Source organism: Carassius auratus, chromosome 18 (assembly GCF_003368295.1).
Source record: "Carassius auratus strain Wakin chromosome 18, ASM336829v1, whole genome shotgun sequence".
NCBI classification, from domain to species: domain Eukaryota; kingdom Metazoa; phylum Chordata; class Actinopteri; order Cypriniformes; family Cyprinidae; genus Carassius; species Carassius auratus.
The window spans coordinates 20,220,512-20,292,600 of record NC_039260.1 but is presented as its reverse complement, the minus strand read 5'-3'; the positions used below and the strand labels follow the sequence as shown (position 1 = coordinate 20,292,600).

The window sequence follows — 72,089 nt, the reverse complement described above, 5'->3', positions numbered from 1 at the left end:
TAACATTAAAATCGACCCTCCAGGAGTAATGCATGAGCCTCACATTATATTGTGTGCATATAGTAGAGGCGCAAAGTTGGTTCCATGCCTCCTGTCTAATAGCATTGGATAAGCTGCTGTTGCATTCAGGCACTATTAGCATGCACTAATGGGACCCAAAGAGGGAGACTCAGGGCTAATTACACTGTCTGCTCATTAGTGGGCCATGGGGGTTGGAGCAACAGAAAGTGCTTGTAAATAACAGTAGTTTCAGCCTGGGAGGCGATGAAAGACACTTGGAGGCTCGTGAAGGATGTGTGAGGAACAGGACTCTTTCCAAACCAACAGCGAAATCGTTTAAATGATGTGCGATTGCGCTGTTGACTTTGAAATCGTTGTGTCAGCGTTACAACTTCTCACAAGTCTCCAGATGGCTGTTTCGAGGAAAAAACACGACTTCTTAACACGGAGAGAAAGAGTCAACAATCAGCAGAAATCCTGGAGTATTAACACCTGAAGAAAGCATTTCTACAGAGATCTTTAGAGTGTGATATTAATTAGTTTTTAATGAAATGTAGATGAATAATAATAATAGAAAGAAAAAAAAAAACTCTATTAACATTTAACAAGCGGTAAAATGGCGTAACACAAACAACAGCACCTCTGGGCTAAATACTAAATCAGATCTAATTACGGTGGCAGAAATTATGAATATAAATGAACGTGGAGCCCTTCAGGATGGATAGGCGCATACACACTCGTGCACGCATAAACAATCCCATCATCACCATCTAACAAATAAATTAAGAGACCTGTACAGGTGCTCAATACAGACACAGCACTAATAAACCTCAACATGAGAGGTAACAATTTATTAGAACAATTAAACGTTTTATATTTATAGTCCAAAAACTCAGCAAAAATATATAACTGATATTACATATAAGTTACATATATTTTGAGTTTACTATAATCCAACTTCATCAGAGTGAAGTTAATTTTTTTTTTTTTTTTTTTTTTTTTTTACACAGTTTTAATTTACGGTTGAGTCAATATATTATATTTAACTATATGACATACATTTCACAAGTTAGCTGCCATAGTCGATGCATGCAAAAATCCCTAGGTAACAGTAAAGAGGACGGCACAATCTTTTTTTGTGTGTGAATTATCCCTTTAAATAGGTCAAAACAGCATTTACTTTTCCTTTAAAGAATTGTTACTCACTAGGTTTTGGAACAGAGCCCTACTAGAGTTTGTTTTTAATTTCCTAATTTCACTACACAGCTCATGGCTTTCTAAAAGCATCATGCTAAACCTGCAACGCAGAGCCCACCCCCATACTTCATTATGCATGTGAGTGGTATCACATTTAACAGATACGAGGCCTTGAGCATGTTATAAAACCCATAAAATGTAGGAATTTTGTATAAAACCTTCAGACCTATGCTACAAAGTATAATATCCAACAAGTGATTTATGAATTCCTCCTCTGATTTCCCCGTCCTCCATATACTGAGGTCTAATTACTCTCAGTGGCCTCTTTTTCCTCTGTACATGCCATGCTCAAACTAATGTGCATAATTTATTTACCTCCTGACAGTTTTTGAATAAGAAACACTGAAACACAGCATAACCTTGGTACATTTCCAAGTGCAGTCATCTCACTGTCACTTTGAACAGAAGTGAGTCTGGATATGCTAATTCAGTGAACACACAGTCATGACTCCCTTTTGTTTGTCATCAGGAACTTTGGCTGTGAATACGGGAACAGGCGGTGGCTTGCTCTCTATTGACACATTTTTCATTTTCATTTTATGGGCATCATAATAAGGCGTGGATCAGTGGTTCTCAACCAGAAGGCTGGGGTCATTAAGGGATTCAGCAAATTTCCAGGAAAAGAAAATGGCTTAAAATTATTAAAAATAAGTCAAAATAAGCTTTAAAATAAGTAAAAACTGCCAAAATTTTAGATATTTATTGTTTTACTACTCTCTCTCAACAAATTTATATTTGTATATTAGGGGTGTAATGATACTTGTATTTATATTGAACCATTCAATTTCCCATTGCCAACCAACTAAGTTGCTGACAGGTTAGCAACTATGCTTTTGGGAAACGCCCCCCAGTACGATGTTTTCGGTTTTGTTGGATACGTTGGACTTTATAGGAAATTGTGATGAATTATGAAATAACAATATTTTGGGAATATTCAGAATAAATATTTATTTAATAGTCAAATGATTAATCGCGATCAATCACTTTGTTTACATAATATGTGTGTACTGCGTATATCTATCATGCATATATACAGTTAATACACATACTTGCATGTAGATATAAAACAAATTAACATGTATTTACATATATATATGTATATTCATATCATTTATATTATATTACATTTTAAATTATATATATATATATATATATATATATATATATATATATATATAATTTAAAAGGGAGAAGTCGTGGCCTAATGGTTAGAGCGTCGGACTCCCAATCGAAGGGTTGTGAGTTCGAGTCTCGGGCCGGACGGAATTGTGGGTGGGGGGAGTGCATGAACAGCTCTCTCTCCACCTTCAATACCATGACTTAGGTGCCCTTGAGCAAGGCATCGAACCCCCAACTGCTCCCCGGGTGCCGTAGCATAAATGGCTGCCCACTGCTCCGGGTGTGTGCTCACAGTGTGTGTGTGTGTTCACTGCTCTGTGTGTGTGCATTTCGGATGGGTTAAATGCAGAGCACAAATTCTGAGTATGGGTCACCATACTTGGCTTAATGTCACTTTCACTTCACTTCATATATATATATATATATATATATATATATATATGAAGTGAAGTGAAAGTGACATTAAGCCAAGTATGGTGAATAATAATATGTATATATATTATTATTATTATTTTATTTTTTATTTATTTATTTATTTATTTATTTTTTCAAATCTGTAAATAAATGAATGAATGAAAAAAAAAAAAGCAAAAGGCATCTCAGGAACAACACTTCAATGGTTTGAGTCTTACCTATCAGATAGGTCCTTCAAAGTATCTTGGAGAGGTGAGGTGTCCAAGTCTCAACATCCAACTACGGGGGTGCCTGAGGGCTCAGTTCTTGGACCACTTCTCTTCTCTGTCTACATGGCATCATTAGGTTCTGTCATTCAGAAACATGGCTTTTCATACCACTGCTATGCTGATGACACTCAACTCTACCTCTCATTGCATCCTGATGACCCGACGGTAGCTATTCGCATCTCAGCTTCTCTAACTGACATTTCTTCCTGGATGATGAACCATCATCTTCAACTCAACCTTGCCAAGACAGAACTGCTTGTGATTCCAGCAAACCCATCGTTCCATCACAATTTCACCATCAAGTTAGGCACATCAACCATAACTCCTTCAAAAACAGCTAGAAGCCTTGGAGTTAAGATTGATGATCCGCTGACTTTCTCAGACCACATTGCTAAAACTGTCCGATCCTGCAGATTTGCTTTATTCAACATCAAGAAGATCAAGCCTTTTCTTTCGGAACATGCTGCACAACTCCTTGTTCAAGCTCTTGTTCTGTCCAGGCTGGACTATTGCAATGCCCTCTTGGCAGGTCTTCCAGCCAATTCTATCAAACCTTTACAATTATTTCAGAATGCGGCAGCAAGATTAATTTTTAATGAGCCAAAAAGAATACACGTCACACCTCTGTTTATCAATTTGCACTGGCTTCCAATAGCTGCTCGCATAAAATTCAAGGCATTGATGTTTGCCTACAAAACTACCACGGGCTCTGCACCCATTTACCTAAATTCGTTACTTCAGACTTATGTGCCCTCTAGAAGCTTGCGTTCTGCAAGTGAAATTCGCTTGATTGTGCCATCCCAAAGAAGCACAAAGTCACTTTTATGGACTTTTAAATTAAATGTTCCCTTCTGGTGGAATGAACTCCCCAGCTCAATCCGAGCAGCTCAATCCGAGTCCTTAGCCATCTTCAAGAATTGGCTTAAAACACATCTCTTCCATCTTTATTTGACCCTCTAACTTTAACACTCACCATTCTAATTCTATTCTTTAAAAAATCTAACTACCTTTCTAATCTTTTTGTATTCTATTTTATTTTCATTTATTATGCAATTGTATATGTATGTGAGTGTGTATGTGTAAAGACCTCTAACTAGCTTGCTCTATTCTTTTATTTTTTTATTCTATATGTTTTCTTTTTATTTATTATATTAGTTAAAATACCCATGCTACGTGTACTGTGTTAACCTAACTGAGACTTGTTATAGCACTTACTGTATATATCATTGCTCTTTTTGTTGTTTTTGATTGCTTCCACTGTCTTCATCTGTAAGTCGCTTTGGATAAAAAGCGTCTGCTAAATGAATAAATGTAAATGTAAATGTAAATGAATGCATGAATGAATGGATTCAAAATGAATTGTACAGCCAATTTTAATATAGTTAAGTTTAATTTTTAATTTTTAAGTTGAAATACATTTTGTTATTTTTACTCTATCAACACTCCGAGTCTTACTTCCTGTAAATACATTTTGAAAGCTTGCATCTTTGTCATTTCAGCAGTGAAATGTACCAGCCTACCTGGGGATAAAAAGGTTGAGAACCAGTGTAGAAAAACACACCAAAGAGCATAAATGAGAAACAATGACATTACAGTATTGGGCTTTATTGGCTTTATTATTTGCTATGAGGACATGTCAGGACTATCACATGGGCATATTTATGCACTAAGCAGGCCAAGAGTTCAATACATGTTCCATTATGCTATGGACATAATTTCTGCTGGGTTAATGAACAAAACGAGAGGTTTTAGTGCCACGGGCAACATCCTACCACAACATTTAGGGACAGCAGCACCTCCCATAATAGAGAAATTAATATTTCACAGGGCTACAACACCCATCAGACAAATGTGTGTGGACGTCCCGTCAATATGTGGCTGAAAGATTGATGAAATATCATGGCTGTGGGCAGGCCATGAACCTGTGTGAGTGGGCGTTGATACACAGGCTATTTTGGGTGAGTTTTATATATTTTAGCTGGGAGCCAGAGTCGGGTAGGCAGACGCTCGTCATTGTTTCCTGCTAAATTAGAGCCAACAGCTTCAATGCACTGCACTGACTTGCCATCTTAAGATGAAAATATCAGGTGCAAGACACTGGAATGATTTGCTTCACATTAAATATTACATTTAACTCTTTATATCCTCCTTGTGGCTTTTCATACACAGTGATAAAGGAGGCAAATATCACAAAAATAACCCTTAACTTGAAACCCCAGTGATTCTATGATAGAGTGCAGAAGCTTTCAGCAGCCTTTGCATGTCACACCGTTTGTTGTTTTACAGGGAGTTTAGAGACTTTCCAGCTTCTCATATCAAGGCCAATAGTTATTTCACTACAACTTTTTCTCTCAAGTCAGACATTTTTCATCTGTAATTGCGAGTTTAAATATCATAATTATTTTTCTCTCCACAGTTTTCAAGTTTATATCTCATAATTGCTAACTATTTCTAGCAAAGTGCTACCTCAGAATAATGAGGAATAAAAATCTGAATTGTGAGATAAAAACTTGTAATCATCTTTGGATAAATTGTGATACATAAACAAGGCATTTTTATTCCATAACAAAAATAAGTTTCCTTATGATTGAAAAAGAACAAATTAAGTCATGATTAAGTGAATCATTGAGTTGATTCAAGAAATGCTTGAATTTTGCAAAACGATTCAACTGATTCACTGAAAAAACTGATCAGACATCCAGTAGCTCATATGCTGGAGGATACTGAGTAAATAACTAATCTAACTGCAAGCGCCGCTAGAACTGATTGCCTCATTACAAATGATTAACATGCCTCTTCGGCTAAAATTAGCATGGCGATGTGTACAATTAATTAACAATCTATTAGCTAAAATGCCATTACACACTCCATGTACTGGTTCCTTGTGCTGAAGAAGCAGTTTCTGAATTTATCAACACACATATCAAAGCAGACGCATGAAGTCTTAATTAGCAAAGACAAACTAATTTCAGACTGTAAAAATGTATTCGCACACACGACTGTGACCTTGGCGCTGATTGCTGCACCTCATGGTTTATCTCTGTGGTAGAGAGGAAAAGGTGAAACGGCTGGACGAGAGAAAAACAGGACAGCCTCCGTAGAGTTCACTTCTTATTTGAAGGTTAGCTTTGCAATTTTATGCCGATATAAGTCTGCTACTTGATTCAATTATTCTATAAAGCCTCTGCCTGCAATTAATTTACACGCCAAGCGTTGCCAACAAGATTGAGGATTCGTTGACCTTCTTTTACACTCTGTAAAATACTTGACTATACAAATAGCTTTTGGCTATAATTACTTGGCTAAATGCAGGTCTCAGTCTTCTGCCCATTTCATCACTGACTTCTGAGGCTTAGATGCTTTTAAAGGGATTCTCCACCCCGAAATTTAAAATTTGTCATTAATCACTCAACTCCATGTTGTTCCAAACCCCCTAAAAGTTTATTTTGTCTTCGGAACACAATTTAAGATATTTTGGATGAAAACTGGGAGGCTTGTAACGGTCCCATAGACTGAAAAATAAATAACAGTGTCAAGGTCAAGAAAAGTATGAAAAGCATTGTCAGAATAGTCCATCTACCAGTAACCGTAACGTTATGAAATGACAAGAATACATTTTGAATGTGAATAATAAAAATATAATGATGTTATTCAACAATTTGTTTCCTCTATGTTATTACCGAGAATATAAGCTGAACATAAGCACCATACACTCTTCTGTGTCAGCCACAACACAAGGATACGCTGTTTTCTTTCAAATCAAAGTGTAAATACACTTGACAAATGCATCCTTGTGGTGCGGCTGACAAAGAAAAGTGTAATGTACCTGTGTTAAGCTTGTATTTTCCTAAATGGTGCTATGGTAATACAAACCCGATTCCAAAAAAGTTGGGACACTGTACAAATTGTGAATAAAACAGAATGCAATGATTTGGAAGTTTCAAATTTCAGTGTTTTATTCAGAATACAACATAGATTACATATCAAATGTTTAAACTGAGAAAATGGATCATTTTAAGGGAAAAATAAGTTGATTTTAAATTCCATGGCATCTCAATAAAGTTGGAACAAGGCCATGTTTACCACTGTGTGGCATCCCCTCTTTTTTTTATAACAGTCTGCAAACGTCTGGGGACTGAGGAGACAAGTTGCTAAAGTTTAGGAATAGGAATGTTGTCCCATTCTTGTCTAATACTGGCTTCTAGTTGCTCACCTGTCTTAGGTTTTCTTTGTCACATCTTCCTCTTTATGATGCGACCAAATTTTTTCTATTGGTGAAAGATCTGGACTGCAGCTGGCCATTTCAGGACCCAGATCCTTCTTCTATGCAGCCATGATGTTGTAATTGATGAAGTATGTGGTCTTGTTCTAGAACTTGGATATACCTTTCAGCATTGATGGTGCCTTTCCAGATGTGTAAGCTGTCCATGCCACACACACTCATGCAACCTCTTACCATCAGAGATGCAGACTTCTGAACTGAGAGCTGATAACAACTTGGGTTGTCCTTGTACTCTATAGTCCAGATGACATGGTGTCCCAGTTTTCCAAAAAGAACATCAAATTGTGATTTGTCTGACCACAGAACAGTTTTCCAATTTGCCACCGTCCATTTTAAAAGAGCCTTGGCCCAGAAAAAACGCCTGCGCTTCTGGATCATGTTTAGATATGGCTTATTTTTTGACCTAAAGAGTTTTAGCCGACAGCGGCGAATGTCACGGTGGATTGTGTTCACCGACAATGTTTTCTGGAAGTATTCCTGAGCCATGTTGTGATTTCCATTACACTATCATTCCTGTATGTGATGCAGTGCCGTTTAAGGGCTGAAGATCACGGGCATCCAGTATGGTTTTCCAGCCTTGACCCTTATGCACAGAGATCCAGATTCTCTGAATCTTTGGATGATTTTATGCACTTTAGATGATGATAACTTTAAAATTTTTGGTATTTTTCTCTGAGAAACTCCTTTCTGATATTGCTCCACTACTTTTCGCCGCAGCATTGGGGGAATTGGTGATCCTCTGCCAATCTTGACTTCTGAGAGACACTGCCACTCTGAGAGGATCTTTTTATACCCAATCATGTTCCCAATTGACCTAATAAGTTGCAAATCGGTCCTCCAGCTGTTCCTTATATGTACATTTAACTTTTCTGGCCTCTTATTGCTACCCGTCCCAACTTTTTTGGAATGTGTAGCTCTTATGAAATCCAAAATGAGCCAATATTTGGCATGACATTTCAAAATGCCTGACTTTCAACATTTGATTATTTGATATTGTGAATAAAATATAACTTTATGGGATTTGTAAATTATTCCATTCCATTCCTTTTTTCTTTTTTTTCTTTTTTTTTGGTTCTTCTGAATTTTCTATTCATCAAAGATACTTTTTTAACATTAATAATTATCAGAAACGATTCTTAAGTGGCAAATCGGTTCATGTAACACTGAAGATTGGAGTAATGATGCTGAAAATTCCTCTTTGAATCACAGGACAATAAATTACATTTTAAAATATATTCCACCAGAAAACAGTTATTGTAAATTGTAATAATTTTTCACAATATGACTGTTTTTTAATGTATTGATGGCAAATAAATGTGATTAACATCAAGATCAAGATTTGTAAGAAGAATATCTGTATTGGGTAATACATGGATGAATGGAATATTTATAATTTTCAGTTAAACTGTAGTTTCAAAAGATTATGCAAAACAATTTTCAAAATATGATTTTACTGTATATATTTAGGATACGTAATGTTATTTATAAAATTAACCTTGGCAGCACAAGAGTAAAAAGTCCTTTCCAACATATAATTCTCTTAAACAGAGATATGGTAAAAATGACACTATGTTGGCAATATATATATATATATATATATATATATATATATATATATATATATAGAGAGAGAGAGAGAGAGAGAGAGAGAGAGAGAGAGAGAGAGAGAGAGAGAGAGAGAGAGAGCGGCACTTCCACCTCCTGGTTTATCTCTGCAGTAGAGAGGAAAAGGTGAAACAGCTGGAAAATGTATACCCTTATTGTCATGTTTATTAGACACCTTCAAGGCTATGACAAGAGATATCTTTGTCTCAGGCACTTATTGATTCCCAATTCTGGTTGTCTCCAGTCTAATTTTATGCAGACCAGCTCCAGTGTCACTTTAGACAAACAAATTGACTTTAATCCATAACAACGGTTTGGGTCAGAATCACGGTAATTCCTACAGATTAAACTCACTGTGGTGTCAAATTGCTCTTTTGGATAAATTCTGTCTAATTTCACCCTCAACCGCACATCCACGGTCGCTCAGATTATTCTAAATAAGGATCATCCCTTTGTTTCCTCAATTTCTTGGAAAAAAACACGTAGCTATTATCTGATTCCTTCACTGATTCCACTTGACCTCAATCGCTCTCTGGTGACGTGGTGCGAGAGCTTTCATTTAAAGGTTTGACAGTACTAATTATCTCCTTTGAAGCATTTGAAGCGTAAAATGCATCTAGGGTGTGCATGGGGATCCAGCAGATGCTGGCGATTGGAGACGAGATAGCACTGATCTTAATGTCCCTCTGTTAATTGCTGCTGTAGGCACACCACTAATACGACCAGACTCTCATTCCATTAAGCATCTTGATTCTAACTCCTCTGGCTAAAGCTATCATCTCACCAGGAGATAGTGGACAATAGCTGAGAGAGGAGTCTCTCCTGTGGGTGAATTAAGGCTAATGGAGTTGAGTTTTGTAAGTTTCTTACTCTTGATTCATGATACAATGGCCCTCCAGTCTCTCCTAGCTAAACCAAAATGATTCTGCCTTACTGAAGTAATTAAACACCTTCTGAGACAGAATGATGTGGTATGATTATACCATTATGGAGTCTGTTTGTATGTGGATTTTGTAAAAGCTGCTTGCCAGCTTGCACAGGACTGCAAGCAATACTTGCGAGCATGATGCAAGTGTTAGCGGAGGGGCTAGCGTGACAGTAATTGTGCCTCCAGTCCAAACTGAAATTTAATAATGCCGCATTGGAAACAAGTCCAACGTGGGGAATCTATAGTGCATGTGGGAAGTTTCACACAAACCCCACTATGACTCAGACTTTGTATGATTGTGCAGCTTTGCAGAGACAGGGTGCATTTCCCAAAAGCATTGTTAGCTAACTATAATTGCTCGTTCCACTGCTACCAACATAGTTTGGGGATTCACAGTTTCTTGAAATCAAAGTTACAATGAACATTTGCAAACTAGTGTTTGGAACAGCTCTTGACCTTTGGTTAATAGTATAGTTTCTTATTGGTGGACTTCTATAATAGTGGCAATCTATAATAATCTGTAATTGATTACAATCTCAAATCCTTACAAGTCATTACTAAACTACCTTTGCATGACAACATTACATTTACATTTACATATAGTCATTTAGCAGATGCTTTTATCCAAAGCGACTTATAAATGAGGGCAATAGAATAAATCAAAACTAACAAAAGAGCAACAATATGTAAGTGCAAATGACAAGTCAAGGTTAGCCTAACACAGTACATGTAGAACGGTATTAACATTAACGACAGTACTATATTTTTTAAATAATTGAATGTGACCAAGTTTTGAGAAACATTTTTGACTAACTAGTTAATTTTTGCAAGCAATGCATCGTATTATGATGGTTAAGCACCAAGTTCCATCTTTGTAAAGGACACATTAAAGAAAAGGACATAATAAATGTCATAAACGTATTGCAAAAAGAGGTCCAGATTCATGCAAGTTTTATGTGACAGAATTGCATGTTAATGTTATGTGACAGTTCACAGTTTTGAATTTGAATTAAATTGGTCACTTGACCGACAGGAAATTGAACTGGAATTTTAATTGGAATGACAGGAAGATTAATTTACCGAACTGTAATTCAAATGAATTCAGCCCAGATATTGCATTCTACAAGTTCTCTTGCACCTTGGATCACAAAAGTAAATGATTAAATATGATTAAATGTTAGTGCTGTCAAATGATTATTCGTGATTAATTGCATCCAAAATAAAAGTATTTGTTTACATTAGACAGGTGCATCTCAACAATTTAGAACGTCATTCATTTCAGTAATTCAACTCAAATTGTGAAACTTGTGTAATAAATAAATTCAATACACACTGACTGAAGACTGAAGCCTGTTAAGCCACTCCTGAACCACAGACAACGTAAGAGGAGTCTTACCTGGGCTAAGGAGAAGAAGAACTGGACTGTTGCCCTGTGGTCCAAATTCCTCTTTTCAGATGAGAGCAAGTTCTGTATTTCATTTGGAAACCAAGGTCCTAGAGTCTAGAGGAAGGGTGGAGAAGCTCATAGCCCAAGCTGCTTGAAGTCCAGTGTTAAGTTTCCACAATCTGTCATGATTTGGGGTGCAATATCATCTGCTGGTGTTGGTCCATTGTGATTTATTTTTTTCATGCTTCCTTCTGCTGACCAGAGTTTTGAAGCTGATGCTGATTTCATTTTCCAGCAGGATTTGGCACCTGCCCACACTGCCAAAAGCACCAAAAGTTAGTTAAATGACCATGGTGTTGGTGGACTTGACTGGCCAGCAAACTCACCAGACCTGAAACCCAGAGAGAATCTATGGGGTATTGTCAAGAGGAAAATGAGAAACAAGAGACCAAACAATACAGATGAGCTAAAGGCCACTGTCAAAGAAACCTGGGCTTCCAGACCACCTCAGCAGAGCCACACACTGATCACCTCCATGACACGCCGAATTTAGGCAGTCATCAAAGCAGAAGGAGCCCCTACTAAGTATTGAGTACATGTACAGTAAATTAACATACTTTCCAGAAGGCCAACAATTCACAAAAAAATGAAATACTTATGAAGTATTCTAATTTGTTAAGATCGTGAATTGGTGGGTGTTGGTAAATGTGAGCCAAATCATCACAATTAAAAGAGCCAGAGACTTAAACTACTCCTGTCTGTGTGCATTTAATTTATTTAACACACAAGTTTCACAATTCGAGTTGAATTACTGAAATAAAGCAACTTTTCCATGACAATCTAATTTATTGAGGTGCACTTGTATATGTGAACTTGGACCAGGAGTGTCTCTGGGGTATATTTGTAGCAATAGCCAACAATACATTGTATGGGTCAAAATTATCAATTTTTCTTTTATGCCAAAAATCATTAAAGATCGTGTTCCATGAAGATATTTGGTAAATTTCCTACTGTTAATACATTCAAACTATTTTTTTTTTTATTAGTAATATGCTAAGAACTTCATTTGGACAATTTTATGACCAACTTTTAAAGGTGAATTTCTCAATATTTAGATTTGTTTGCTCCCTCAGATTCCAGATTTTCAAATAGTTGCATCTCAGCCAAATATTGTCTTCCTAACAAACCATACATCAATGGAATGCTAATTTATTCAGCTTTCGTGTGATATAAATCTCAATTTAAAAAAAAAAATGTAACCCTTATGACTTAACCCTTATTTACTGTGTATATTTATTATGTAAATATAAATACACACACATACTGCACATTATATATATACAAATATTTGCATGTTTATGCATTTATTCATATTCTTATATTTTATATTATATATAAATATATTTAATATATAAACAACAAATTTTTTGTTAAATATATACATGCATGTGTTTGTATTTTTTTACATAATGAATATACACAGTATACACACATATATTATGTAAACAAACACTTTTGTTTTGTATGTGATTAATCGCTAGTAATCGTTTGATTGCACTATAAAATATATAAACTACATAAATTCCTTTAAATGGCATTACACATCCATCCATCCATCCATAAACCTTACAAAAGATTAGTCAAGCAAGCATTCAAAGTTAAGTTTGCCTTTCTATTACAGCTATTTGATTTTAAATTGACTCTAATTCTATCTTCTTACATGCAAATGTTAACTGAAATTCTGCATTCTGTTTATCTCAATCTATTACACAGCTCTGTGGAATACTTGATTCTGATTGGTCAGTCACAACATGAAGTCTGAGGTATGTTTTTCCTCTATAACAACCAGTAAAAACTGATAACACAGGCTTATCTGGGTAACAAAAGTTGGTGTTGTACTCTTGCTAGAAACCGTTTTTATCAGTTTGTCTTCATTGTGTTTGCTTCGTGTCAGGGTCCTGATTCTGTGAGAACATCTGGATGGATGTACATTATCTCTTACTCAGAATACTGAATCAATATCAATACTGAATGGTGTACTACTCTTCAGCTCACTATACGGTGCCCCAGTTGACTCTACGGAAAAGAGTTACCTGAATATTCTTACAAAAAATATCCTTCCACGTCCCATGGGAGAAAATAAGTCGCACGACATGATTAAGTGATCACAGAATAACAGAACTATCCCTTTAAATTCAGTACGACTGAGGAAATCAGTTGCGTTAAATGGGAGTCTATACATCAGCTCGGGTTCAACATGACGCCTCCTGTGATTTCTCGCAAAAGTACAAATTCTGGAAAAACTCAGTCTCATTTAATAACTAGAATTCTTCCGATCTGTCTCTAGGACACAGTTCTTTGCCTTTGGCCCTCTATCAGTGTTTTTCCGTCCACGCACTTGTATTTTCACTCCTCTTCAGGACATTTCATCACAGTCTGGCAGCCATTTCACAGCTACGACAGACCCGATGTCTGTTCCATTCGAGGCCTCCTATCAGACATCTGCATAGTTCATGTCACGAGCCGCATTCCGCCTATCGCTCTGCTTTTAATATCTCTTACATGTCCATGCCTATCCATGCACTCTGCGGATCCATCAATAATTAGAGGCATTCACTTACGATGCAGCAGAGGACAGATGCATTCTCTGGCCGTTGCATTAAGCAAGATTGATCTCTGTGCATCCCGTGACACCTCAGGGGCATTTAAAAAGTGATCTCTCCTAAGCGGAGGCGGCAGAGAGGACGTAAGCTCGGTTCGTCTCGCGCAAAGACACAATGCCCATTCTCAGCTTACAGGACACAGCCATTCAACCGGGCTGAGATTGCCAGCAGCCGGCCCGATTAAGGTTTCATCCCACAAATATTCATGTGCATTTAATGATCCCACATCACTTCATTCCACATGAATTATGAATATGATGAGTCAAAAAGACATTTGTGCTGGAGAGAAGAGCGGAGGAGGAGGGAAACTGGGACAGAGGTTGAAGTCTCCAGCGAATAATGGTGGCGATGCTGGTGATTTTCCCCAAGGTTAGAGAAGAGGGTGAATGCGGCATGTGACGCATCTGATGGCCTAGATCTGGGAATCTCCACAGCTCGTTTTGGTGGCCAACCTCGCTCAGAGCAATAAACCCTCACGTCACGTTTGGCTAAAATAACGCTGGCTGGCTTCAAACACTCTAATATGATAGACACACGGATGCCAGAGTGCATGTCTTAATCATGTTAAGTGTAACAGTTGACATTTGAGTGGACCTAGGGCTGCCTTGGACACATTTTAATCAGGAATTCAATACGCTTAAGTGGCCTCTTAATATAAACAAACTGGAACTATTCTGAGCTCACGTACTTTAGCTTTTGAGTGGATGACAATAAAAGTGTTCGCAATAAAGAAAGGGGAAATCTTTTTTCAGAAGCTAGCACATGCCAGATTCTTAGAAATGTTTCATATGGTTCTTCTATAGCCTACCATTTTCAAGAAAAACTTGTATATGATAATAAAAAGAGGGGAAAACAAACAAACATTATAATATCGTCAGGTGGTTTAAACACATAAATGTGTATATATAATTTTAATATAGTATATTTAATTTGTTTAATTGTATTATTTAAATTTTCTTTTTTTTTTTTTTTACTGTTACACGGACCCCCAGCTTTAATTTTAGAGCCCAGTATAAAAAACCCTGTACTTAAGCATGTGCACAATTAATTACATCAAAATATCAACTTTCGAGAACAAGATAAGACTAAAATAAGGTGCATTTCTTATTGACTGAAAACAAAGGTACTATGCTAATTGGTGGCAGGCTGACATGTTGCAACAAGACAGGTCACGATGCCTCAGTTAAATATAGACTACCGGCTGGCATTTATTCTGCCTCACCAAAGGCCAACAAGGGCACTTGTAAGAGTACAATGCCAACACTTTTAATTTTAGTGCACTACAGCGATGTGTGACAGCATCGCTGGGGAATAATTCACCTTCAATCCAAGTCGTGACTAAGGCCGAAGAAATTCAGTGCTCCCCTGTGAGGTGCTGCCTCTGTGGAGCCCAAGAACATCGACCATCCTGAGACTCTGAGCTCACCTCAGGACTGAGGAACAACAACAGGAGGAGACGACACAGAGCTTCTTTCTTTCTAGTAGCGCTCTTTTCTCTTTCTCACACAAGCACATACATTCTCTTTTTGTTCTTCTGTCTGAGATTTGTATAATACACCTTAGCTCAACATAAATTCAATAGAAGTATGTTTTGTGCATTTGGAGTTAGTGTTGGGTGTCAGTGTAGTTCTGAGGGTGAACACTGCCATCTACTGTTAGATGGTGGAATTGCACACTTAAAATGTGAAGCGTGTGTTTCTAGCGGCACCCAGCGGCACCCAACAGAACTGCATCCTGATGTCTGACCCTAGAGATCAAGGGATGGGGTTGTGCCCAAATTTTGACCCCTTTCAGTATGGTTTGCAATTCATTTTTGCATTAAAATATGTAAGCATGGAGTGACTTATTTGCATAACCCAGTGTTTGATTATTCTTAACATTTTAACAACACTGTCTAACAACAATGAAAGTAGTTTAACTAAGGAGTTTCAGAATATTATATAGAGCTTGTAACGGAAAATCGTTACATTTTTCATTAATCTAATTCTGGGAGCATTCTGGTCATCGTTTTTCACTAATATTGGATTGTGTGTCTCAGGGGATCTTTTTCCACTCGTTATGTGTACCTTATGATTATTTATATTATCTCTGATGTTTTGACAGCCACCTCACTTTATCATGCCCACCGAGTCCCAGATCTAGCAGTAATACCTGTGATTAGATTCATTTAAACAGTGCAAAAGTTACAGACAGTTAACTGTATTTCTCAAACAGTGAAATGGCGCCCCCTGTGGTCATTGATGTATCTGCGTCGTGAAGCCACTCTTCATCACGACAGTTAAAGCTCACCCACGGCAAACGCGTTTCAAAGACAGTTGTGCTGGTGATAAATGCGAGCTAACAGAGTTAACGCAATCATCCGGTTGGACTAGCATTATTTTGCAAAATGGGAATAGCCGATGAGGCTGACCGGACTCTGTTTGTCGGGAACCTGGACCCTCAAGTCACAGAAGAAGTTATATTTGAGCTGTTTCTACAGGTGAGTGATTAAGCGTCGTTCATTAGCCTGCTAATGCTAATGTTTTTTCTAATTACTATCAGCCCGCGTCTCAGTTGTTTGGAGTAGCGTTAACTTATAATTAACTTAGTTTGGAGCATTTTTGATCTCACTTACACTTAATTTGAAAAATTTTTCCAAGAGTATTATGTAACTTATATTGGTTTGCTGGTTATATTAATACACAAATACATTTTAGCTCTTGTCATTCATTTGCATTAAGTCTTTCTTTTCATTAATGCGACGTTAATTTACAATTAAGGCAAGCCATTTTAACAAATAAATATCGCCATAGTTCCCCATGTGATTAATTGCAGTACATAAAAAGTATAATTTTTTTGTAAATTACAAGACTTCTGAAATATAGGCTAATTTTGAAATACAAATGATACACTATTTACTTGTTTATGCTTTATTGTCAACAAGTAGCATGTACAGTGCCATACCTCACTATATAAAAACACATCTCACATGTCTCAACAAAAAAGGAACAGTAAAAAAAAAAAAAAAAAAAGGAAAAAGAAGAGAGGGTAATAAGCATCTTTTTACAGACAAATATATGTTATACATTTACATTTCCATAGGATATTATTAATCAGTTTTAATACAGAAAAATATACTTTGCAGGTCAGCACCGTTATTTAAACATTATAATTATTATTGTTTTTATTATTTATTATGTGAAAATGTTAAACGAGGAGCATATATTAATTGCTTTACTATTTTTAGATTGATATTACATCTACATACATTTTAATCTCTTTCTCGAGGTTTGCCTTTTGCAAACTTGCATTTATGAATGTGAAATTTACATAAAAATAACGTTTATAATAAAACCAACATCCTTTAAAGAGTGGTCCTTGATATAATAACCCAAAATCACATGTTTATAAGATAATGAAAATGTTTTTTAGATATTATCAGCAATACATTATTTAGCCTCTCAGAATCCACCAGTGCATGAAACACACACACACAATGGTTTTTCCTGCAGTGTGTCTTGGCTTAAGTAAAATTAATCAGAAGTCTCACATGTGTTTCTCTTTCCAATAGGCTGGGCCGGTGATAAAAGTCAAAATCCCTAAAGACAATGAAGGAAAATCAAAACAGTTTGCGTTTGTAAACTTCAAACATGAAGTGTCTGTGCCCTACGCTTTAACATTGATGAATGGGATCCGTCTGCACGGACGGCAGCTAAACATTCAGTTCAGAGCCGGTACCGATCTCCTCCTTTCTGCTTTGTGTGTTTACTAGAGATTCAGAGCTGTCTAGCATTCACACACACACACACACACACACACACACACACACACACACTTTTATGAGTTAGAAGCACTTCCACAATAACCTTTAATAATGTGTCATTAGAAAACATTGGTGGAAGAAATAATCCTAATAACGTCATGCTGGAATTGTATACAGACCTAATTTTGATGTCTTTTAGTTACTTGATTATGGTCAGTTGGTGAGTGATTGTGTACAAATTATATAAAAAAGGGTTTGTTTAACTTGCTCTCCCACTGAAACAACTTTCTGCAACTCTGAAGCAATGCATCACGATATGGGAAAAAAAAAGAAGTTATAAAATGGGTGTCACATTTACTTACAAAAAAAAAAAAAAATATGTGATTTGTAAGACCAGATGAATGTTCATCTCAATCTGTGTTGTTTGTAACAGGCAGCAGTCATCTCAGTCAGGAAGGCAAAAGTCCAGCAAACTCTCAGAACCCCAGTCCAGCAAACACACCAGCTCACCGCGGTGGAAGGTAAGCTTCGATTAATGCTGTGATTTATAGGAGTGATCCTGGCACAAGATTTCACCTGAGACCTGTCACCGTTTACCCACGGCGTGTCTCTTGACCATTTGTGATCGCATTTCATCAAGTGGAGGGTTTCTGATTTCATGACCGCATGTTCTTAAATTTTAAACTCATCAGAATAATATATCCAGAGTATAATATTAGAGGTGTGCAGAATGATATACACTACAAATCAAAAGATTGGTGCGAGTAAGATATTGAATATTAAATTAACATGTTATCTGTCACTCTCATTTTTGAACATAGACTTGTGCATGATCCAAACCTATTTTTTTTATACCTAAATTAACCTAAATTCATGACTGAAAACATTTTGTAACGTGATTTTGATGTACCATTTACATGGTCATGCAATGTTTGATTTTAAAATGGGTTTCAAAGGATGAAGTCTGAGATTTTAAGTTTTCAAGTGATATATAAGTTCTGATGGTGTAATCCAGAAAAGGTCAGACAAAGGTCAGAACTCCTGTTATGATGGATGGTTTTTGAGGTGCACTCTTGCCATAAATTAATCTATTACTTTACCTACATAGATATCTTACCAATCTTTTTTATAATAAAAGAAAATGTATATATTTAGGAGTCTTAGACCTTCCCAACGATATATAGTTTGTCATGATTAGATTAGGATTTATTTGTAATATTAGTGAAGTATTCATAGGCCTCCCACTGAGGGGACGAGTGACAGTTAACAGGTTTTAAATGGATTAAAACCAGCAATATTGTGAAATATAACAATTTAAAATAAAATAATTCAGTTTGACCTTTTTTTTTATGTGATTTTATACCTGTGATGGAAAAACTACATTTTCAGCATCATTACTCCAGTCTTCAGTGTCACGTGATCTTTCAAAAATCATTTTAATTGGCTGATTTTATTATTTTTGTTGGAAACAGTATATATTGATATAAAAACACCACAATATTATTTTTTAGGATTCTTGATTAAATGGAAAATACAATTAACAGCATTTTATTAAAAACAGAATTACATAAATATGTGAGTTTATATATATATATATATATATATATATATATATATATATATATATATATATATATATATATATATATATATATATATATATATATATATATACACACATACATACTGGCAGCAACTTCTGTAACAGTGGTGTACTGTCTTGGTTCTTGGGGTTTTATCCTGAACTGTTGTAACTTTCTATTCTGGCAGAACCCCTGAGCAGCTGGGCTCTCCGTCCTACTCTCCTCCGCAGCATTTACAGAGATCTTTCTCTTCACCTGACAGTCTGCAGAGACAGGCCTTGGTGAGAACACCTTCTGCTCATTCTCACACTTCTGTTAATGTTAGACCAGACGTTAATGTTCTTACTGATGAACACTTGAAAAAAGAAAAGACAATTAGCATTCCATCACTTGCTCAGCAATGGATGCTCTGCAGTGAATGGGTGCCGTCAGAATGAGTTCAAACATCTGATTAAAACATCAGAATAATCCACAAGTAATCCACAGCACAAGTCCATCAAGTCTTGTGCAGCGAAAAGCTAACAAATCCATAAAGACCTTTTTAACTCCACACAAAATACGAGTCCTCTTTCTGTAATATGACTTTCTCCAGTGAAATTCATCTCCTCTGAATCGGAAGAGAGATGTGCACATATTAAAAACTTGACTTGGATTTGAGTGGTGTGGATTATTGTGATGTTTTTATCAGCTGTTTGGACTCTCATTCCGACGGCACCCATTCACGGCAGAGCATCCAGCAAGTGATGGAATGCTACATTTCTCCAAATCTGAAACAAACTCATCTAAATCTTGGATTTTGTTTTGATCTATTTATTTAAAATCTATTTCTTAAATAGGCTCTGAAGCATTTAAAGTCATCACTCACTCACTTTTCTTTTCTTTTTTGTAATAGATGAACAACATGTGGCAGGTTCAGATGCAGCAGTTGCTCCAGTTCAATGGCGGTCTCCAGCAGGGCACGCAGCAGCTGCGCAGTCCTCCAGACAGTAATCACTGGCAGCAGGATCGGTCCGGCCAGCGCGGTCATCGCCACCCTCACCAGGACAACAACAACCATCCCGGCAGAGATCAGCGGCACGGCCACAGCGGGAACAGCTATGACCGGCATCGGCGAGGTGACTTCTATCACCATGATGACCGCAGCGGAGGACACGGCAGGAATTACCCTCCTGAACGACGGAGAGACTCTAGTGAGGGACGATGGAAACACTTTTAAAAGCTTTTTAGTTCTCCTGTAAGCATTTTTAATCAACTGTTTTTATAACCTTTTGTTATCCTCCTAGATTTTAATTTTTTTTATTTTGTAGATTGCATCTCAACTGTTTATAAAAAAAAGAGCACATTTTTGACATGAAGTTCAGACATTTCGACTGGGATGCAAGAACAAAAAAAAAAATACAAAACTAGTAATAAATGGGCCATTTTGTGTGCTGACCTGTTTTAAATCTATATTTTGATCTCAGGGGGGTACTTATGTTTATATCGTTTTTATTTGTAAGAATGTCCTTTTTGAGATGTATTTCTGTACAACGGCAAAATGCATAAAAGAACAAAATATGGTACATTTTTCTCTAGCAAATTTGTAATTTCTCAGGATTTCTCATGAAAAATAGAAAACTAGTTTTCAGGTGACTTATGTTTGATAAAAAAAAAATTGTTTTAATTTTTTTTTTTTTTTTTTACTGATTCCGTTGACTTACTACTTTCCTCTTAAGGGATGTGATTAGGATCATGCTGAATATTAATTTGTCAAGATGGTCTTTGAAAATTTGTAACAATAACTAGTTTTAATAACTTTGGTATATACACAATTTTTACTGTCAAGTGCAAGATTTGATTTCATAAAAATCACAGTTTACTCATCACTATGTGTCTGAATTTGTTGTCCAACTCTCTTATGTGAAAACTGTTGTTTTAATACAGCAAATACTTGTTTAATTGATCTAACAGGCATTTCAGCAGTCTATAGGTGGCGCCATAATTGAAGCATGTATAGTCAGTCAAAAAACAAAAAATTATGTTTCTCTAAATGAGTATACTTATAAGCCTATGTATGGATTCTAATACTGGCCTAATATTATATTATTCCAATAATTAAATTGAAGGTTGAAGTATGCAAAAGTGGGACAGTTTTTGAATGATTTGCACAGAAGTAAAATCTTTTAATTGTAAACATTTTGAGTTGGAGTTCTATTCATATCAGTTTGCTTGTCATGCTGGGTTCTGGAGCATGATCACTGCTTCGGTAATGGTCAGGTGATCTTCCAGCTCTAGCTAGTTCTGTCTTCCTGGTCACACCTGAACATTACTTCGTAGAAAGGTGTATCCTTACAATTTTGCAAAAAACAGGCTTTTTATATACGAACATTTAATCAATATCTAATTAGCAGTGTTGTGTCCTTTTATTTGTGTTCTTTATAGAAAGTTCTAACTTGCTCATAGTTTGGTTAGCATATATACTGCTTATCATCATAGCCTACAAATGAAAAAAAAATCTGCAGAATAAGACGTCATTACGTATTAGATATTAATCAAGAAACGTATTTGCCCACTTTTATACACTTCCACCTTTAAATTTAACTAAATGGTAATTTGTTATATATATATATATATATAAGTATTATATTTAACCATTTATCAGACGATTTTATCCGAATTAGGACAACAGAAGCAATCAGTTGTAGTATTAAAACAACGAAGAACAGAATAAACACTTAAATATATTAACCATATTACCTACACACATAAAAAAAAAAAAAAAAAAAACATTGAGTAAAAATAGCAAATACATTTTTTAAACTTAAAATAAAGCTAAAAACAATTCACGATACTAAAGAACCAAAGGCTAAAAGAGTATAATAATGAGTCCACTAAGCCCAACACCTAAAAAACCCCACAGCTACATATGTGTACAACCACACACACATGCATTATATATATATATATATATATAAAACAAATTACAATTTATATATATAAAATACATAATAAATTATAGTCTATGGAATATATTGCAGCCAGTGAAGATTTTATTCTTTTTTTCTTTGATGGAAACGGTAGGCTACATGTTTGTAAAGGCTTCATTAGATCTTGAACTGGACTAGTAGTGATACAGTCAGGCATTGACCAGCAAGTGGTCGCGCTTCAACAGCCTCGTGACACCAGGCAGCGGAATCCTTTAATGTCCGATCTGAGGTCATAATCTGCCCTTCCGAAAGTGCTTTAGCTGCCATCAGCGGCTCCCGGTGCGCGTGAAGCCGAACATCCCCACAAAGCTCCCGGATGCAGAAACGCGCTGAGCCCCGGGTCTGTGCATTAATCCGCGGAGGATCGGGTTCTAATGAAGCTGCTGTCCCGGGAAACGCGTTACCGAGGAGCTCAGCCTCTGCGCGTTCACCGCTTAATTGATTGAGCTGCTTGGCGTCCGGGATCCAGAAAGCGATGGCTGCTTGTGGCCCTTCACCGCCGCCAGCCTTTCACCACTCTATTCAAATCCATATATAATGTCTCTGTAAGTATACGATATACCTACATGCCTATATAGCCTATAACTTTTAAGAAACTTGTCAATCATAAAATGAACAACCTTTAAAATGTATATCCTTTTCTTCATTTTAAGAGAGTTGAAATTATATATCTTCTTAAATTCCCATTTTAATTAATACATGTCCTGCACACACACACACACAGAGAGAGAGAGAGAGAGAGAGAGAGAGAGAGAGAGAGAGAGAGCACGCTTTAATATCATGACCCGATCTCTTGAATGTGCGTTTCAGTGCCACGATTTTCTTTCAATTTTTTGGCGTAGGCCTAGCTACTAATTATACGCAAAAATGGACTTTGGCGTGCATAATTTATGTAGCCTAACTGGTAGGTTATTTATCTATCTATCTATCTATCTATCTATCTATCTATCTATCTATCTATCTATCTATCTATCTATCTATCTATCTATCTATCTATCTATCTCCCTCCATCCATCCATCCATCCATCCATCCATCCATCCATCCATCCATCCATCTCTAGTTCACAGGTGCCACATGAACCCACTTCCCACTGTACAGTCTGTTTATCTTGAATTCTGTTGTATCCCTCTGTTTTAAAGCTTGCAGCAGTTGTTCTCATTTCTTCCCTTTGATCAAGATCTCCAACCAGAAAGAGCTCAAAGTTTTTCCAGTGGAGATCTCCAGATTTCCTTCACATAATCCCTCACGCTTTGAACGCGGCGGCTGTTATCTCGGATCCTCTGCGAGTTATATTTACTCTCATACATGGGAAAATGATAATCATTTGGACAGCAGAAACCCGAGCCTGAGCTCGATGAAGGAGTTCAGTGCGCCACGCACATCAAAGCAGCTCCATCTGTAATAAACATCATAATGTCAAACTAAACTGCTGCTGTCTGGAAAGAGCTGTCCTTCTCACTCGTTCTGCATCAAAACCGAGAGAAATGTCTGTTCACCTCCATCATTTCACACGGTTAACACTGTCTGAACTTACTGACACTGATATGACAAACACCTGTCGATACTGCCTCTTAATTCACAATATACTCTTACAGAAACAATGCATGGAAAACATTTTTTTTTTTTACATAATTAATTAATTAATTAATTTATTTATTTATTCGAATTTTACTTAAAAAATTGGGGAGAAAGAAACTGATCAGAAATGCCACTGGAATTACAGTCTATGTATTTCTACAGTTAGCCTATATAAATATTCATAGACTCTCATTCTTAAGTACCTTTTGGATATATCACATTTATTTTGTATAACCTAGCGCCCTCACGACACACGTCACTGTAAAGCAGCCTCAAATAAAATATATTTTTCCCCTCCATATCTGTGACTAACACAACTGTAGGCTATTTTTCTTCTTCTTTTTCTTTCAATTTGCATCAAATTGCCTTTGTTTCAACTCTAGAAAACAACAAACTGTTTAGTCAACAACAACAACAAGGAAATGCGTTCCGTCTGCACATTTATCAACTAAAGTTATTATATTCGTTGCCTTAGTTATTCTTTAAGTGTAGGCTATGATTATTGACAATCGAATACACTATTTGATTGCATTATTACATTTAATGTTTTTAAGCACAAACAAACAAATCATTATTTATCATGCGGATATATCACAAGGTTGTGTCTCCTTTCCGCTTTTATCACAAATAATAATTAGGCAAAACGTTACAATAAATAAACAAATAAAAGCCTAGGTAAATTTAGGTTTTAATGAATGATTTTAACTTATATAACTTTAATTATAATTGTTGTGAACGTTAATAAAACGTAGGCTATTATAATGTTAAACGTTATATTTGCGCGTTTCTGAGACCCTTGTCCTGGCAAGTGAAATAGTTGCTTTACTCGGTCGCTGAAAGTTTTAAGACACGCAGGAGTTTCCGTGTCGACAGAACTTTTCCACCAACAGCAACACAAAATAACCACAACCGCCTGAATGAAATCATTCAATCATTTGTCGCCTTTTCTATTTTGATGACTTTAACTCTTTTGTATAGGCTACAAATAAGCTAACGCCTGCGTCATGTTAACTTAAAATGCATTTTATCATGAATGTGTCAGAATGAGTTTCAAAACTCTTTTCTCTTGTAAACAATGCATCATTCAACACTGGATATCGCCTAATAAAACCTGACCCAAACTAGATCAGATTTACGATTCTAGAGAGAAAAAACTTAGGCTACATTTTAAATTGTGGCTAAAATAAATAATCTTACATTTTGATTAGTAAGTCACCAAATTGTTTCACCTGCAGAACATTGATGTATAAAATAAAATACTACAAATAAATAAATATGCATTTGTGGGGTATTATTTCCTAATTTCTACAAAAATTAAACTATCACAACAGTATAGCTTATAAGAAGAAGAAGAAAAAGCAGAAGAGATGCGTACTTCATACTTCAGTTAACACATGAACCGTAATTCAGTGTCATGGATCGTGGATATATATATATATATAAAAAGAAAACACACACACACACACACACACACACGGAGAGACCCGGTTCATTGTTCTTCTGTACAGTGAGAGAGTGAGAGAGAGAGGGAGAGAGAGGGTGATTGACGTGAAGTGTGTCTGCTGTTGCACACACAGTGCAGTAGTGACAGGAGAGTTGGTTTATATAGCGGTGACTCAGAGCGCAGCGCGCACTCGCTGCATGAATGAGCGCGCGGGAGACACCGAGCACAGCTGCAAGAGCACGCACAGCCGATCAGATGAGATGTCGATTTAGATCACTATCTTACGCTAAAAGTTTTACACTACTTTGAAGAAGGCGATTATCAGAAGTTTTGTGGCGAACGTCATCTGGACACTATGCACTGTCAAGCCGAGCTGAGAGTCGCGAGCAGCGCGCAGCTGAAAGCCGCCAGAAGACGATACAAGACTTTCATGATCGACGAGATCCTCTCCAAGGAAACTTGTGATTACTTCGAGAAACTTTCTCTTTACTCGGTTTGCCCCTCTTTAATCGTCAGACCCAAACCTCTGCATTCATGCTCGGGTAAGTGACATAAACACTTTATATTTCATTTTATTATTATGTTTAATTTCTTTCCGAAATGTTTTCAAATTTTGAATGGACGGTCATATCCCTCACTTAGACTTCCTTTACTTTCCTTTTATCTTTTGTATTATTTATTTGCCCTCATATCTTAAAACAAAAATACAATTACACTGCAAAACTTTCAACCCATCAAAACCGATGCATTTAATTTTTTTTGCCCGTTTTATTGAAATTACTAATAAAGAAAATAAAGGTGAAAATATAGCCATAGTATGAGAAGAAATTGCACAAATTATTAAGCCTATTTAACGATGAAAGCATTGTTTATAATGAGCATGCGACATTATTTTATAAAAAAGCTATTAAAAATATATATATTTCCACTCTTGTTGTTTTTATTTTATTTTATTTCATGCATTTGTACTATTTGCACAGTTTTAAAGAAATGCTTGCTTCGAAACTGTGTAGCACCTATTTTTTCTTCTCATAATATGTTCATATTAGTAGCTTAATGCAGTAGTTTTTAAAACTAATAATAAACGAAACTAGTCATTTAATTTATATTTTGTTTCCAAATTCTGTATAGGTTACAAAACGGCCAGGAAAGCGGTATAGTTAAGAGTCTACATTATATTATATATATAGAAGTTCAGTACGCTATTTGAAGCAACTGCTAGGAAATCGATATCGGTATTTCCCCCTTAATTAAACAATTCGTCATGCTAAATAAAACAAGCGATTTTGTATTATTACTCATAGATGTTAAAACGACTCCAGCTCTCTTTACGCACTCTTTAAAGCGCGCTTTATCAAGTTCCGATTCATATTCCAATTTAAAAGTTAAAATAGTAGAAAAATATCAGTATTTAAGTTCAAAACCTGTTTGTAGGTCGTGAGTTAAATTGTGGAGTAGACTCTGTATATGTGATGAAGTCGTTTACTCTCAAAAACATAAAAGATAATAGTACAGCTGAAAGTGGTATGACTTTTTGGGTCATAACCTATATATATATATATATATAAAGAATGTGATAGATTTACTTAAGAGACCTTACGATTTGTACATCTTGTCTTGTATTACATTTGCATTTACAGTAGCATTGTCTGATTGGTGGCTGTTGTATATAAATTCATTCATATGCCCTGATTATTATTATTTTTTTTAATTAATATTATTATTTCCACCATATATACCTCACTGACCGCAGTCATGACAGTAGGTGATAGTTGAACTCCACAGACAGACATCCCTTTGAAATAGCATCACTTCTCCTTGATGATTTATCATGGCACAATGAGATGAGACTCGTCATATTTCATCTTTAAACATTTTAGCCTACCGTGTTTTGACCATTTTTGCCTCAGTGACCTCAGGGTATTGGTGTGCCCACATTCCCCAAACTGCATTTGTTTCATTCATTTAAACTGTCACATTTATAATGAGTCGGGTATCTGTGGTAAAATAATGACATCTTCTCCTCTTACTCGCCCCAAGGAACACAAACTCTTGGAAGCCACAGGACATTTATCTATTTACAGAACTGTTGCCACACTCTTGACTATGCAACATAGGATGCAGTCAGGTATGACATCCTGAAGCAACAGGTGCAGTGTCATTCCAACATAATGAGGAGCATTGTGTGAAGTTCACAAGATGTTGCAAAATGTTCCTGGCATGCCATTAATCCAGGTTGTAATGCATCAGGGACGCATTAAAAAAAAAAAAAAAAAAAGTTTGACCCTCAAGATCATGATTGCATCATGGTAGTGTTGGTAGCAGCACCTGTGTAATTAGGTTTAAGGGATTGATTAAGCACATTTGTGAATTCTCGCAGCAACTGTGACCCATCCAAAGGTTTAGCAAGGTCTTAACTCTCTGGTTTCGTATGTGATTTCCCAAACAGCGCCCCACAGATCAAATATTATTCCAGTTGTCATTTAAAACTCACTGTTCCTTATACTCATTGCACATAAATGTTCCCCATATTAACACTGGACATGTATGCTGGCAGTTATTCATACCAGGCCCACCAATGCAGGCCGTTTTCTTTTCTTTTTACTGTAGTTATACAACCAAATAAAATCTGGTCCTGTAAAACTAAGTGCTGTATGTTTGCGAGCTTTTCATGTCAGAATGACTGATCTCACAGCAAATCTCATTTTGCATTGATGGATAGTTTTAGGTACATATTGATCTTGTTTCACAACACGAAAGCACCAAGAGATTTTCCTTCATTTCACAACCAGGCGTCTCCAGATCATATTATAATGATGCTCAAAAAGCCAATACTGCAGATATGATACTTTCTGAAACCTTTCGAAATAAAAGTTCATTGACATTATTTTCCCATGAAGAATCTTTAACATCCATGGCATCTTTCAAATGATCTTTCAAATATTCACAAACTATTTTGACTGAATGCAACCAAAAAAAAAAAGTTTTTCATAGCATCGCTGTTTAAACTCCTCTTGGATACTGGGTACTGATTACATGCAGTGTTTAATTTAGTAGACAAATTTATCTAAAGTTATTTAGCATCTGTGTTTGGGTGCAAACTTCCAAACTATAGCCCAGAAAAGTGCAAAGTATCCCTCTCCAGACCTAATGCGTGTTGACAGAGAGCATCTTCACTCCCTCATACCTGCTGTGCAATTTGTGAAATCAGAGACCTATCCTCTAAACGGACGGGATCATGATAAAAATAGCTTTAACAGGTCACTCGCTTTCAACAACCCGGCAAACACAGACGTACATGTTTAAGCGCGACAAAACATGCATGCAGATGTATACATACGTAGTATTAGGTCATAAACATGTATGCCAGAATAGGCAAGGCACATTAACGCACGCATGCTTCCTTCTGTTTGTTCATCCAGCTGTGAGATACAAGGCAGTGTGAGAGTTTTGGCAGGCCGGGGCGGGGGATAGAATATCCAGCCCAAATATCAGAATGCTGCACACACTGTGTCTTTTCAAGTCGGAGGGGTGTGAGATATTCTATATGCCAGCACATCAATGGATGATACTGCTTAATATAGAATGTAGCTGGCATTAAGACTGGCACTTACTGAAAGGCCAATGGCCCTGGAATCTCCCACATTGAGAGAATATCTGTCTCCTGTAAACTCTGTCACCACTAGGAGCCGCTGTAAGACACGGCAAAATACAACAGGCAATTATTCAAAAATGATACGCATAATACGTATTGAAATGCATATTGTTCTACCTTATTTTCTCACATAGTTTCTGCTTACAAACTTTAACATGACTGAATTCAACCCTGACTTCTCATTAAACAAGTTTGTTCACTTGACTAGCCTACTGTGTCAAAATATTCGGTTACAGCAGTCACTGACAGGCTAAATCATCTCTAAAGGTAAGATTAGCCTATGTGAAATTCAAACATATTAAATACATCCTCTAATATTACACAGCCTACTTGCACACACCTTTCATATCCGTTTGTGTTTTAAAGTGGCACAACTGGGTCTGTAGGGAGTGTTTAACACAGCAAATACAATCATCATATATACCCACGATTACAGTAAGATCGATGCAAGCCTTGTTCCCGAATGTCCAAAGTAAAGTAAAGATGCAGTGGGCTTATTTAATAACTTCTGCAAACACAATCAGTCTCGAGTCACGCTGAAAGCATCATCATGCAAACAGCAATATTTAGCGTAGGCTACATGTCTATAGCCTGTAACAACTGCAAAGCGTCAAATGTGTAAACAATAGGATTTATGAGATAAACTCAATAAACAGATTATGAAACGCACATGCCAGACGTCGCTTCCCGCGTCTCATAGCAATTGGCCGCCGTTTTTCGCTAGATATTTGCATAATGTTACAAATTTCTCAACTTTTGGATGCTTCACTGTAAAGTCCACAATTCACTGTAAGCACAAAGCTCAACATAGAAATTAGGCTAATTGAAAAAGCCCGCTCTACTCAGTGAATAAATCCGGCACTACTTTCACGTATCTTGTATTAGTCCGCGGACTCGCGCTCTTTTTTTTATTTTTATTTAATAATGGGACTGACACAGTCTTTTATCATTTCATCTGTACTGAAAACAATCCTTGGAGACGTCAGTATTACTATCATATACAGTAGTACTATAACAATAATAATTTAGCTGCTTTGCCGATTGTTTTGAATTTGTAATGGATTGTTTTGTTTTTTCTTGGCGGAAGCTTTAAGGTAACACATATGCGATTCTTAAGAATAAAACACAATTCAATATTTAATTTCCTTTTTTTTTTCAATTGTTTGAGTAGCAGTGTAACAAGAATTAAAAACAATGCAAATGAACCCTTCAGGACCCCTCAACTTTTTGCCTTTTTTATTATTTCGAATGTTTATCGTACTGGCGTTGACAAAGGTGAGGCCTAGCACTTAAGAGTTTCTCCTGAGAGGGACGCACAGCATAATAGCAGGTTTTGATATTTCGTTTGGAGACATGTCTCTCGTCATAACACGGGAAAGGCTTTTAGGAACATTTTTGAAAGGAGGAGATACAGATACAATCATAGATAGTGCAATCTCCTCTGACAGCATGCTGAAAAACAACCTAATAGGAGGATGAGTTTCCTTTAGAGGAGCAAATGATTGAGAGACAACCGTCCACACCTTGCCTTTACATTGATCCACTGCAGACAATAAAAGCGGATGTCTTTCAGATGAGAACCAATTATGTTCACACACACATAAACAAAACACACAATTATAGATGCATTCTGTCACAATTGTCAGACCTCACCCATGATGCAACCCGGAGGGTGTGGCTACAGACATTTATGGAAACCTATTATCTGGGTATTATGGATATCTGTTGTGAGATCTTAGCTTTATTCCCTTTGGGTAATTATGGAAGCCAAATAATTCACAGGGTACTGTTTCGTGTCTAAACATTTAAAAGTAATATGATGCACTGCTTAATGTTTTCCAGAGCTTAACGCTTTTTTACAGTCCGAAGGGAAGTTGTTAGATGCCTGGAAGACAAAACAGTCAAACAGAGCCAAACATATAAAGCTATCAGCTGCATTATCAATATGCTTGAGCAGATTCAGCTCAAAATCTGGCTTGCAGCAAGGAAGATTTGGAAAAATAAACTCTTTCCATTCACTTACAGAGGCTGAGCTCCACCGTATGTATTTTTGTATTATGTATTAACTTGCCGGAGAGGTTTAATAGATATTGAGAGATAAAAACTCAAACGAGTGATGAAGCATTAAATCTGTCACCACTTGGCCCAACCAAAACACAGTGTACCGTGTTACTGAGAGTTCAAATGCACATCCAGTGCCAGATGAAATCATCCCTCTGGAATCCAATCATTCAAGGAAAATAAGACAGCACTGAAAGAGCGCAATCAAGAGCTTAACGTTTGCTACTGTTTTCTGGCCATCGGTCGGTAAATGCACGAAGAAGAAAAACAGTTTGAATCATTCAAGTAAGTTCGTTAATTAACAGAGATCTAGGATACAATTAAGCTAACCGATTGTCTTTATAACTGTCTAAACGTGGATCAGAGACATAGGTCTAACAGGTCAATGATGCGTTTGCTGCAAATGTGAGAAAAGCAGATGTTCCAGAGTTTTAAAGCGTTTCCATTTCATGAAAAAGAAAAGGTAATCAAAATGATATAATTCATAAAATAATTATACAGAACATGATGGCACAGTGTCAGGAGACTGGATAGATTAAAACTGATTGATAGGCATTACAATCAGATCGTTGGGATGGATTTTAAAGAAAGAAAAGGGAGGGCGAGAAAGAAAGACAGAGAGATGAGCCAGAAGGGATGTCGTGCCTGAACGTGTTGCATTGATAGCAATGAGATCATCCTGTGAGTGCATACATGTTTGTGCATTATGTGTGTGGAAAACGTCTGCTTTCACTACTCTGTCCTGTCTCTCCACTATATGTTGCACTTAACAATTGTGTTTTTTTTTTTTTTACTTCAAGTGTATATGTCATTACAGGGCTCCCAAATCCTAGTGGCATTATGAGCCATTCATAAAATAGTTAACTTTGCCTATCAGGAGCGCTTTTATCTGCATAAAAGCCCTAGAGGCAAAGACTTTTGAATAGCATACTTAATGAAATATACATGTTTTTGATGTTTTCCCACCGGATTTACAATTAAAATGCGACAGAGATTTCGTAAGGATGAATAACATTTTATTTCAGTAACTAAAAGGCAACAATTCAAGTATGTAAGAGAGAAACTGCACCCAGTATTTGCAGTAAACTACTCCAAACACAAACGTTAATGTTTTTATATTTAATCAACTTCTGATGATTATGTGTCCCTCAGGCCATATTCAGTAAGGAAATGATTTTCTTATTATAAAATATAAGGCTTTGTCACAGTCATTTATTTATTTTTATCTGCAAGCAATCAAACGATTAGATAAGACATCCCAAGCATTTACCGGGATTAAATAAGATTGCAACCAATTTGCTTATGAAATGGACATGACATCATGTATTAATTTCACCAAACGCTCTGTCATTCTCACCTCACTCAATAAATCTCAGGATCACTGTTTCTTTGCTTGACGACATCTCCCCTGGAGGTATGATATGCTGAAGTGACCTCTCTCTGCTCAGACGGGCCCCGTGTTGCATTTTATGGACTCTGGCGTCTCGCTGATGTCTGAAAATAAAAAAGAGAGCGAGTTAGAAATATTACAACTGTAAGGGAGACGGTACAGATGCTCCAGGTAAAAATTATTACCCAGAGTGCATTGAGTCGCTGACAGCGTGTATCATAGAAGAGTCATTATCCTCCCCGAGTTCAGAGTAAAACAGCGGTTACATCACCAGAGCAGACCTCCGGACCTCTTAACACTTACCTACACTATCAGAGAAGGTGGGCCGACAGCATCACACGCTTTGAGTTCGCTCGGACGTGACGGCTGTTAAAACTCCAGCTCACTTCAGCAGCTTGTGAACTAGATTTTACAGCGACGCACGATGTGTGATAGGCCTGATAAGAGCAGAACTGTTACTAAAAATACACAACATTATTGATTCATTGATGATTTCCATTATTTATTAACATTTATTAAGTGTATTTGTATAATGAATGGAGTTAGTTAAATATTGAAAGATTACAAATATATATATATATATATATATATATATATATATATATATATATATATATATATATATATATATATTTTTCTTTTTGAATAAGGTACAATAATGAATCAATGAAAATGATGGTAACATTAACAGTAACATTAATAATAATAATATATTCTATAATAATATTTTTTTTGTATAAATCAGATATTTTTCTGAGCAGATCATGATATATATATATATATATATATATATATATATATATATATATATATATATATATATATATATGTAATTAAAGTTAAATATATTTTAAATTAAAATGGAACTAAAATGGTTTCAGAAAATGAAAGAATACAAATTAAAATGAATTTATTAAATGTATTAAATTAAATGTTGTCATAATGTGCAATGATGAATTGATCTGATTCCAAATTGGCAGTAGATAATGAAAGTTTACGAATCTTGCAGAATGCAATCATTAATATTTAAAAAAGGAAATAGGAATTTGCTTGTATGTTCACTTTAAGAAAGCAGAGCAATTATGCTTTGAATATTAAATCGGCTCTTCAAAATGCACAGCATACTGATTCATTGATGATTTCTGCCAAAAAACATGATCAATATTTGACTTCTATCAATAGTAACCAGACCATTATGCTCTCTGTTTGCTCCAGCAGGCTCTGCTCCTCTGAGATCGTACCCTCTCCTGTCTGTGATCACACACCAGCCGCCCAGCAGCCTCCCGCAGATCTCTCAGCCGTCTCCTCACCTGACCCTTCTGTCACCCCAACACCCGCTGAGCTCCGAGCCCACGGCCAGCGAGACGCCCGTCAGCATCAGCAGTGAATCAGAGACGGAGCACAGCACCCCGCGACTGAAGAAACCCCGCCGCAGCCGCACCATCTTCACCGAGCTGCAGCTGCTGGGCCTGGAGAAGAAGTTCCAGAAACAGAAATATCTCTCCACTCCAGACAGGTCAGTGTTTGATGAGGAAGCCTCGCACTGCTGGGATTGCTCAGATGAAGCTTTACGCCTGATTTGACATTTTTAAGGCCTGCGTCTATCCCTCATAAATGGTTATCGAAAAACTGGAAATATGTTACTTGTATGAAATTATTTATTTGTTTGTTTGTTTGTTTACTTATGAATGCAAAAAAATTAGAAACAAATATTTCATTTGCAACCCAAATTAAAGACATAATTATAATAACTTTTATTAATTTATTATTATTATTATTATTATTATTATTATTATTATTATTATTATTATTATTATTATATATTTCTAAATGGAACATTAAATATTTATAGTGGAATATATGACATCGACATTATGAGGATTGTTTGCTATTCTAGGTTCACTTTTATTTATTTATAAAAAAAAAGAAAAAAAAAGAAAAAAAAAAAGAAAAACAAATCCATTTGCAGCCCCACAAAAAGTTAATTTAATATTTATTATTGATCATTATTAGCTACTTATATAACATTTGCATTTCTGGGAATTGATTGGAACATAACACATTGGCATATATATATATATATATATATATATATATATATATATATATATATATATATATATATATATATATATATATATATATATATATATATAGATTGTGGGGGAAAATTATTCTTGGACTGATTGGAATATAAAATGCAATAATGAATATTGCGCAATGAAACCATTAACATTAAAATGCGTTCATTTTAAGAAAGCAGAGTAATTATAAAATACTATAAAAGAAAATAATTCTCAATTCATATAAATCCAGAAATAAACACATTAAGCAAATCACTGTTAGCCAAACTATTACATGGCTCAGTGTTGTATTTAAGACGACAGTAAGATTTTAACCGTGCTTTGAATTGCAAAAGCCTTTAAAAGAAACACTACCCCATTCAAGACAACAGGGCCACAGGCCAAGAACAGCAAACAAAAATTATTACATTGATTTCATGCCAATCATTTAAAGCACACGCAGGTGTATTTAAGAAACTTTGGGCCTTTGTACAATGAGATGAGGTAATCTACCTGTCGTAGGTCTTCTCTCACGGGACAGTTTTTGGCCATAACACATTTTCCATTTCATTTCTGGCTCTGCGTTTAGATTTGGCCGGAGTGGATGTGTTTCCATTATGGCCCAGAGTGTGCATTTGAGTAAAATCAATTCTGTCCCACCTACAATGATTCTGAGCATGTCTGCCACACACACACACACACACACACACACACACACACACACACACACACACACACACACATTCTGTGAGTTGTTGGTCAGACACAGCTTCAGGACAGATCCTGTCCTCCAGCAGAGGAGCTGTCAGAGATAATTGTCTGAAAACTGTCAGCACCACCAGACATGCAAAGCACAGAAAACCACCACCACAAGACTTCCTCTCAAATAACCTTTTTTTTCCATTATTATTTGTGTGTGTGTGTGTGTGTGTGTGTGTCAAAAATAACTCTCTTTAATTTTTTCTTAAAACAAGAAAGATGCTGCATCTGACTCAAAGTGACGTTTTATGTGCATTTAAATTAAAAACACATTTATAAATATAGATACACATTGAATTATTTATTTATATAATTATTTATGAATATTATTTATGGCCAATTGCTGTTTTGGTAATCAATGTAAATGTAAACCTAAATGTTCCCCCTTGTCTTAACAATAAAATTGGCAATAATAATAATAATAATAATAATAATAATAATAATAATAATAATAATAATAATAATAATAATAATAATGTTTATAGTTTTTGTAACTATAACTATAACTAACTATATATATATACATATATATATATATATATATATATATATTTTTTTTTTTACCAGTATGCTATTCAGAATTAGTAACTTTCTCAGTAGTTGCACACCTAAACTTGACACAAGCTTGCAAAGCTGGGCTGAAAGCGTCCTGTTTTGTTGGTTCCAGTCAGGGTCGGTCTGTGGAGGTTTTGGCTGAAGGCTGCTGAGTTCATAGCAAGGTCATGATTACGCTCTCTCTATCACTCTGTCACACTCATCACGGCCTGCAGCTCCCGCTCAGGAATCAGTTAATTAATTCACTGCTGAATGAGAAACAAGCGAGGGAAATTCCTCATCTCCTGGCAGGTTTGAGGAATGGGCCTCAGGTTGGTCTTCTATCAATCTCAAAGACGACCTGAAGGTGTTGTGCTGTTTTTGGCTTGTCCTCCTATAGGCCGCACACTCAGAACATGAAAGCAATGAAAAAAATGTCGCAATATGGAGTTTAATGATTTATTTCGTGACGTTTTAATGGTTTTTATGAGGCAGAGATGATTATAATCATCTTCATCACCATTATGAATAAATGTCAGAACCCAAACTGAGCTTAAATTAGGCTTATAGTTGCAAGGAACAAGCCGACGGTGGAATGCAGGCAGCAAGTGTGTGTGTGTGTGAGTGTGTGGTTTCTCTCTGAAGAATAATAAGCACAAACACATAGGTGCTTTTCTTACCACCAATTATTGTAGAGAAAGCAGCCACAAATGATAGACAGCTAGATGGTTTTGTTAAAAAAAAAGAATAATAAATTGTTCCTCACCACTTGTAGTCATATGTTTTGCTTAGTTCTGTCAAACGATTAATCGCATCCAAAATAAAAGTTTGCTTTTACATAGTATATGTGTGTGTACTGTGTGTATATATATATATATATATATATATATATATATATATATATATATATATATATATATATTATGTATATATAAATACACACATGCATGTACATATTGAAGAAAAATATGTTAGGTTTATATATTAAATATATTTATATTTAATATAAATTATATGAATGTAAACATATACACATAAATACATGTAAATATTTTCAAAATATATTCTGCATGTGTGTGTTTATATAAACATAATAAATATACACAGTACACACACATATTATGTAAACAAAACTTTTATTTTGGATGCAATTATTCATTTGATAGAACCATAATTCAGCATGATATGACAGATATGACTCTTAGCAAATAAACAAATACATATTTCATGTTATATATATATATATATATATATATATATATATATATATATATATATATATATATATATATGTATATATATATATATATATATATATATATATATATATATATAACTAATACATAATTTTATTCTGTGAGACTGGCATGAGAGAGGCACACTATAATACAGTGTAATACAGAGTAGGACATAAATATTTGATGCAGCTGCACAATCAAAAACAAAAACAAACCTTGTTTCGTTGTCTCGTACACTACTTGGAAGAAAAGAGAGGAAAATGAGATAATGGACAGATAAAGAGGAAGAGACAGGAAAGACCAAAGTCAAGGGCTTTTGAGAGCAAGTGTTAATCTGCTCATTTCCAGAAGATCTCTCGGAGAGGCCCGAGTGAGGAGGTGCGTAATCCTGCTTGGCCGCTCGGAGCCACTTTGAAAGTAGACGGAGCACAAATCTGTGCACTTTTTTGATATCTGTCTCTCTCTCGCCCTCAAATCCCATCTCACATGTCCTCTCTTTGCCTATCATGTTACAGCAGACCAATCGCTTCATTAGTCATGCGCTGCCTGCCCAAGTGCCCCGAAACGAACCTCTGTTGCCTCCAGGCGAGTCAGGAGCTCCATGACTGGATTATCTTATCCTGTAGAGATAAAGCGTGATGGCATTCCACGGGAGGTCTGCAGTTACATTCGGCCTGGGAAGACTCTTCAGTTCACAGCTTGGCAAACTCGTTGGATATGTCATGCCAGCTTTGGGAAATTTTGCAGTGATTAGATATACATCTGCACTCTTGATGGCCACCCACTGGCTTTTATGCGTAAGACAACAGGTGACTTTGGGATTTCGGTCAATTACTTCCAGTTCTGAAGTTTGCCGCCGTTCTCGCAGTTAGCCTTGTGTCTTGAGGTTAGGTTTTCTTCGGGTCAGAACACATTCGTAGAGTTACTGCTGCCTACAGCTTCATAACAGACATGGATCTTCAGAAGAGTCTGATTTGGGATCACCCCCACATATTTGTGTGTGTGTGTGTGTGTGTGTGTGTGTGTGTGTATATATATATATATATATATATATATATATATATGATTAATTAGCAATTTATTAAGCAATATTTAACCCATGTGATTGAATCTCAGATGCATTTTTTTATGTTATGTCAAATACTGCAGGTGAATTAGTTATCTCCCAGTCTGAACAATTCTTTCTGTTATCTAGATAATTTTTTCATTCACATTTAGTATTTTGAGGCTGATTTTTATTTTATTTTATTATTTATTTTTCTATCAAAATCATTTAATACTGGCATCATTCAGCATTTTAAATCTGAATAATTTAATTTAATTTAATTTAATTTAATTTAATTTAATTTAATTTAATTTAATTTAATTTAATTTATATAAAAATCACTTCATTTTCAAAAAAAAATTATGCTAATTTTCTATTTTATTTTATTTTAAATTAAATTTAAATCTGTTTAACCACACATTCAATAATAATAATAATAATAATAATAATAATAATAATAATACTAAACCTTAAACAACATATCAAACAAAGCACTTTTCAATGACCCCCATATTCTAATTCTTTGAATAATTTTTGCACTGAGCGCTCGTTTATTTCTGACATCCTGCACTAGATTTTTAGGCAGTAACTATCAAATAAATATAGTGCTCCTTGCGTAAGCTTCTTAGAAAACTTAGATTCACAATTTAATTTAATAATGGTGACACAATAAGAACAATACAGTCTTCTAAAATTAAACATATACCTCTAAGGTGCATAAATATATATTTCCCCACATTTTGGCTAAACAACTCTGTTTTGAAAATGAACTTTGACCTACAATTATGCATTACAATTCTCCCTCCTTAGGAGGCTCATAAGGATTTGGAACAGAATGTGTTTGATTTATGCACTTTTCTGAACTCGTGCTTTTATTGTACATGTGTGCAGATTGGACCTGGCTCAGACTCTGGGACTCACACAGCTCCAGGTGAAGACATGGTACCAGAACAGACGCATGAAATGGAAGAAAATGGTGAGTCAGAAGAGCCCGCTCAAGGCTAACACCGCAAGGACTGTCTACCTTGCGAGCTTAGTTTGTTTAAATACTGTCGTCTTGTATCACTAAAACATCTGTGTTGAAAATCCACCAAAGCTTTGTGTGTGGAAATGGAAACTCTGAGACATATCATTAAAAATCCATTAGACAGTTTTGAGCTGCCCTCCTCAGCACTCAATCCAATCAGTGCGTGTAACAGCGAAGACCCCGGGCTGCTGGTTGTGCGAGTGATGATTTAAAGGACAGTGCTGGTCTACGTCAGCGCGATCAACCTCTCAAGCAGGAACAAAAGATCAACAGAACGTTCACCTCTGAGATAAACGGCCACAAACGACCAGCTCATATGGCTATATATCATCCCTTAATCACTGCAAAAACCATCCTCACCTTTGACTAGGCCAACATTTTTCACAGCTCATGTGTGTTCATGTTTCTCTAGGTGCTAAAAGGAGGACACGAGGCTCCTACCAAGCCCAAAGGCCGACCTAAGAAGAACTCCATCCCAACCACAGAGGAGATCGAGGCCCAGGAACGGCTGGCGGCCAAACTAGTGGAGGAGGAGAGGCTACGAGCCGGAGCGGAAGATGAGGTCTTCCAATCCCAACCTCAAGATCTCAGTACATCCGCTACATCTGAGTCCGTCTGTCCAGAAACCCCGGAGCAAGAACAAGCCCCTCCATCTCCATCAGAAGCAATGACGACCAGCTAAACGCAGCCGTGCTGACGCACAACCATAGACAGCTACTGAAAGACTTTGACGCTCTCTGGACTTGAGAAGTTGAATGGCTTCCCAAGCCTGATTTTGAGTTGACGGTGGCCTCCCAAATGTGGTACTTTAGACATGCAAAAATGTGTGAATGTCATTGCAAAACAACAAAACATCCAACCAAGTGGCTTGTATAACCAAAACCGATAGAATAAGCACACTTCTCGATGAAACCTTTTTTTGGTATACAACTGGACACGTATAAGTATTTGGACGCATTCTGGTTGACAGACTGTGGATCATGTTCATACCTAGTTAACAAAAATATGTTTTAATGTTTAATGTTTTAATAACGTTCCCATTAAGTTATGCAAACATTATTTCTCAATGTTCTCTGAATGTTTTTTTTTTTTTTTTTTAACATGTCCTTGATTGATTGAATGTTAAGAGAACAATCCATTTGATCATTTAGCAGACATTTGGCGAATTTTACTTTTGAATGTTCTCTGAACATTCTGAAAAAAGTAGTAACATTTAAAAAAACAAAACAAATGTTAGACAATGTCCAACTAAAACTTTTCAGAAAACAGTTCCATAAACAACGTAAAGATGTGTTGTGCTATCATTTCAAGAGCATTATTAATGGGATAATTCACCCAAAAATGTTAACTTCTTTCTTCACTGACTCATTATCATGTCGTGTTTTTCTCTCTTCTGCTGAACACAAAATAGCCTATTTTAAAGAACTTTGATAACCATTGATTTGTATAGTATTATTTCTCTTTCATTCTATGGAGGTCAATGCGTTTTCCTTTTAGGAGGCCTGAAAAAAAAAACATACAAAAAAAAAAAAAAAACGTGAATTTTTGAAAATATAAATTTTAGTGTATTACGTTTAGTCTATAGGTATATGTGCACAGACGCAAACTTTACAAAGTGACATCGCCAACTACTGGTCTGGTCTGTATTTAAACAGTATTTTTTGTTGTTTCACGTATTCACATGAACAAAGATCTTTTCGATAATGTTGTCATCTGTATGCAATACTTTTCAAAAACACAAAGCGAAAAGGTTTCAGTTTTAGTTCGTCGTTGTCATGTAAACATACCCTCATACAGGTTTGGAAAACTTTGCGGTTGAGTAAATGATGACAGAATTTTGGGTGAATTATCCTGTAAAAGGCTAGATAACTTTAAACAAATGTTCAGTTAACATTACTAGAAGAACATTGAGAAAGTTCTCTGTTAGCTGGAGCGTTCACCTGTGGACTTCATAAAGTCACTAAAAATTAATTTGAACCCATTTGCAAATTTGATCTAATGCAGGCATTTTAGATTATGCCTAAGTGTCCAGTTACTTTCCACTATATATGGTGATGCAGTGATCTACATTGCTTTAAATGTTTCTGTCACACAGCTGCCTCTCTGAAATGTATTTTATAAAAAATTTCAAGCCATTTATATGCTGCCAGATCCGCCAACGTATAAAACCGAATCACACAGACTGACTTTCTGCAGTACAGCACGTTCTATGTGGACAAACAGTACGTTTTTTCTGGGTACGTTCCTCTTTTTGCCTGTAAATATTAGCGGTTTAATTGCGCCTGTAGTTTACGGGGCACCTGTGTACTGTTGCTTGGGATTCTGCGCCAAAACACACATATCTGAGAAGCTAAAGTGCCCTTTGAGGTGTTTTTTTTCCCCTTTTTTTACACATCCATGAAGCTGCTGCCATTAAAAGTTAATAGGATGGGTTAGTATGAATACCAGTGTAAACATGTACAGAGTTCGGGATTTCGCATGAGAAAATGTTGCTCTTTTTAAAGCAGGATTGTCCAGTTTGGGTAAAGATTAGCTTTATCCATTCAACATCTCAATGGATAAAGAATTTGTCAGCTTAGTATAGAAAAAGAACATCAATTTTGAGAAAACATTAAAGGTAGTATTGATTTAAGTAAACCTTCCAAAGTGCCCTCTCTCTGCCAAACGACAATGTGTTTTCTCTGTTCCTGTTTGCAGAGAAAAATTGTTTCTTTTGTTCGTTTTATGCTTCGACTTCGTTGTATTTCAACCGAATCCTTTCTTCAAATCACTTTTGTGTGTGTGTATAACCTTTGCACGGCCGTTTAGCGCTATTCTTTGAGGCTGAAACACATGATATATGAACTCCCAGATGGATCATGCTAGCTATTGTATGTTTCGTCCCATTTCATTCCCTTTGAATGAAAAAAAACGTTGAGCCCTTTTCCCCCACTGTGGAGCGGCGCAGTATGACACCACTAAGTGCATGCTGGTTTTATTACTGTAAGAAAAACCACTTAATCTGTCAGGGATGCAAAGCAATTAATAAATCAAACTCGCACTAGTAAAACCTGCAAAAAAACACAAAAATCTGTGGGACATGTCGAAGCCCGCGGGAGCTCTGCACATGCCTACAGCTGACTGACGGCCCACAAATACATCATCACAGCCTCCTCTATTCTGCATGTCATAAGCTCCGTTCCCAACCGTTGTTGCCTTTTGCGAAGATTTTATTTTGTATAGTTGTTTTTTTCTTTCTTTTTCTTTTTGGCTAACAACAAATATTGCAAATATATTCCTTCTTTGATATAAAAAAAAAACACTATTTTTCTGGTGTACATACTGAATATTATTGGGTGAGTAGTTATTTTGTATTCTTTTTTTTTTAGGAGAGGACTATATAGATAGATATTTGACGAGAATCTCTTTTTCACCCAAACATTCTGTAATTTTTATTGTATGTGTGTGTGTTTGCATATTTAATAACAATTAATAAAGATGCCATTAATTTTGGAGGTCTGATATCATGATTTTAGTTTACTTTGCAACAGTTTTCAACTAAAATTGATATCAAATTTAAAAATAAATAAATAAATACAAAGAAATGGCAAGTAACACATTAAAATAAATGTAAAAATTTCAAGTTGAAAGATTAAAATAGTATTACTACACTTACAATAAATAAATACATAAATAAATATTCTAAATTGTTTCCTTGCACAGATTTTTATTCCATAGAATTTCCCAGAATGCAACACAAAAGCCATCGCCATACTCACTACATTCACTTACCAGAAATGCTGTCAGTTTGCTACAGTATATTGCATTCATAATGGTCAAAAAAGAGGGACATGTTTATCCTGTCAACTTTTAACATTTTTAGATACATGTATTTAGGTTCCATGATTAAATAAAAGATTAAAAGTTACATTTTTGTCATCATTTGTCCATCATCATCATGATGTTGCAGACTCATAAGTCTTCACAAATTGAGTCTTAATATTCTCTCATCATTTTTGTTCAACCTATAAAAGCCTACATAATCAACAAACATCAAATATGGCAAACAGAAGCTCAGATGTGCATGCTTGATGCACAAGAACCACTGAGGTTTGCACGTCAATCACAACTGAGTGTTCATTTGTTATATCTGACATGCTTCAAGTATGATATTTCTTAACAGCACTGCATTTTTCAACATTTAGCAGTTATATATATATATATTTTTTTTTTTTTTTTTTTTAATGTACAAACTTACAATTGTATTGCAGGTATTAAGACATCAGCATTGATGTTTTATGGATCAGGACCCCTGCTAGTGAACAAATGCATTGATTCACATGTAAACTGGGGAGCAAAGTGAGACACAAAAGACCGTGAAAAGAGTCTTGCTAGACACTGCTTTAGGCAAAAAGTCTGTAGAAATGTGCTTAGCCTTTATATTGCGCAGGGTCAATTTCAAGATAACAAAAAGTCAAGAAAAGTGTAATGTACTTTGGTTGTGCCATGAAGAGTGGGACAGTGTTTATTTTAATCTATTAGACAATTTGTATTTCAACTTAATAAGCAAAAGCACCAATACAAAGCATAGTGATTATTTGTCATATTTGTATCTTTTATTGCATTCATTTCTTTACACAGTTCGTTCTTAAATAAACATGTATGTCTATTAAAGGCTTATCATTCACTCCACACTTCCTTCATGCTGTCCTGTCGTGTACCTCGCTCCTCAATGACCCGCTCAAACAGGTTTGTACCGTGAAGTGCATTTTTTTCTAGTTTGCAGCACACACTGATGAGAGCAAGGCAGTCACCTTGGGCTGTGTGTGTGTGTGTGTGTGTGTGTGTGTGTGATGTAAAAGGTCAGGGTTAAAGGTAGCTTCAAACCCGAGGCAGAGGATTACGGCTGACAGGAAGTTGCAGTGGAAATGTTGATGATTGAAGTGTCACTGATTATCACTGTTCAGCCTGAAGTTTTCGGGTCATGTACCACAGTTTGCAGTAGGTGATATGGGTTACAGTAAAGTTCCATTTGTTAACATTATTTTACTACATTAGTCACCAAGAACTAACAATTTCTAGCATTTTTTTTATTTCAGTTAAGGGTATTTTCTACATTTAGCTACCAATGCCTTCTTAAAATCAAAAGTTGTTATTTATTGTATCTAAAAATGAACACTTAAATATTAATAAGTAGTGCTGGGTGATATATCTAACGATATGACCATGTGCATCTGGTCTGCAATAATGAAAGCGATATTGCGTAGCCAGTCATTGATCTACGGCCCGGTCTGTTAAATGCCGCTCCATTTGAAAGCATGTGATGGCGATTTAGCGGTAATCAGGGAACCAGATTTACTGATCATATCGTTAGATATATCACCCAGCCCTATCAATAAGCAGTGCAAATGTTTTGCTCATTGTTAGTTAATGCATTTACTGATGTTAACTCATGGGAACTTTTTGTAAGGTGTTACCGCAAAAGGTTTCCATGATATTTATTATTGGCTTATAACGACTTTATAAACGTTTTAGAAAAGCCTCTAACAGCAAATATACATATCTGTTTTGAAGTCTATGACAAAATAATCACATATGTATGTATATATAAAATGTATCTAATGTACTGTAATATGTATATTTATTTGAATTTAATATAAAGTAATATAAAGTGTTTAGAATGACTAAATACTGGATCAACTGCATTGTCAATTCCAGCAAAATTTGCATCTGTTAATATTATTTAATGGACCTGAGACAACATGAACAGTAACTCCACCTGTACATATCTACTATGGGTTATTTTATATGGTATTTGTGGAGCAGAAGTAAGTCTTGAGCTCACAGCAGTATCGCTGTATGCATTGGCAGTAGCAAGTTCCTGTACTTGCTTGCAGTAACAATAATACACAATTACAGCAATAATTAACAGCAGCAGCAGAGCAAATCTATGACACCAAGGCCAACATCGTCAAATCCGTTACCACCCTAAAATCCTTTTCATGATAGAACTATTCTTAACTATTATAACTTTATAATAAAAGTTTATGTTTGCATGATGTTTATTAATTAGTTGTGACACCTTTATAAACTTTATAACAGTAACATTTTAGCCAATGTAATAGTAAATATTAATGTCTGCTTTAGCTTTAATGACTTTCTTAAAACATAATTATCTGTGTGTAAAATCACATTTATTGACTGGGCTGCTGGGCTGCTTTTTTTTTTCTTTTTTTTTTGTAAGTGTCTTTACTGTGTGCAGTCCGTATCATATTGTGCAAAAATCATTAATGGCTTTCCAATGACTCATATCTTTTGTCAGTTTTCATCTATGCAAGTAATCTTCTTATCTAGACAAAATACCTCGTAAACTCTCTGAAGATTTATTTTAGTCACTTAATTCAAACGTAATATTTCATTCAGATTTCTTATACAACAGCTCCGCATCAGGGCAAAACCTCATATTATTTGAATTTTAATTAAGTTCTATATAGAAACCTTTTTTTTATATTAAAGTTTTAGTAATTTTGTTGTGTGCTTATTGTTTATTTTATTTCAGGTAGCATATATATATATATATATATATATATATATATATATATATATATATATATATATTTAAGTTTACATATATACATATAGTTTTTGTCCGTGCAAAGTGATCTTATGAATGAACATGTAAGTATAGCTGTCACATACAGCGAGGTCTGCTAAGTCTCTTTTGGCATGGCAGGTCACAGCAGGCATGTTGAATTCTGGGTAATCGGTGTGTGGTATGGTCAGGTTATGGAAATAGCCCGCAGGTATGTTGCTCTAATCGGAGAGGCAATCATTTGGTCTCCTGACCCCCAGGTTCACAGTCAGGTCAGTAGAGTCTGGTATCTCGAGTGATGTCATTGTCGCCCCCACCTCCAGACATCTGTCACATCACACTCATCCATCCCCACCTTCACCTGTCAGCTTAGCTCGTGTCCTAGCCATTAGCTTACTGCTACGAAAAAAGAAAAAAACATCCGTGTGCTTGCCTTATCTGTGCTGTGACGGGGAGGTGATCTGTACATACCAAGAGAAGAAACCACAACCTGTCCAGAGGAAAGGATCCACCCTTCCAGCATACGAACAATGACCCTGTTGTCTTCACCTGCGGAGGAAAACCTGTTATTATCAAGGGCATGTACATAAACTAACAGCGAACACACTGTGCTGTATCTATAATTCATCACGCTGACAGAGAGCGCTTCACAACGATTACGTGTTTTTAAAGCCATGCTGGAACCTTATGTTATGTACACAAGAAATACACACATTCAGTGAAGTGCTTTCAAATGCACCCAAAACTAGTTTCATCTGAAAACGGCTCATGCAATATTCAAAAGAACGACATTTTTAACATAATTTTCCCAATTGATTAATCACAGTTCATTCATTGTTTTGTATTAAAATCAGTGTTGGTTAATTCCAGTTACTTTTGATGTAATTGCATTTTAATACTGTATATACTATAGTACAAATCTATATTAAACAACAGCAGATTTAACATTAAAGTTTAGCATCTAATTTTAAAATGTGCTTGTGTTTTAATGCTCCTTTTAAAGTACTTTGAGAGAGAATAATTCATGCAATTTATATTATTGTTATATTAACAAAAAAAAAAAAAAAACAGTATGATGTTTATAGCTGTTGTCTAACTGGTTGAGGTTGACAGAAAGTAATTAGTAATGCAATTATTGTTTTAGAGAGAGTAATTAGTACAGTAATCGGATTACACTGTTGAAGATATTAGTTTTCTCATATGTTATGTTTAAATTGGCAAATGCGGCATATTACATTTCAGGAACAGAAATCTGAACATTTAATTAACCCAATAAAATCTTGGTTTCATTTTATTGACATAACAATTAAAGGTTTTTAAAGAGGGGAGTTTGGATTTCTAGTTTTAGCAGTCTATAAATTAGAAAATACTGTGAACATCCAATTACCATGTTTTTTAAGATTAAAATGTTGCTTAAAATCTGGTGAATTATACCTCAGTAAAACTTTCACAATATAGATAGGAATAAATCTGTAAAGTCTGGAGTGAGTTCTATACTGAAGAGAGAGAGAGAGAGAGAAACTGCCTTTAAATATATTTATGATAATTTAAATCTATAAATAAACACTTAAATGTGCATCTAGGATATTTTATTTCCATTAGTCTGAAAAAAAAAGCATGTTATAAAAGCAAATATCTCAAATAGTGCAGTAGTTTTGCCTGTGTTATCTTGCTTTAAATATGTAAAATATTACACATAATGTGTTTAACTATGCAAACTCTTCACTAAATCAGAAATTTGAGACTTGTTCTTGGGAAACTCACTGGCACAATGCTAGGGTGCTGTGAACGGTTGTCTGTCCAGTGCTATGCCGTTGCTAAGTTGTCTTCACTATGTCACAGTTACTGCAATGGAATGCTAAACAGTGCCTTAGCAACCACTAACAAGCAAATATTATTACAGGTAAAGTACCTGACAGGTGACAGTATAAATCATGTCTACAGGTGTCATTGTTTTTTTGTTTTTGCTTGTTTGTTTCTTTTTCAGCCAGAGGAAATCACATGCTTTAAACTGTGGCCCTAAATTTCACCAGTACACAGAAAATTATATATTTATTTATATTAATATTATTATTATTATTACTTTCATTATGTGCTTTAATGGTTTTAATACATATATATATGACTTCAGGTTGATATTTAATATTGGAAAAATCATCTGTGGAGGACGAGCTATGAGTTTAATAGACTCTACATTTTCTCAGTCCATTTACCAATCAGCTGCATCTAAAGCCTATCAATCTTTATCATCTCACACCTAATTAATGGCCGTTAATGCTGTTCCCTGCGGACAGCTGGCTGATGTTATTTCAGATACTTGCAAATGTATTTACAGTAGTGATTAACCTTCAGCAGTCCGCCTTCGCTCACTCATGCTAATACACCGGTCAACAATCTTTCCAGCGTCTGCGAGATGGCGCTGCCGCCTACACACACATATCAAACACTCTGTCATACACACACATACGGTGGGCCACAAACTGACCCATCCACACTCTCCTGCTTGCCTCTTTTGGGGCTTTCGAGGGTATGTCCATGCAGGCTTATGACTTCAAGTGTTTGACTTGTAGACCATCTATAAGAAACACATCTGTTTTATATCCAGCGACGTCCACATTTATACAATACACTGTAAAAAAAATATTTATATATTCTAAATAAAGAAACGTTTACTGGAGTGCAATTTGGAATAAAATGCTATTTCAGTCTTTCCACTTCAAAACATCATGTGTATGAATTTTACGAGAAGTTTCTGAGTGAATTATTATTATTTGCATCATCGCAAAATGTAAACTACATTGTCAGCCGATTCTAATCTACTATATGTGATTAAAATGCATGACAATATTAAGATATTATAAACGTTTGCATCATGATGATTCAAAAAAAAAAAAATATATATATATATATATATATATATATATATATATATATATTTTTTTTTGATGTACTATACAACTTTAATGAAAAACAAAAGTATAAAAAAATGTATCTAAAAATCATAAGTTTAAATAAAAGGCTCATATGGACATGAAAATATAAAATATTATGGTAATTATTTAACTTACACAAATACAGCGGTAGAGACCAATTGTCATTGAGTAAATAAAGCCTGTGAACTTTGAAAATATGGCCTTAGAAAACTATCTTTTTGTTTGGTAGCTTGACAACCTTTAGTCACCATTCACTGCCATTATGTGGAAAAAAGTATAAGCATCCAGCCTGCGGTTGATGAAAAAAGCAAATCATCTGGGTTTTGAACGACTGGAGAGTGAGTAAATGATGACAGAATGTTCATTTTTGAGTGAACGGTCTCTCTGCCATCCCAAAACTTCAACCCTTGTCCCTGAGAGAGATGAGTCAGACATGGCACAGATAGCGTGGAGTCTGCGGGACATGTGATCTGCCCGTTCTGCTGCCCAAACACTCCATTAAGACTGTGATGGGGACGGACAGACAGTGAAGATGGAAAGGCACGGCGCAGCGGTCACTGTCACCCAGCTGGCCGAGCTATAAGTCATCACCGGGCACAGCTGCACGCAGACGCTCCCAGAAGCCACCAGCACAGCCCGCTCCGCTCAGGGCTTCGTGTTGTGTTTTCCCTCAACATGATCTAAGGCTCCGTTAAAGCCTGAGCCAAAAAAGACTTTCATGCACATTCTTTGCATTGGAATCCATGCATAAGGCAATGCCAATTGAAAAGTGCAGGCCCATTCGGTGCTGTGTTTGAACTGGGAGCGTTCTTTTCTTCTACAGGGAGTTTTGTGCCAGACCTCAACTGTTGGTTTCCTATTATGATAAAAACAACTCTTAATGCACTTCATGAAACATTCGCTACAAGCTTGTAATCCACATTTTACACCGCTGCTTGGCTTTATAAGTGAAGCTGCTTTCAGAGCCAAGGAGACATCAGTGACTGCCACGCTGCAGACTGTGTAATGCAGGATCAACGGCCTTTGCAAATCGCTGTGCAATTACGTATTTGTTGACAGGCCTCAGTAAAAACGAATGTGTCTTATGGAAATGATATGCTTTATAGTGCATGAACACGGTCAGGCTGGAAGACTTGAATTCCTGTTCAAAAAAGATTTGAACTGATGAATTACTTTTGGGTGGACAGTGGATTCGCTGGTCAATAATGGATGATGTACAGTCACACAGAACAGCTGGTTTTGAAGCCAGTGTCATTTAATTTACTGACGTTCCTGTTTGAGAGAAAAAGAAAAAGAAATACAAATACAAATTATGAACTGTGGTAGAGTAAGGGGCAAATTCACTAAACATCAACAGCAATTTTACAGTGTTTTAGCAATAAAAAAAAAAAAAAAAGCATTTGATTGACTAAATACCACAAGCCTGTGCTTCATTTGTGGTGGCATTTTTGGTTGTTTCTTTTGTGGTTCTTAATTATTTGAAATTATTTTTCATTGTGACATATAATGTGCAACAAATTCTATGAAAATAATTTGTTACATTACATATTTTTTCACAAAATGCTGACTGTGGTAATTATCTTTGTGCAAATCCAAATGGAACTGTTTTTTTTTTTTTTTTCAGTGAATATCAACTTAAATTTCAGTCTGTTCCTCATATTTATTCAATAGCGCATATGGGTTAGTGTTATGGTTAACAAATTAGCAACAAAACTATATGCAAACATTATGGTTTTGGTACCTTATATTACCAGCAACTTTATATTTGTAATCCATAAAAGAGCTTATTTTATGAAAATGATTTGAACTTAGTTCTATTTTTACTGAACAAAATAAAGATAACACTTTTGTTTTTGCCCCCATTTTTCATGATCTGAAGTCAAAGATCTAAGACTCTTTCTATGTACATGAAAGGCCTATTTATCTCAAATATTGTTCCCAAATCTGTCTAAATCTGTGTTAGTGAGCACTTCTCCTTTGCCGAGATAATCATCCACCTCACAGGTGTGGCATATCAAGATGCTGATTAGACAATGATTATTACACAGGTGTGCCTTAGGCTGGCCACAATAAAAGGCCGCTCTAAAATGTGTAGTTTTATCACACAGCACAATGCCACAGATGTCGCACGTTTTGATGGAGCGTGCAATTGGCATGCTGACTGCAGGAATGTCCACCAGAGCTGTTGCCCATGCATTGAAAGTTCATTTCTGTACCATAAGCTGCCACTTCACAGACCACGTGTAACTACACCAGCCCAGGACCTCCACATCCAGCATCCTCACATCCAAGATCATCTGAGACAAGGAATTTCTGCACAAACTGTCAGAAACCGTCTCAGGGAAGCTCATCTGCATGCTCGTCGTCCTCATCTGGATCTCGACCTGACTGCAGTTTGTCGTCATAACTGATTTGAGTGGGCAAATGCTCACATTAGATGGCGTCGGGCACTTTGGTTTGCTGATGTCATCGTTGTGGATTGAGTGGCCCATGGTGGTGGTGGGGTTATGGTATGGGCATGAATACAAGTGCATTTTATTGATGGCATTTTGAATGCACGGAGATACCGTGACGAGATCCTGAGGCCCATTGTTGTGCCATTCATCCACGACCATCACCTCATGTTGCAGCATGATAATGCACAGCCCCATGTTGCAAGGATCTGTACACAATTCCTGGAAGCTGATAATATCCCAGTTCTTGTATGGCCAGCATACTCACCAGATACGTCACCCATTGAGCATGTTTGGGATGCTCTGGATCGGTGTATACAACAGCAGTTCCTGTAAATATCCAGCAACTTCACACAGCCAATAGAAGTGCACCAACATCCCACAGACCACAACCAACAACCTGATCAACTCTATGTGATGGAGATGTGTTGCACCACGTGAAGAAAATGGTGGTCACACCAGATACTGACTGGTTTTCGGACCCACTGGGATCCCCTAATAGAGAAAAACCGTACATTTTAGAGCGGTCTTTTATTGTGGCCAGCCTAAGGCACACCTGTGTAATAATCATGCTGTCTAATCAGCATCCTGATATGCCACACCTGTGAGGTGGATGATTATCTCAGCAAAGGAGAAGTGCTCACTAACACAGATTTAGACAGATTTCTTGAACAGTATTTGAGAGAAATATGCCTTTTGTGTATGTAGAAAAATATTAGATCTTTGAGTTCAACTCATGAAAAATGGGGGCAAAAACAAAAGTTTTGCATTTATAATTTTGTTCAGTGTACATTATATTAAAAAAATACAAAGTTGTCTCCCTCAACTTCAAAATTTTTATAAATATATATTTTGATATGAACAAATCTTTTATTGATTGATGTTTATTAATGTCCGCAAAACGTCACCTACATTGAAAATATCACAATAGTATAATAATAATAATAATGTGGAAATGTTTCGATTTGTGAAAATTGGCCTTTAATGTCATCATTAAATACATTACATTAACAACATTTTATTCAGTTGTTTACATTTAAATAATTTGTTTCATTAATATAAATTATGTAAACATTTAAATGATTCTATGTTACTGGATCTTGCATGATAACAATTTTTTAAATCCATGACTATAAGGTATATTATAAAATCAGCAACGAGCCACTCCAGAAGTTGGTGTGCATTTTACTATTGATCACAGCAGCAATTAACTGACTAAGTGGCTAATTTACAGTACCAGCTATTCTGTATGCACATATATGCAACTAGCATATGTAACAATGTTAAAAACAACAGCATGTTCAAAAGGACAATGCAATCAGTAGATAGCCTCCACTGGGTGTTCCTCGCGGTTGTGATGTCCTCACCTTGACTAATCCTCTTCTGCGCTTTCCTGTGTTGATAGACCTGATCTCAGACCCTTGAGCACAAACACTCTGCACCACGGCCGAGGCTGAGGAGAACAGAATCAAGGGTATTAACGTCAGGCCGCCTGTTTTCTTTTTCATTTTGTTGGTTATGAACAAGCCAGCTGTGTACTTTTGCAGGACACTTTCCAGCAGGAAAAGTGGGGAAAAAAAGAGGAAGCGTGGATTTGTGAGTGGCAGGTGTTGAGAGACGGCTCCCATCATAGAGCGTTTATGCTCATTTTTAACGAATGCTCTGACAGAGCCGTTTCTGTGGGCACCTGCTTCCTCCAACATGCTGGAGGTCAGAGCGGGGTCGCGGGAGAGTCAGTGGGTGGGGCTAGTCAGTTTGAGTGACAGCCTCTAATGCGGTATGTTAACACTGAAGCTATAGCACACGTAGGCTGAAGGGGGGAAAGGAATGAAGTAAAGTATAGATTGGCCTCCAAAATAAACAAAAGGTCATTGTCTGTCAGATGATGACACGAGGAGCGCATGCACACACACGTTCACGCACCGCCTTACACACGTGTCCATAAAACTCTGGAAATTACATCTAAATGATGATGTTTGGATTACTAACCAAAGAAGTTTATATGAACTTGTACTTTTGAAAGAAAAACATAAGGCGTTCTCACCACGCCGTCGTCCGGACATGATTATCCATCTGATCGCTGCAATTACCAGGTTCATATATTTTTAAGACACCCTTGGCTCCTGCAATGGGCCCAGTGACTCCATCAAAGAGGGGAAAATGGGGAAAATAACACTGAAAAAGAGCTTTCATGGGTCTACAGGTAGGAATAACTCGGCCTGACGCTGTTCCAGCTCACCTAGGTGAGCCGCACAAAAGGCTAAAAGCATTAAAACACTATTGCCTTTTGCAAGCATTACCTCTGATTGGAAAGTTATTGCATGCTTTATTAAAGAGCAGCTGCTTTAGGTTAGATGAGCGTTCAGCCAACTTACATTCGTTCTTTTATTCTTAGATGTACTTTTCTGAAATCATGAGCATCATAAATTGCTTTGAACTTTTACTGACAGACAGAGGAAAGGAATATGGATCTAGAAAAGATAGATAGATAGATAGATAGATAGATAGATAGATAGATAGATAGATAGATAGATAGATAGATAGATAGATAGATAGATAGAATATAGATTTGAAAACTAGAAGGAACTGCTGTGTGTGTGTACAGTATATATGCGTATATACCTGTATATGTGTTTGTATCTATGGACACACATACACACACACACACTCATGTTTGTTTTTGTGAAAAGTGTGTTCATCCCATAGGCGTAATGGGTTTAATACTGTAGAAACTGTATATTCTAGCTCCCTTCACCAACCCTACCCCTAACCCTAACCCTCACAGGAAACTTTGTGCATTTTTACTTTCTCAAAAAAACTCATTCTGTATGATTTATAAGTGTTTTGAAAAATGGAGACATGGCTTTTGTCCTCATAAGTCACCCTCACCTTGTAATACCTGTGTCATACCCATGTCATTATACAGAGTTGTGTCCTGATATGTCACAAAAACATGCCCACACACACACGCACACACACACACACACACACACATTAATTACATAATACTTACTGGCTTTGACTGCAAGACAGCCAAATAATGTCACAAATAGTCTGCAGTTTGAGAAGAGCTGCTGCAAATTCATTCAGTTTGGCCGGTCATAACCCGAAAAAAAAAAAAAAAAAGGTTCAGTAGTAAACAGGGTTTTGAGGTACAATGCTGAAATCACATGCATGGTGGCCCTGCTGTTAAACAATAAGACTATTTTCTCAACAACAAACTCAATTGACTCCGATGACTTCAGGTCTGCTTGATGAGCTGTCAAACCCATCAGAAAGCACGGTCCCATGAAGAACGATGCCAGCATTCCTCTTGCGCACCCTGCCAAAAGCCTGTGTGTGTTGCTCCTGGTTGCTATAAACATTTAGCCAATTTGCATCGACTATGTGATACTGTAATATTTCCTTCGAGATGTTATCTGCCCAGGTTTGGCGTGCTGCCACATATTCAGTGATGTGATGTGCCTTCGGTCTTGACAAGGTGAGCGCAGAGCCCGCAGGCCCACGGTGCATTGCTGCTCACTGAGGCAGAAGAGGAGGCAACGGGCCAACGGCAAGCGCGAGATTTCATAAGCACTTAACTCTGATGAAACCAAAGAATATGGGGTGAAATGACAGATAAAAAATGAGTGTCAGGGTTTATGTCACTGCGAATGTGTTTGTCTTTGTGGGTGTTTCTGAAACTTGAGCATGTATGCAAGCTCTTAATCAAGCGCGGGTAATTCATTAAAAAGCACAGCTAACTATAGTGTTTCTAAGGAACAATTAATAAATAGACAAAAGGAAAGACTACACTGAAAATAATTGATGTTTTGGGGAAAACTGACTTTAAAGTAGTTTCCTCTATAAAACTGAATGGGTTCATAGTAAATAATTTAACTTAGATATAACTAAATAAATACATTTATAACCATAAAATACAAAATTAGATTTGTATCTAAAAACATCTACAATAGTATATTATTATTATTATTATTATTATTATTATTATTATTATTATTATTATTATATAAATGTCTATTGTTTACATAATCGTGGATACATAAAGTAAACACGATCAAAATTTTATTTAACAAATATATTTATAACATATATATATATATATATATATATATATATATATATATATATATATATATATATAGTATTTTAAGCAAACAAATCAGAAAAAATTAAAATAAAAAGTACGTGGAAAAGTTCATTAAATTATTATATTCATTTATTAAACCCTCTGAAACTATTTTTTTTTTTTAAGAATTTTGACATTTTCGACATAATAAATACATTGTATTTTTTTATTTATTTGTTTACAAACATTCATTTTTTATTTTATAAATAGAAATAACTTGTTTTGTTTCAGGTAAGTCTCCAGTCTAACAGTTCTCATTATCTTCAGGATCATTTTTATACGAACCACTTGGCAGGTCATTGCCAATCTTTTCACAGACGCATAAGTGCACTTCCAAGTTTATCTTTCCTACAGTGTGGGTGGTAATGATTTGATTTGTCCAGTGCAGAAACAGAAGATGTTTCCTCATTAGCCTTTAGATTAAAAAGAAGCTGTCCACCCCTCTGTGTATTAATGATGAGTGAGAGCAGAGCTGATCAACTCAACTAAATAAGTACGGTCAAGAGTTTCCTCCATCACCACTAGATAATTAACAAAAAGGAAGCCTGTCAAGATATTCATAAGGAGTCGAACAGTTTGGGCTGTGCAATAAACACACACACAAACTTCCTGCAAGTACCTGCTATCTTGACTGTGCTTTACCGTATTACAGTGGCTTTAAATTCCCATCACTGCATTGTTGAGCATATTGACATATTTCACAAGTCAAATGCTGTCTTAGCTAGTCTGTATTCCAAGACAATTGTGTAAATACAGTATGTCACAATATCAAATCACCCTAGCACAGCTAACAAGGACTGAAGAGAAAATATTAAAACGCTGTACGAGAAGTTATGCAGAGGGTGAGTCACTTGGACTTTCAAGTTCGCCGTGAATGAGTCACTTGGAGTTTGCACAAAGACTAATTGTTCTCCAATGGCCTCGGAGGCAATTTATGTTAATTCTGAGCGTACAGTCAAGACACGCTTAATTTTAGTCCTCATAAAAACAATGACATATAGGAGTCAAAACAGAGAGGCCCCACACATTTCAAAACCTCACATTTATCAATCAGTGACAGAATCTCACAGAAAGCCAATGAATGATTTCGGCGAAGCTGTTATACCCACAGGGGGGGAAATCACCTTTAGCCTCTGAAGAATGTTCAATGTGTGTATACCTGCATACACTCCCATTAAGAATGGATAAACCCATTCGTTACGGTGTTATTTACCAGATTTTAAAGTCAGCATGAAAGCATACTGCAGCATTGTTCACTGCAGTAATGATCCTCGCATATATAGGAGTGCTGACACTATACATTTTTTGAGATTATTCGGTGACGTTGTGTTCCCAAAGCATAATTCATCAGCTCTGATAGCAGTAAGTATGGGAAAAAAGACCGAAAACTAAAAGATCAGAGTCAATATTTGCACTGTGAGCGTTTAAGAGTGCAGAGAGTAGTATGAATTGTGTTTTTTTTTTTTTTTTTTTTATGAAAATAATGCAAGAGGGAAAAGATTTAACCTCAGCTTAACTTAAACTCTGAATCATTTTCTGGTTGCTCTTCATTCATGCAATTACAATTAATATGGACTTGGGCCTTCGAGCTTCAGAAAATAGAATAAAAGTTGCATTTATATAGTTATTCAAGTAGTTATTTACATTACATTGCATTCAGTTTAGTCACAAATCTAATTTATTTGTATAGTGCTTTTCACAATACACATTGTTTCGACAGAAAATCATGATGCTAATCTTTATATCTTTAGCATTAGAGCTGAGTGATACTAGTTTATGTTTCAACACAAAGAGTTTATGACGATATAAACAACCAAGCAGCTGAAATTTGCTGAATATAGCATATGCCGCTTTACATGAGTGTCTGGATGTGAATAAAGTTGGGTATATTGTGTATTCAGCTGCACACAGCCAAGATTTGATACAGTATATCGTATATATTTCGTCATGTTAGTGTGCTGTGTGTGCTGTATTTGAAGAAAATTCTATTCATCTTGGCCATAACATCACTTAGAGACAATATAAACAAAGCGAGCTATCAAAGCTATTTTAAGGCTTCGGAGGTTTGTAATATAGTACACAAAGCATATCTACTATTATGAGTATTATCATTTTATAGCATTTTGGAGCTTGGCAGCCCTTACTTAGGAAAGTGTGGCAATAAAAATTCTTCAGAAATTCTTCAACAACAAACTTCATTTGAAGGAAGGAAGTCATATACTGTAGGTTTGGAACAGCATGCAAGTGAGTGAGTGTGTAAACAATTTATTTTTCTCGTGAACTTTTTCTTTAAATCTAACAGTGCATGAGGAGGTTAATTATAACACTTCACATCCAGGCTTTAACACGACTGAAAAATCATAACAGACAGCAATTAATTGGTTTGATGGAGGGATGAATCACTTTTGCAACATCCCCAGGCAAAACATGATCTAATTCTGTTCTTATCACTCAGGGAGACTGAGAAACAAGCGTTCACATATATATGTCTATATGAAGAAAAAAAACAACCTTGAAAACACTGTTGACACTGTACTCATTTAAAATTATAGTTCACCCAAAATTACAATTCTTTCATTGTTTACTGATCCTCAGGATGTTGCAAACCTGAATTTATTTCACCTGTTGAACACAAAAGAAGATATTTTAAAGAATGTCGGAAACCAAACAGTTTGGCTACAAACAGCATCTTATTTTGTGTTCAACAGAGGAAGAAACTCATCCATGTTTGGAATAAGAAGAAATGATGACCGAATGTGAATTTTTAGTTGAACTATCCATTTTGTCTCAGAGACAGCGGACCTCACACACTTTTTAGGAAGGAAAAATAAAACGTCAAGCTCTGCTCGTCACAAGCTCTCGTTTTCTCTCTGGTTATTAGATTGAGGTCTATGTTACAAATTCTTCATTTTATTGCGGTAATAAATCTATCAACTCCGCTACACTATGATTTTTCTCCCTTTCCTTTTGGAGCAGATGTGTGGCATAAATAAACAACTGGTTTCTTTTTATCCTCGTCTTTCATAATTGCTTTTTCCCCCCTGAGTATTTGTTATTAGAGGGGCACGTCTTGCTGTTTGTGTGTGTTAGTGATGTCTTCTGTCACGATGTGCACACTTATCCTGGTGACAGTAATCCTAGCAGAGCTCTCTCTCTCTCTCTCTCTCTGTGTGTGTGTGTGTGTGTGTGTGTGTGTGTGTTTGTGTGTTGAAAATGGCCTGCAGGATAAGTCTGGTCAGAGTAGTATCTTTGAGTTTGTTACATACAGCAAGTCAAACGGAGCACATCCTGATGTGTTTGACAGACGCCCTTCCACCCCAATGAAACAAATAAAGGCACACAGTTGCTCCTTTGTCAAGATTAGAAGTGAAAAACATATAACAAGACGAGGGAAGTAAAGTCATTCTTACTGTTGAGTGACTGGTTGCAGCACTTTCCATGAATATGACTTATTTCGGTGTCCAATAATAAACAAAATTAACTTAGCATGGAAATAGCTCAATTTCATCTTCTCAACAGTATTTGACATATTTTGGAAATAATGTGTTAAACAGACATTTGATGTATTATATAAAAAAGGAGGCTTAATAAATATTTTAAATGATAAACTAAAAACACAATATTTAGTTGTGACTGCATGGAAAACAACAAAACAAAAACAAAACAAAAATCCTTTGAAAACTGAAAATTAATAAATATTATTATTTTAAACCGTTCTACAGCCAGCTGGGAAGAAAACATATTTAGTTTATTTTTAAGAAATACTGTGGTGTTGACAACATTCATAAGGCTAAACCATTAAATACTGTAACGCAATAAATAAATGAAAATAAATTTAGCATTATCAACCGTTTTATTAGTTGTTATTTTTTTTTGGTCTAACTAAAACCATATTTTTTGGTCTTAAAAGAACAACAATGTATAGTTTTCCTAATCTGGGAGGGGTTAATTTTCAACTCTGATGTATATATTTTTATTTATTTTGTGAAATGTAACATTATAGCAAGATTACAAAAATCTAAGCACAGAAAGGTTAAAAACTGCGGTTCATATCGATTCAGAAGTTCATACAGAAGAGCACATTTCCTACCACCGACCCACAGTAGCGACAGTAGTATTTTTTTCTTTCTCCCGGCAGACATGAAGAAAACAGAATCAAGTGAATGTGTGTGTCTGTGTTTTATGCGCGGCCAGTTTGTTCCTGTTATACTCCCACACACCCATGCAGGTTTCCACTAGCTCATCTGAAGAACTCAATCCCTCCCGAATTACAGGGAGATTTAACTAGATTATCCACTGGGTCCTCGCCCGCTGAGAAAACCAGGCCCGACGCAGCGACGCTGGGCCAGCACCTGTTCCTCCACAGCTGCTCTACAGCAAGAGCGATAGAGAGAGAGGAAATGAGACAGAGACGCTCACAGAGAAACGTCTCAACTAACTGTTTCCCTTTCCACTCTAATTAATACAATTAGATATAAGTCTGAATCATTTTTTACAGTCGCATGGCGGTTGCCAGTTATGCTTTATACATCACAACCTAATAGTTTGTGTAAGTATAAAATGACATAATAGTAATAACAAATAACATAATAGTTTCTCCATTACTTCAGCACAGTCAACAAATCAAAGTCTTAATGAATAGAGTTTGGTTGCAGGAGTAGGCTACGCAGAAATAGTGGCTGTAATAAAATGCAGCAATTTAGTGCAAAACCCAAACAAAACAGGTGCAATTTGCTGAAATTATCAGGTCTGAAACCTTATTAGCTCAGCATGGCATCGCTAAAATCACATTACACAAACTGTAAGGCATAGAATAATTTAAACGGTGATATTAGTGAAAAAAAAAAAAAAAAAAAAAAAAAAACTTTTTGGAAAAATATGCCTATAGAAATATCCAATCCACTGCAGTTTCCAGCTGAAATGAGCACTAGAGGCAGAGAAACACCAACAACTTTTATTCTTTTTCACACAAATTATGATTTCAGTGCCAGATTGTTGATTATCAAAGACGTATTGTCACATAGTTCCTTGCACAATACTTAAAACCTTTTTACTATATGTGCATGATTTGTAAATGAGTATATTTTGACATTTGCATCACATATCCAGCTCCATATGATTGGTGTTTCTTACAGGTAAACTTGCTCAGTGGTGCACCCGGTACAGCACTGCTATTGCGATGAAAAAACCTCGGACACGATTCCTGTGAAATCCAGACTTGTAGAACTAAATTAAAATGACATTGTTTCCTTAGTAATTGTGCTTTTTTATCTTCCATTTGCTTTTGTTAATTCTATCAATGATGTTAAAAGAGTAGGGTTTAGTGTAGATGGTGTGTTGTTTCCAAGAGATTTAATTTATGAATTGCCACTATACAAAAACATACAGGATTCATGTTCATCTGTATTGGATAAAGCTGAATGCACTTCTAGTGCCTCCCACTGAACATTTCACTTTGAAAGTATCATGCAACATACAAGAAGCAATGAAATATATATATATTTTCCGGAAAATGTCATGACAGGTATGTTTTTCCATTGAGTCTTGGTTGGAAAATGTTTGGTTAGTGAATGATGGTGTAATATCAGTCAATACTTTGTTTGGAAGCCTTAACTCCTTTATTCTCATGTCTAAATAGTGCAATCAAGATTCAGAATTGCAGTTTTCAATGGCTATTTTGAATAATGTGCAGAGATTATCCATAAAGATCCTTTGTTATTGATTTATTAGTCTGTCCTAAGGTGTCTTAAATCAAAATATGCAAGAATGTTACATCTTTGCATTTTACTGAGTCCAAAAACATAGTTTTTTTAAGCATCTCGCACCATGAACGTTGCAAATTTTTTTTAAAGCGATTCTCAAGACCCCTGCATTCATTTCTATTCCATCGGTGTCTCTGAACATATCCTGTTTGAACGCCCCTCCACGTACACACTTACGGGCACTCTGCTCTGATCTTTTGTTTCTGGATAAATTATAGATGGATTACTTTTCACCGCAATCCTATTTTATACTTTTGAATCTTCAGACTAAATCTCAGTTGACACAAGATGATGAAAATTCTTCATCTTTACTCCCATTCATTGAGCTCCTCAGTGACCACACCTAACGCTGAATGGCTCTTCAAAACTGCGTGTAGTTACTTGAGGGTTGCATCAATATAATCATTACACTTTGACATTTCTGGTTGAATGAGACTAATAATTGATGTTGTTGTCATTTGCAGGACATGCAGTAGAAAGAGGACGTGTCTCAAACGCTCTTATTAGAGACCTTGATACCAGTCTAAACACTGTGGCATCAAAGTGTTGGTCCAGGTGGAAATAAAGACTGTGAGGTCATAGGCAAAGATGTAATGTCTGGCTGTCTCATACCTCAGTGTCATTTGGTCATAAATAATTAGAAATGATAGTTAATTTACTTCGCTTGTCAGGTGAGAACAATGGACAACTAATTAAAAAACTGAAGAAGCCGCAAAATGCCAAAATGTTAACTCTACACGGAAACATGCTGCGGCTGCTAGGAGACAGGTAAACAAACACTGTCATGAGAAATGGGTGTTGTTCCAAAGAGCCTGAGGGGACAAGGCCAAAAAACGCCTAAGGAGCCAGTTCCACAGGAAACAAAGCCAAGTATCATTCACCGCACATTCTGTGCAACTAATTGTTTTCACTTTTCACCTCTTTCAGTTCACCTCTCAGATGCTGGATGCAACATTGTTTCATCTATTGCTTCAAGTACTTACTGTATGGATAAAGAAATAGTCAGTGGTTTTCGGTAAGACTATGTTAATTAATTAGTGCATCCTAATAAACCATTACACAACAAAACTGTGTCACTGAGTCATACAGTAGCTAATGGGCATTGATGAGCGAAACATGCAACGGACGACTATTCAAAAACAAACAAAAACAAACAAACAAACATGCATGTATGCATAAATAAATAAATGCACCTGGGAAAGTAGTACCTCAGAGTCTGACATTTATTATTAAGGCATATATATATATATATATATATATATATATATATATATATATATATATATATATATATATATATATATATATATTGAAAATAATTAATAAACATTAAATTAGTCTTATGTTTTAATTTTTGTTAAAGTTTTAGTAATTTTGGTGTTTTTTGTAATTATTAATTATTATTACTATTAAAATCTGTCTATACAGTTTTTAATGTTTAATTAGTTTAAGCTTTAGTTATTTTAGTATATCAAGTTAAAATATATAAAAATGAGACCGCTAAAATAAAAGTTTTTATGTTTGTTGGATTTTATTGTATGACAACTTGTCAATTTATTTGTAATTTTTTCTCTCTTTATTTAGTTGAACTACTAACCCTGAATAAAAGTAGCCTAAACCATGCACAATAATTCTACTGTGAACAAACAATAAACCTGAATAACTATGTCTGAATTCAAAGTTATGAAAAGCATTAATGTCTATTAATTTGTACTTAAACATTGTACTTCTGTTACATGAAGCAAAATGTAAAGGTTGTAAATATTAAATCTTTAGCACTACAGATTTACTTTCTGCTCACTAATCTCTATATACTGTATTGTATTATCTATATTATAGGTCAGTGTTTCTGACATATTTCAAATGGACACACCCCTTTTAACGTTACAACTTAGCAACTTGTGAATCATATAGAATTCCGTTGTATTCACTTCACACAGTCATCCATGTGCATGAAATTTCTGACTCTACTTGAAGTGCACTTTAGTAACCCCACTTTTATCAGATACTTTGCTTATGAAATTAAATACGACTGACACTATTTTCCAAGTAAATGAATAGTGTAACAAAAACACCCATATACGCACACACACACACACAGACCCAAAGACACAAAGACTCATCAGAAATGGTTGATGTCATCTGTAGCACAGTTTCTGTGTGTGGGGTCGTCCTGTCAGACACTGATCTTTTCCTGAAATTACCTCTGAAAACCAAAAATTAAGTTGTCCTTTTTTTTCTGCCGTTGGGCAATTAGGACCGGTGTCTGCAGTAATAACTTGCCTGTGCATGAACTACACCGTCCTGTCAAATACAGTGTTTGACCTCTGGTGACCCCTGCTTAAAATGATTGCACATCAGCAGGCCTTCCATCACGCTTTTTCTCTCTCCTGCATTTGCGTTCAGTGTTTCTCTTGATGGCCTGCTGGTGCAGCAGAACGTGAGTTTCTGAACATACATTATTTTCTAAAATAAACAATGTGTGGAAGAGGAAATGCAAGGCTTGCTTGGCATGCACTCTATGCTGCCTTTCTGATCGTTTCTATTTTGAAGGTCGATACTTGTGCGCCGGTTTCGATGCCGTTCCGCTCAACCGGGCAGACCAGCGCATTCCACAAATGTGCAGAACACACACTCCCATGTGCACCATGTAAATACATTAACGCTGACCTAGCTGACAGGACACATGCACACACAGACACTCGTGCGGAGCATCTCGGATTAGCAGAAACCACGTCTATGACAAGGTAATCACACACAACAATGTGTGTGTGTATGTAAGCACTCTCAAGCGCCGTTTTAAGACCTCTTCCTGGTCGGATGCCCACACACACACCCAGTTCTATCAATCACTGCGCATTCTAAAAATGATTTAGCCATTCAGTAATAAAGCCCGCCGGACACATTCAGACTTGCACATAGAACAGGGGAACTCGAGAAACTTAATGCTACTCTAAAGGACATACTTGCTTTTCAGCAAGCCACTCTTTCACACCATTTGGACAACGCAATGCTGAAATGGTTTACAATAAAAGTGGTGCTCAGGGAAAGACCACAGGTAGAATTACACTAAGCATTCTGGGACTTCATGCCAGTAATTCATTTGGCATGATGAAGAGTCTAAACAGCCTCGGCCTGAGAAACTTCTTTTTTTACTTTAATTATGAGCTAATTTTTAGGTGTTTAGCAAAAGTGGTATACTACAAACTTAACACTTACTGTAATGCAAAACAGTTTTCAAAATTGTGTAGCTCTTCAAGTAGTAAAGCAGTGTAGCGAAACTAAACTGTTATCCAGTGTTGGGGATTAACTAACTAAAAGTAGCAACATTACTAACTTAACTACATTTAGCAAAGGCATGACAGTAGTGCAGTAGTGTAATATTTTCCATTGTGTAGCATGTAATGCAACAGGCTGCATTTATTGTGACACTGTCAAGAGCTTTCCCATCAAGTTAGCTGGACAAGTAATCAAACAGATTAATGGTCCTTTTTTATATACAGCATTGCAAAGTCTTAGTGAAGAGTCAGACTGTTTGGACACTTTACAGCATGTAATCAAACTGAAATTGACAATAAATAAATAAATAAATAAGAGGGAGAGAAAGAGAAAAGCATGTTTTGTTAAATGCTGCTGTTTTATTTATTAGTTGTATAAATATACCAGTGCAAGGCTGATGCGGATTGATTCCTGAGATTCATTAGGGGAAAAAAAAACAAATGTTGAAAATGAAGGCTTCATCACTAGTTCTGTTGGATTTCTTTGCTGTTTTTATTTCCTAGATGATTTACTCCATGCACCGTATGAACAGCTAAACCAGTTACAATACTATTGCAATCCAGACTCTTTGAAATACATGACTGCCTACATTTTTGAAAAAGTGCAAATATGTACCTACCGTATAAAATTCATTTGAACGGATAGTTTAATTATTTTTTACACCCAAAAATTAAAATTTGATGTTTATCTGCATACCCCCAGGGTATCCAAGATGTAGGTAACTTAGTTTCTTCAGTAGAACACAAACATAGATTTTTAACTCAAACGGTTGCAGTCTGTCAGTCATGTATGAAAGTGAATGGCAATCAAGGCTTTGAGAGCCAAAATAATATACACAAACAAACCCAAATTAAACCCTGCGGCTCATGACAATACATTGATGTGTAAAGACATGAAACGATTGGTCTGTACAAGAAATTGAACAGTATTTATATAATTTTCTTTTTTACCTCTGATTCACTGCATTAACCGAACAGCTGTCGCATCTTCTTCTTCTTCTTGCTTTACACCAGATCGTAGACTTATAACTGCATTACCGACACCCAGTGGTTAATTTGTAAATTGCAAGGTCCCAGAACAAAGCAGTGTAACTGATCCGGCACGTGATTACACAAGGGAGAGGTAACCAGTTTAAATGATTAACAGCTAAATTTCGGTGGAGGACTATTTGTAGCTATATTGCATGGTTTTAATAATTCCTGCAGCGTTTATAATGAGGAAAATTCCTGCATTTAATCAGTATAGCATGTAGGTTAGCATAATAAAATAAATCCACACAAACTATAAGATTAAATCAGTCATTCGAAACCAGCCTTCAAATCCATGAACTCTCTTCAGTGCGCTCTTCACATCAGCACATCTTGTCTGCACTAAAGCGACCTGCTGCACGATGCGATACAAGACTTTCACCCGCATTTCAGAACAGCTGACTGAACTGTCACTTGACTAATTGGGTCATTGTTGCATTGTCACAAAAATTTATAATTTGCACACCATTTTGTACTTACTCGCTCCAGAGGCTGTATTATGTGCCCTCACAGTCACATCCAAAGTTAATGCGTATAAAGCCATTTTGCGAGGAGGCTATTATATAGGACTTATTTTTCGTAGTTTGTTGAGCTCAAGCAACCAAATACATACAATATTATGTCTGTTGTGGGTGCTGATAAATAAAACAATTCCATAGCACACTCATAGATAAATAGATAGATAGATAGATAGATAGATAGATAGATAGATAGATAGATAGATAGATAGATAGATAGATAGATAGATAGATAGATAGATAGATACACTTAACATTAGGCTACATGAAAAACAAGCTCAAATGGAGATAACAAGGTATTTGGCCGGCTAATGATGAGATCTATGTTTTGTCTGACAATAGAATGACCGCATCTGAGGCAAACTATTTACTATTGCTTTCCCTCGATTTGCTAAATCGTGTGCATAATTTAGCAAATCGAGGGATTAGGAAAATTGTGCACACAATTTAGCAAATCGCGTGAACAAAATAGTAAATCAAGGGAACACAATAGTAATCGTGTGCACATTTAAAATAATTTAAAATAATAATTAATTATAATAGAGATGTGAAGTTTGGATAGTTTTTCACGGCACACCTAACTGGGTTAGGGTATGGCAATTGCCATACTCTGCCACAATGAACTGCCGCCCCTGGAGGAGGGACATCCACCAAAATGAGGTGCCAGATCAGATTTCGGAGGTGCTGGATCTGGCTTGTTCTGGCACAAATTAAGCCCTGCCGACACCTGTCTCTCGAATCCATTTGACAGATAGGTGGCACTTAATGCACTTATAAGTCTGCGGTCCATAGTAAAGGAAGATGAAGAAGACGGCACAGCAGTTCAGACATTGCGCTAATAAACAAAGTTAAAAAATAGTATAAATTCTGTTCAGTTTCTTGCACAAACCGATTGTTTTGTTCAGTTTCCAGCTGAAATGACAATAGAGGTAGTAAAACACCAATAACTCGTATACCTTTTCACACAAATTATGATTGCAGTGGCTTTTTATTGACAAATAAAGACACAACATTTCTATGTGGTTTCGAGCATGGTACTATGTTGAGACCTCAAAACACATTTAACTTAGTGCATGCTTTGTAAACTAATACATTTGCTGTATAAATTACATAATCAGGTGTGTATCTTAGGCTTTTCCGTTATAGTAAGCTTGCTCCGAATCACACCTGGTACAGCAATGCACTTACAATGTAAAGCGCTATAACTCCTGTGAGACCCAAATCATGATAAAAAGCACAAAGACTTGTAGAAGCAAGGTTGTTTCATAAACCCCCATCTGCAATGGAGGAAAAATATATCTTAGAGTGCCTCTTGTGGATGTTCTGAAAAGTGCAACAAAATGTATGGGGAGCAACACATTTCAGGTTTTGTAAATAGGGTAACATATTTTCAATGAGCTTTGGTTGCATCAGTTTTGCATTTAAATACAATTCCCCGTTAATAAGCATAGCTGCATCCTTACTCAAAAAAGTTGCTTGGCTGCAGTTAAATTATGAGTACAGTTTCAAAATACCATCTCCGACCCCGCATGTATCAAAGTTTCACATCTGAAAAGATAAATGGTAGGACTGAACTTGTAATGTCTACACAGGCTCCTGCAGCCTCGAACTGGAGTGCGCTCATGCGGAGTCACGTATCCCTCGCAGTGGAAGTGTTGGCAGGCATCGGTAATCGCAGCTGCCGGCGATGTCACTCGGCACCCAGCGAATGTCGGCGTGAGCTAATGGCCCTCGTGTTGCTTCATCACACGGTTAAGTGCTGCTCCAATTTAAGTGAAGCTAAAATGACTGCACAGGCACTAATAAACCCATTCAGTATAGCTCTCTTCCCTGGAGGACAGCATGGATGTGAGTGCGCTCAAGGCCAAGTGCATGACACAGGTGTGTCCGTGAACTGTGCCTATAATGCAGTTAGCTGAGAGTCTTTTGCAGGTGCAGGTTGCTTTACACGCTCTCTGGTATCTGGTTTCTCCCTGGTGTTTTCCATGAATAAGATAGCACTAATCCACTATTACTTCATAGAATCCTTAATTGGTGATTGACTTTCCAAGAAGCATCTGAGGTTCTGGCAAAACCATTACGGCTTTTTCAAGCAGACTTTTTTCAAAAATAGCAGACAAAATTGCATGCACTTTCAGAGTACAGAACAGCAGGATTAGGCAAATAATGTTTTTTAAAAGTTTAAAAAACATTGAGAGGAAACATTCTTAGAACAATATTTTCATTTCCATTATTTTACTTGATGAACGTTCTTTTTCTATTGAGAAAAAAAGATTAATGTAAACATTATAATAACATATTTTGGGCATAAATAAAGTTAGTAGAAAATTGTAAGAAATGGTTTTGTAATCTTTAAATAGTGTTATAATCATGACAACAAAACTTGTTATTATAACTTTCTTTGAATATTGAAAACACACAATCAAATAACATTTTCTTTTGGGTGAAGTAAATCATCAGTACAATGCCATAAGAAACATTTTTGCAAGTTTTAAATAACTTGGACAAGTCAACAATAATTATTTCAAAACTTTCCCCACAAAATTGTGTTACTTACTTTAAGACCTTTCTAGTGAAATCACAAATCTATGACTAAGAAAGTCTTTTTTTAATTATTTTTATTTTTTATTTTATTAGCATAATGTATGTTCTGCATACTGGTCAGCTGCTGTTGTACAGGCTCTCAGGCGAAAACCAGATGGTTACATTCAAATATAAGCTCATGAAATTTATCACAGGCTCTGAATGTTCTCAAAAACATGCTGTGATGTAAGATGAGTCAATGCTTCGTAGCCCAACCAGTAAATGTTGTGGATGTTTCTACATATGAGAGAGATGCAGTTATTTTGCAACTTTGTAAAACTGAATGGCGGGGCTTATTCTTGTTCTTTCACATATCAGGCGTGGCGTGTGCACAAGATTCAAGTCCTCTATGGATATGCAATACATCCTTCTATCAATGGAACCCAGACATAAGTAATGTTCCTTGCCCTTTGAGCGGTTATGACAGGCCTTTGGCAGCAGCTGGATGGGAGCAGGCGCTGGTGTCAGGGCTTGTCCTGGGTGAGCCTGGCTCGGTGCCATCAGGGCATCTGGAGAACAGTGGGATTAAGCAAGCTGTCTGTCTTCCACACAGAATAGACTATCTATTCATTTGCAAAGAATAGTATGGTGTGAAGTTATAGGAACTCAATTTAAAGCAGACAGTTACCTCGCATTATTGCTGTCAGGCTTAATCCAGTGTCAAGTTGTGATTCTGCGCGTGTGTGTGTGTGTTGTAAATGTGTTAATGTTGTGATTACTTAATGATTAGTAATTAATTTAATTTATATTTAATTTTATTAATAATACATACATAAATGTATATTAGTGTTGTCAAACGATCACATCCAAAATAAAGGTTATGTTCACATAATATATGTGTGTGCACTGTGTATATTTAATATGTATATATAAATATAAACACATGCATGCACCTTTTTAAGAAAAAATATGTGATGTTTATATATTAAATATATTTATACACAACATAAATTATATGAATATGAATATATGTGTGTCTTTATAAATACATAATAAATATACACAGCACACACAGACATATTGAGTAAACACAAACTTTTATTTTGGATGCGATTAATCACAATGAATCGTTTGACAGCAGTAATATATACACATGCATATATACACACATTGTTAAATGTGTAAATGTTATAAATATGATGAAAATATTGTCATATTGTTGCTTTTGTGTTTTTGATGAATTAGCTTCTATTGCCATACTGTAAAAAAAATAAATTATATATATATATATATATATATATATATATATATATATATATATATATATATATATATGAGAGAGAGAGAAAGAGAGAGAGAGAGAGAGAGAGAGAGAGAGAGAGCATGCACAAAAAGTGTGTACATAATGGCGACTGCACTGGAATCATGCTTAAAGAATGCCCGCATAAGCACTGCGTATCCAAACACCTCAGTTGGCAGATTGTGCAAGTGTGTACCTCATCTGCTCGGAGGCAATGCAAAACTATAAATTCTAAACAATTATAGGGCTCGATTAATGCTGGGTTGTTTGTGGACTGAGTGTGCCTGCTGCATCTCCATCTCCGCCTACCCTTCATGATATACGACGAGCTCTAGCTGTGAACAGGAACATGCAAATCAAAATGATGAGCTGGAGGCAAAACACTTGCTAGTCTACACAAACTTATAAACATGCCTACGCCAACATGCATGCATGCTACCACACATTTCAGAAATGCAGAAAGATTTTTTTTTTTTAAGAAATTAAACTCCACTACATAAAGGGAAGACTTTATGAATTAAAATAAAGAGAAGAATTCTTTTGCAAAAGAAGAAAAAAGAAAATAAAGTCAAGTGCTCATATTTTCCATAAAACATTTGCATGTGATTTTTCCAAGATGACGTTCCAAAACTATGAATATGCAACATGACCATCTGTCAGTGGGCATTAACTGTGTAACTGTTTTCCATGCTTGCTGTGAGGGCCCAGAGGTGCTGGTGGCTCAGGATGGGACATGCACTCCTGTCTTCCTCTGAGTGGGTGAAAAGGTGAGTTTTTTTTTTTTTTTTTTTTTTTTTTTTAATCATGGGGCTTCACGTAGCCATACCTTTAACAACAACCAACACTTCATTTAATGGCTTATTTACACATCAAATATAGCGTAGAACAAGACAAAATAAGTTCCTTGGAAACATCTTGTAATAATAATCCAACTATTCTGACAGCCACCATTTAAACACATGATGACATCACTAGAGGCTAGCTGTTTACCTGAACGAAGTGTGCTTGTTTAGAAATGGGTAGTGTTTTATTTAATTACTTTTTTTATTTAACAGGGACAATAAACTAGGCATATATATATATATATATATATATATATATATATATATATATATATATATATATATATATATATATATATATATACAGATAACTGTGTGTATATGTTGTACATATGTTTGTCCTTAGCCCATATGCAACTTTATACAAAGCCACAAACAATAAAATGTAAATCAACCTGCATACAGAAAGAAGATGTAATCTAACCAGGCCTGAATAAGCCAGAGCTATGTACTCAATGTTCACATCGCTGTAAAGATTTCAGCCATTGTTTAAGCTTTGTGGAGAAAACTGTGAGTGCTGATTGCAACTTTAAATCAACAGGCATGGTGTTGCACAGATGTGAAGCTTTTACTGAAAAGGATGATTGACCCACAGTAGTTCTGCATCTCCGAACTCTACAATTCCCACTATTCGCCCCTCTGGTCTTTGCCCCATCATTACTGAATTTTTATATCAACTGACAGACTACATTGGGGGCAAGGCCATGTATACATTTAAATACTGTTTTTATAAATGAAAAGTTAAAAAAAGTAACAAAACTTAAATTATATTTTTGAAGAATTTGACAATGATGCCATTTCATTTGTTTCTAAACCATTACCTTTAAAGTTTTTTTTTTTTATAGTGACATTACAGGCTTAGAAACTGATTGCGAAGCTTGACCCCAAATTATTGCACAATATGTAATATGTGATAATATCACAGCATGCATAAACATTTGAGCTGCTTTAAGAGATACACATGATCTTATCATACGAAAATAGTTCAAATTTGTCTTAATAGTCTTAGACATTTTCTTAATATGGGCATCGAACTTAATCTTAGAGTCTACTATAACCCCTAAATATTTAAATTCATTCACTTTCTTGATTTCCTTTTGGTCAGTTTTGATTTTAGGTACATCCAGTGCTTTGTTCTTTAATGAAAAACACATTGAAACTGTTTTATTATAATTTAAAGTTAAACAGTTACCCTGCAGCGACTGGGAAACACAGACCATGTGCTTGGTAAAATTTTCTGCAGCCATATGAAAAGTTTCTGCTGTTACATAAATATTTGTGTCAACTGCATACATTTGACAACTAACCTCCTTGCAACTTTCAGGTAAATCATTTATATACAAACAGAACAGCAACGTACCTAATATTGAACCTTGTGGTACACCCAGTTTCCATTTTTGTGGTGATGACTTCACACCATTAATTTTAACATATTGCTGTCTATAATAGAGGTATGATTTGAACCAGTTTAAAGCCTGTTGAGAAAAGTTCATTTATTTCAATTTATGTATGAGTACTTCATGATTTACAGTATCAAAATTCTGCTCCCACTACTTTTCCTCGATCCAAACTACTTTTTATGTTATCTATAAAATGACATATAGCCATTTCTGTAAAATACTTTGGTCGAAATCAAAATTATGTTATATAATATATATATATAATTTTGCAATAGAGCACAAATTGAATGGAGTACTTATGTTTATGGTTCTTTCATTATATTTCTACCGGCAATTTAAGA

General features: G+C 35.9%; 2 protein-coding genes across 3 annotated transcripts; both read left to right on the top strand.

Moving 5' to 3' along the window:
- The first annotated feature begins 16,206 nt into the window (after positions 1 to 16,206).
- Positions 16,207 to 21,114, top strand: LOC113118625 (RNA-binding protein 7-like). Its single transcript, XM_026287934.1, has 5 exons — positions 16,207 to 16,403; positions 17,475 to 17,637; positions 18,100 to 18,187; positions 19,437 to 19,530; positions 20,142 to 21,114. Exons 1-5 carry the CDS (start codon positions 16,311 to 16,313, stop codon positions 20,463 to 20,465), a joined length of 762 nt encoding a protein of 253 aa, XP_026143719.1. The 5' UTR covers positions 16,207 to 16,310; the 3' UTR covers positions 20,466 to 21,114.
- A 4,217-nt stretch (positions 21,115 to 25,331) lies between these two features.
- LOC113118624 (homeobox protein BarH-like 2) lies at positions 25,332 to 42,889 on the top strand. 2 transcript variants are annotated; one of them, XM_026287931.1, is made up of 4 exons: positions 25,332 to 25,780; positions 33,560 to 33,860; positions 38,875 to 38,959; positions 39,423 to 42,889. In XM_026287931.1, the coding sequence occupies exons 1-4, from the start codon at positions 25,594 to 25,596 to the stop codon at positions 39,690 to 39,692; spliced, it is 843 nt and encodes a 280-aa protein (XP_026143716.1). In that variant the 5' UTR covers positions 25,332 to 25,593; the 3' UTR covers positions 39,693 to 42,889. The 2 variants fall into 2 exon arrangements, with proteins under 2 accessions (XP_026143716.1, XP_026143718.1); XM_026287933.1 differs by having other exon boundaries at positions 25,335 to 25,780; positions 33,563 to 33,860.
- The last annotated feature ends 29,200 nt before the right edge of the window (positions 42,890 to 72,089 follow it).

What these genes read in the sequence shown, in the direction of transcription:
- LOC113118624 (XM_026287931.1), top strand. Translation starts at nt 25,594, where the DNA reads ATGCACTGTCAAGCCGAGCTGAGAGTCGCGAGCAGCGCGCAGCTGAAA. An exon ending in TATCTCTCCACTCCAGACAG is followed by an intron (nt 33,861 to 38,874) that starts GTCAGTGTTTGA and finishes ACATGTGTGCAG; the next exon opens with ATTGGACCTGGCTCAGACTC. An exon ending in GCATGAAATGGAAGAAAATG is followed by an intron (nt 38,960 to 39,422) that starts GTGAGTCAGAAG and finishes ATGTTTCTCTAG; the next exon opens with GTGCTAAAAGGAGGACACGA.
- LOC113118625 (XM_026287934.1), top strand. Translation starts at nt 16,311, where the DNA reads ATGGGAATAGCCGATGAGGCTGACCGGACTCTGTTTGTCGGGAACCTG. An exon ending in TATTTGAGCTGTTTCTACAG is followed by an intron (nt 16,404 to 17,474) that starts GTGAGTGATTAA and finishes TCTTTCCAATAG; the next exon opens with GCTGGGCCGGTGATAAAAGT. An exon ending in CCAGCTCACCGCGGTGGAAG is followed by an intron (nt 18,188 to 19,436) that starts GTAAGCTTCGAT and finishes CTATTCTGGCAG; the next exon opens with AACCCCTGAGCAGCTGGGCT.